This window comes from Amphiura filiformis, chromosome 13, assembly GCF_039555335.1.
Source record: "Amphiura filiformis chromosome 13, Afil_fr2py, whole genome shotgun sequence".
Taxonomy (NCBI): Eukaryota; Metazoa; Echinodermata; class Ophiuroidea; order Amphilepidida; family Amphiuridae; genus Amphiura; species Amphiura filiformis.
This window is the reverse complement of record NC_092640.1, coordinates 59,217,896-59,289,984: the sequence shown is the minus strand read 5'-3', so window position 1 is coordinate 59,289,984 and position 72,089 is coordinate 59,217,896. Positions and strand designations below refer to the sequence as shown.

The 72,089-nt window shown below is 36.9% G+C and overlaps 3 protein-coding genes and 1 non-coding gene across 5 annotated transcripts in view; 2 read left to right on the top strand and 2 right to left on the bottom strand.

The window, feature by feature from the left end:
- Window positions 1-6,932, bottom strand: part of LOC140168590 (BTB/POZ domain-containing protein 17-like) — a 9,803-nt gene extending 2,871 nt beyond the window's left edge. Inside the window, exon 1 of one of the 2 annotated variants that reach the window (XM_072191991.1) lies at window positions 6,811-6,932. The gene's annotated coding sequence lies outside the window, so the exon portion shown is untranslated. Of the gene's footprint in view, window positions 1-6,805 lie in introns of both variants that reach the window. The other variant, XM_072191989.1, reaches the window with a different exon arrangement.
- Window positions 6,933-22,689: 15,757 nt separating this feature from the next.
- Window positions 22,690-31,222, top strand: LOC140167345 (uncharacterized). The gene is made up of 9 exons (XM_072190662.1): window positions 22,690-22,766; window positions 22,953-23,153; window positions 23,823-23,895; window positions 24,852-24,904; window positions 25,712-25,840; window positions 27,493-27,692; window positions 28,541-28,618; window positions 29,354-29,567; window positions 30,833-31,222. Exons 2-9 carry the CDS (start codon window positions 22,979-22,981, stop codon window positions 30,880-30,882), a joined length of 972 nt encoding a protein of 323 aa, XP_072046763.1. The 5' UTR covers window positions 22,690-22,766; window positions 22,953-22,978; the 3' UTR covers window positions 30,883-31,222.
- Window positions 29,176-29,248, bottom strand: Trnaa-ugc (transfer RNA alanine (anticodon UGC)). The gene has a single exon. It is a non-coding gene; the product is annotated as a tRNA-Ala (tRNA).
- Window positions 31,223-37,727: 6,505 nt separating the features above from the next.
- LOC140168589 (gamma-aminobutyric acid type B receptor subunit 2-like) lies at window positions 37,728-66,421 on the top strand. The gene is made up of 17 exons (XM_072191988.1): window positions 37,728-38,370; window positions 40,303-40,440; window positions 41,489-41,659; window positions 41,950-42,051; window positions 42,581-42,646; window positions 43,560-43,757; window positions 45,332-45,595; window positions 45,805-45,865; window positions 47,144-47,184; window positions 54,474-54,510; window positions 54,768-54,924; window positions 55,448-55,583; window positions 55,702-55,809; window positions 57,216-57,338; window positions 57,701-57,850; window positions 63,893-64,081; window positions 65,058-66,421. The coding sequence occupies exons 1-17, from the start codon at window positions 37,843-37,845 to the stop codon at window positions 65,238-65,240; spliced, it is 2,652 nt and encodes an 883-aa protein (XP_072048089.1). The 5' UTR covers window positions 37,728-37,842; the 3' UTR covers window positions 65,241-66,421.
- Window positions 66,422-72,089: the final 5,668 nt, after the last annotated feature.

Below are 72,089 nucleotides of genomic sequence, written 5' to 3'. Positions count from 1 at the left end.
ATCTTATCAAACGCTGTTTAAATCAATCAATAATACTACTGCTGAAGAGGATAATAAGCTTCTACCTATTTCTATAGAATAGTTCTTGTCTTTGTTTGCTTTGGCTAAATCCTGTTCAAGTGGTAGATAACAAAGCATTGTATTTTGTCTAGGTATGTATAATCAACAATGAACAATGAGAGGATATTTCTGAACCTCGTTGACTTGGGGATGATTTGAAATGACCGCCAATTATGACTGTTGGATATTTATTACCAGAAATGTAGAAAAAGAGACACATGTAGAACCGATACAAAATACAATTTTGTCGAAGGAACAGAGTTCAACAAATCATAACCCCGCTTTTGGATATCGTTTGAAGTCAAATGATATACCATTTTAAAGCTTATGGTATATATTTTCTAAACACGAAATAAAACAAAATTGACCGGGGTCGACTTTACGGCTGATTCGCCGCATCCAGTCACAAATTATAAAATTTTGATATTTTTCACATTTTTGATATATATATATAACAGTCCTCAAAGTAAATTTTATAAATCTAATGATATATTCTTAAAGTGTATGTAGCTGGGATGAAAAGCCGATGATCAATTGAAAATTTTGACCTTTCATATTGAAGATATGGATTTTTTCTTCAATACGAAAGGTCAAAATTTTCAATTGATCGTCGGCTTTTCATCCCACCTACATACACTTTAAGTATAAATCATCAGATTTATAAAGTTTACTACGAGTACTGTTAAATATCAAAAATACAATTTTTAATCATTTGCCATAAAATGTGTATTACATTGCAATTTCAAAAAATCAAAATTATTTGATATCAGAAGGACATTCTTCAGTATTCAGAATGCAATTCGATATGTCTGATGTGCTCTAATGTCCCACAATAAATACTGTCCAAATGTTCATACCCCACCCTTTAAAGAAACCTCAATCTTTGGTATTCATCATTTTCAAAAACAAAACAGGTGTTTCAATCGTGAATGAATAAAAAGTTTAACCAATTTCTCACAACATACTTGTTTAGCTGTGGTGGCCTGCGGCCGACATCCATCGACCTTCGACCATCGACCTTACTGGGAAGTTGGAAGGTGTTTAAATCTTTTCTTTTTTTAATGATAAATGGCTAAATTGGGCAGGATATTTACTGCAGTGAGAAAAGACCATGTGCAAAGTCACATTTTAATAATGCAGCATTTGCCCGATTTCCTTCGCAGTCAAGCAATATGTACCAGTGAAAAATTGCTCGTCATGGGAGTTGTGCCTAATGTGATTCAAAAATTGAAAACAAAATTTCAGGTGTGGAGAAGTGAAAACCCAGCCGAGAGCACCTTGTCGACGTGCCACGTCTGTTCATCAGGAGATTTTTTTTTATTGCAAGCAACATTCAGGGGTTTATATAGTTAGCTGAATATCAGTGTTGCAGTTGAATCCTCACCATCCGATTCCGGGTTCCTGACAATTCTGATGTCCGAGTCTGGTCCTCAACGTCCAAGTCCGAGTCTTTATGTGTCAAATTCAGGCCCCAGGGTTTTCACCAATACAAGGGGCCTATATCAACCTATAGTTATCCAGAATTTCAGTTCTATTACTTTCTTGTAAATACCTAATTTGCTAGTCCTACCTAGTGATGTTTAGTTAGCATACCTTGGAATCACGAGTATTATCACAGTACATATTACTAGGCTTGTGCTTTGAAGAGGCAAATGATGCAATATGAGTCTATGTCACCATCAAACTTCAGGTGACAAGGAATGGCCCCACTTTTGTCAGTCAGTCTGGGAAATGCACCCACACTCTAAAGCAATCTACTCAATTTTAAATAGAAACTTGACCCAAATTTGACAAGAACACTATATTCAGATGGGAATAACAAAAGAGGATTTCTTTTTGGGAATAAGCAAACCTAAAAGAGGGGCTTGGTTTGTTTTGGGGGGCAGCCAACAACAAATAGGGGAGATCTACGCGCAATAAGATTTTTTTGCCCAAACTAATATATGCCTCTAAAAGTCCGCTAATATGCCTCCAAAAAGTCTGCTGCAGCTGCAGCAATTCACCATATTAGTTTAAACTTTTGGAGGCATATTAGTTTGGACATTTGGAGGCATATATCCCGGGCATATATCAGATAAGATGAGATGAGATGAGATAAGCATCACACTTAGGAGTGTAAACATTGAAGATATCAGTTGTAGTAACTACAAATTTCGAACGTTTGAGGACTTGTTCTCAAGTTGTAGCAGGTGCCATAGGGTGTCTTCAATGTTAATTGTTTTTAGTGACGAACGAACCGATCCAGATTGGTAGATCTGGATCGGCCTGATATTGGCCAGATCGGATGTGGATCGGGATCGGTAAAAATCCACTCAATTCCCGATCCTGTGAACCGATCCAACATTGTTATATTCCGACCTGAACGATGTTAAAAACGATGAAATTAATAAATACTGAAGTACATGATGTGTTCCCACAATAGTTACAAAGTTCAAGAAACGATAAACCTTACGACCCGTTATATCACATAATTAACCCTATAATGGGGTTGGTACAATTTGTGACCCTACTTCTCATACCCGACTTTTCATACCCCACTTGACCCAACTTTTTATTGTTATGATAAATCATTTTAGATATTTCAATGAATAATAAATAAAGTGTAAATGAAGTCTACCAAATTGAAAAGGCTAAATCAGTGTAATTGGTGAAAAGTATGATTTAGAAATTATTATTTATAAACATCGCCCTTCCTCGTGCGCAGCCATAATCTCCAAACCAGTCGTTCATAAGTTACCTTTTCATGAGGAAGTATAAATCTGTCTGCCACATTCAGATCTATGCATGGTGACATTAAGTCACATTATAAACGTCAATATTGTCATTGCATGTTATTCAGCCCTTTCACTGCTACCAACATTTGAGATTAATTGAGTATTGACTTCAATGTACCGCTCAGTTGATCCAAGCAAGTTCAATCAAGTTAGCATATCAAGGCATAGTTATTGACCTTGTTCTCCTGATCCTGGTATTAAATTGGTCAATGCATTTTGATATAAGCAAACACTTATTGATTGGCTTGAGCAAACTTTATAACCACAGGTTTAGGGAGTGTTCAGAACATTGGGGGGGGGGGCTGAGCACTTGGAAATTGGAGTCAAAAAGTTTTGACCCCCTCTCTTCCTTCCTTCCATGCGTGCTTACCTCAACAGTTTGAGTATCAACGCACAGGCTTTACGACGTGCACAGTTTTCCAGAGAACCTGAAAATTTTTTGATTCCCCATATTTGGACATATACAAAACCTTTTTGATCAACCCTTTCCAAGAATTTAAAAAACAACTTATGATTTGTGCAGGAACGACATGAATGCCATTTTACATTATAACAAGTATACACTAAGTTTTAATGGTTATACATTTTTTTAATTTATAGGCCTTTAGGCCTATTCCTACACTAAAACATGCAAGTTTTATAGGGTGACTTGTATGAAGTTTAATTTCATTGTATGCATTCTAATTTGTTCATGTTTCATTCTTAGAACCAATAATTAAATAAAAGTAACACAAGAAAGGGAAATTGAGAGAAACATCTGGGCACATACTCAAGATTTTTAGTCTAAAGACTTGTTTATCAGGGGCGTAGTTTTTCTTGGTCAGTGGAAAAATATAAATTTCGGGGGAAAGACGAAAAAATGTCGGTTGCATCATTTTGACCCGGTATTATCAGTGGAATATATACTCTTTTCTTATAGAGACTGGATAAATGTAAAGTCTTCGAGCTTCCAAAAAGACTTTATAGGCCTATTGGAAAATGTGCGTGAGTAGCGCGCAAAAATGTTGTATGTTCTTGTTCTTTTGGTATTTGCTTGTTAAAACTTTTTGATCCCCGCCCCCTATCAGGAGCAAAAACTTTTTTGACTCCCCTTTTTGAAGACATAAAACTTTTTGACTCCCCTTTTTAGAGACTAAAACTTTTTTGACCCCTCCATTTTGCCCCCCCCCCCAAAGTATTTCTGAACAATCCCTTAGTCCAGGCGATTAGAATTGCACAGGGCTCAAAACTCATCAATACTAATCACAATTTTGTATCTAAATATGGCTGAACGAGGCTTTGAAATTTGAGATGAGAAAATGCTTGAAAATGCTGTTCTTTATCAATAATATTAAGGAAATGTGTATGGTATTTGCTTAATATTTGATTACCAACGGAATAAACTGTGAATATCTAACAAAACTTTAAAAATTAGTCGGGTCAGGTGGGGTATGAAAAGTGGGGTATGAAAAGTAGGGTCATAAATTGTACCAACCCCCTATAATCCGGGCCTATAATGCCTCGTATATGACTGTATTACTTCCGCATTTTACGCTGCTGCGCTGTGAGCTTGCTGTTATCGTAAACATGCCACGAGTTCATGGTACACGGGTTAACGAACTTTGAGAAGCAAGCTAGAATTTACCAGATTAGCGCCGCGTCGCTAGCTTAGAATTGTGTGCTACACATGCTGTGTGCATAGCTTTTAAATTGGTATGGTACCGAGGGTACACATGTTTGTTTACAACTGCGCATGCCTGCATAAATGAGTTATTTCGTGGGCTTCAAGTAATTCTTTCAAGGTATAAATACTAAATATGTACTGTACTACTGAGAGCTACTGAGCATACATGGAAGTTTTAAATGTGTCACAGTCGTCATTCATTCTGAGTCGGAAAATAGCCCTAACGTGGATCGGATCTGGATCTGGATCTGGGTGGATCGGTTCATCACTAATTGTTTTCACTATAAATGTAGCAAAATATTAATATTGACAATAATTAACAACCTGTTTGACCTCTCCATACATTGCTCACCTGTGTTTTCATATTGTGGTGAAAAGTGATTACAAATGTGTAATTTGCAATCATTTTTTGAAGCAACAATAAAGTGTGTACCGGTATTTGATTTGAATGTAGATCGGAGCTGAGCCGGGCGTTTCAATTATTGGAACTGGGAAGACATGCCATTGCAAACTTAAAGCCACATTATTACATTTGCTGAGGAGGATGCCCTCACTGATTTTTTAAAATTAATTTTTTACACGATTATATTGTACTTTATTAAACCAATATACATTTGCATTTGTACCCAGTGTTCGATTTACCACCTGCATACCTGCACCAGTGCATGTAACATTCCCTCTGTGCATGCAGCTTTTCACTACCTGCCTGCACGCGTGCATGTACGATTTTAGCGCTAGCGATATGACAAGGCAATATACAAAAGTAAACAAGCAGTCAGTCCGATTTGGAAAAACCCAATCTATTTTTAGCGCAATATCCTGACTTCATTAGGCCGTGTAAAATTAATATTTTGGTTCTCGCCCCTCCCTCCTCAATTTCTGGGATTTGTCAGATTTTTTTTTTTTTTTTAGATTTTTCAATTTTTGTAGACTTTGGAATGATTTATGAAATCTTCATACATATAAATAAGTTTATTAGAGAACAAGCATCACTTCCAAGTCTTTTTTTGTGGTACTCTAGGGGTTAATCCCTCAGAATCTCACATTTGAAAAAAAAAAAAAAAAAAAAAGGGCCTCATCGTTCCTCGAGCACTGTTGGAGAAGACCGAAAACTACTGACAATGCTAATTTTACATTGAAAAAAAAAAAAAAGAAGAAAAAAACACCTCCCTCCCTCATCAATTCATGAAAATCCTCTGGACGAGAACCAAAACATTAATTTTATACGGCCTTAGAAGGGCTGGCGCAAATCGCGCAATTGACAATTCCCGATACCCCTATCACGTGAGAACTGTCACTTTTTTCATTGACTTCCCTAGTCTCCTACACAGCCAGTTTGCGTCGGTCTGATACTTGTCGATCCTAACGAACATTCGAGATAGCCACATACAGTCTGGTCCGAGACTATGACTTCCCTCAGAGGGGCTAGCGTAATGGGACGTCATCCACCAATTCCCGATACCCTCGCACATGTAGAAGCTGTCATTTTCATTTCATTGAAAAAAAAGAACCGCAATTTAAACAGTGGGAAATATTGGTTTACATACGGAAAATAATCATAATAATGTCCAGCAAAAAAGGAAATAGCTCAAAAAACACTTGCATCATTCTGGAAATCGTGCACCTCGTCGGCGACTAGTTCTAGAACAGATGAAGCCACAGCATCCAGTGTTTTGGCTAAGAAATCGGCGAGTCGGAGTGATCGGCATAAAAATGACAATGACAGTGGAGCCGGGAATATTATTACAAGCTTAACTGACAATGATCGTGATTCAATGTGATTTTATGTTTGCTTTAATTTTGGTGCATGCACACTTTTTGCTGTGCATGTAGAAATTTTGGGCTACATGCACCAGTGCAGGTAGGAAAAAATTTGTAAATCGGACACTGTTTGTACCCTGCAAAAATCAAGACTCTAGGTGAATAAAACGATGGAACCGGAATTATTAGTCAAACGCATACACGATGTTCATAACACACAGTACGTGACGCTGGCGTGCATGGGACGGTGATCTACACAACAAAGGGTCGTACCATAACACGACCGAAGGAGTGGTACGTATTGGCGACATATGCGTTGGTAGTAAATTCCAATTTTCTTTGCTTTGCTGTAGTTGTTCAGCTCAAAAATAAAAGGGGATATCTGACAGTAAAACCTAACATTTTATGGCAAAGAAATGGTAATCTATTTTGTATGAAAATGTTATATTAAATTAGCTTTAAACATTAACCAAATTGCACTGTTTGATTCCTAAAACCTGAGTATTTGGTACCATGAATGATTAAGTACTTGACAAATCGTACTTACCGTACCTTGTGTTGGAATCCTTATTGTTGAAATTTTCATACATTTATAATTAATTATGTTAAAATTAAATAACTCAAGAGCCCGGTTCAAGAGAAGCCACCGTCACACCGTTTTGTTTGGATACGATTGCGCAATCATGGCGCGGTTTGTTGGTATGGAGAGACTGTCACCCGGCCACTGCTCACGGTACGGGCGCACACTACCAAAACTTTGTAAGGTTTAAAATAATTTGCCAATTTGTACTGGCGGAGGATCTTAAGGGATCTGGAATGCGCGTTTTGAGCGTTTCGACAGTATTTTTGTGGGACATGAGAGCATATCAGACATATCGAATTGCATTCTGAATACGAAGAATAATTTTCATTTTTTGAAATTCACGATATAGGCATATTAAAAGGGCATTTCGTGATCCACAGCCTCATCCCCCCACTTTTCTCAAAAAAAGTTGAGATTTTTATATCACTGGAAACCTCTGGCTACATAATGTTTATGTACAAAATATTTCTTGCAGATTAATTCGTTTAGCAAAGATATCGTGAAATTTGAATTTCGTTCTGGTGCACCAGAACGAAATTACAACGTATTGTCTATGGAGCAGTGTAATACACATAATCATGCATAACTCGCAAACGCAATATCGGAATCAACTGAAATTTTGGGAATATGCTTTATTCGTGGATACGTACTGAAAAATGTCATAAAAAGAGGATGCTAGGATCACGAAATACTCCTTTAAATACAAATTTTATGACAAATTATTAACATTTGATGTTTTTCACATTTTTGATGAATAACAGTCCACGAAGTACATCTTATAAATCTAATGATATATTCATTAAGTGTATGTAGCTGGGAGGAAAAGCCGACGATCAATTGAAAATTTTGACCTTTCATATTGAAGATATGGATTTTTTCCCAAAAATACCTAATTTTTGTGTGTGTGTTTTTGGGGAAAAATCCATATCTTCATTACGAAAGGTCAACATTTTCAACTGATCGTCGGCTTTTCATCCCACCTATATACAGATTTATAAAGTTCACTTCGAGTACTGTTAAATATCAAAAATATCAATTTTTAATCATTTGCAATAAAATGTGTATTACATTGCGAATTTCAAAAAATCAAAATTATTTGATATCAGAAGGACATTCTTCGTATTTCTGAATCTGAAGTCGCTGCTGGCAAAAATATCTCGAGGATACATCACACCAACTTGCGCAGCGGTTGGATGGCAGAGCAATTATAGTTTTGGTTTGAGGTGTTCAACTAAGTTGGCTTTGAAAGTATTCAGGTCAGGGCTCTTAGCAACAGATGGAGGAAGCTGGTTCCAACTAACGATGGTTGATGGGAAGAATGACTTCTAGTAGATGGTGGTCTTGTTGTGTCCCCTTGAAGACCGTGTGGTGTGGTGTATGTAGTCGTCTAATTTGATGTCAATGAGCCCATTATCCATTTTGTAAAGAGTTGTCAATTTCTTGGCTTGCCGTCTTGACTGGAGAGTGTCCCAATCAAGCTACCGGAGTAAGTTGGTAACAATTCCTTTCTCGCGGGTGTACACTTTCTTGCAGAATCTTGCTGCTTGACGTTGTATTCTCTCAAGAGCGTAGATGTTTTTTCTGCAAGTAGGGGTCCCCACGCAGCTGTTCCGTATTCCAGGATAGGCCGAACCAGGGCTGTATAGGCAGTAACCTTAACCTTTTCAGGACAGCTCCACAGGTTTCTCCTAACAACTCCAAGGATCTGATTGGCTTTCTTTGCAAAATGCTGAGTTTGTATATCCCAACTAATATAAGTGTGTTTGACAGATGAATACCCAAGTATGGATGAGAAGAAACTGTTGAAAGCTCTTCACCACAGAAGGTGTGAACATGCGGTGTCTGAGGGCTGGAACCGATGGTCATGGTGAAACATTTAGATGGATTAAAGTTCATCAACCATGTGTTTTGCCATTCTTCCAGAGCATCCAAGTCTTTCTGTAAAATTGAGGTGTCGGTCTGGTTTGTGATTGGTGTATAGATGAGACAGTCGTCTGCGAATAATCTTGCTTTTGAAATGAATTTGTTCGGTAAATCATTTATGTAGAGTAAAAAGAGCAGGGAACCAATGACTGTGCCCTGGGGGACACCTGACGCCACACAAGCTGAAGCTGATGTTGTCCCATTAACCAACACTTTCTGAGTTCTGTCTGAGAGAAAATTCTTAATCCAAGTTGAGATGGAGCCGGTGATTCCATAATAATTTAATTTGGCGATTAAACGACGGTGAGGCACTTTGTCGAATGCCTTTGTGAAATCTAGTATGGCGGCATCAACCTTCTGCTTACCATCAAGTTCCTTTGCAATGTCATGGATGGTTAATATCAATTGAGACTCAGTAGACCTCTTAGCACGAAATCCATGCTGGTAATCGGTCAGGATTTGATGGAGTTCAAGATGTTTCATCACATGGCTGTGAATATATAGAATGCAATTCGATATGTCTGATGTGCAATAAATACTGTCCAAACGCTCATACCCCATCCCTTAAGTTTAGAAAATAAACTAAAAATCGCTCTGGACTTTTCGTACTGATCCTATAATAGATGATCACCAGATCACCAATGTTCTGAACTCCTTATCATATTATAGAGTGTGATAGATTGGGTTGACATGTCACGTCATTACCAGGCAATTTGTATTATGTATAGTCTGTATTACAGACTGGTGAACTGCTAACATTTGTAGGAGTACATGTATAGCATGCACAGCGTGTAAGAAATTGCCATGATAGTAACCCGGGGATAGTAAGGTAAATCCATTAGTTGTTCAAGAGCTTTCAAGAGCCACGCATGGCGATTTTGTTCAAGATAGGTCGAGCGACTCAGGCTAAACACACCACCTGTACGATAAAAAGATTGACTCATTGTTACGATCTGGCGGATCTGCGCATGCTCATTACCATCTTAAACGTAACCAACTTAAGGGATCAAAAATGAGCGTTTATTGCGTTTCGACAGTATTTTTTGTGCGACATGAGAGCACCTCAGACCTATCGAATTGCATTCTGAATACGAAGCATGTCTTTCTGATATCAAATAATTTTCATTTTTGAAAATCACAATTTAATACAAATTTTATGACAAATTATAAAAATTTGATATTTTTCACATTTTTGATATATAACAGTCCTCAAAGTGAATTATATAAATCTAATGATATATTCTTAAAGTGTATGTAGCAGGGAGGAAAAGCCGACGGTCAATTGAAAATTTTGACCTTTCATATTGAAGATATGGATTTTTTTCCCAAAAAGACCTAATTTTTTTGGTGTTTTGGAAAAAAAAATCCATATCTTCAATACGAAAGGTCAAAATTTTCAATTGATCGTCGGCTTTTCATCCCACCTACATACACTTTAAGTATAAATCATCAGATTTATAAAGTTCACTTCAAGTACTGTTAAATATCAAAAATATCAATTTTTAATGATTTGCCATAAAATGTGTATTAAATTGCGAATTTCAAAAAATCAAAATTATTTGATATCAGAATGACATTCTTCGTATTCAGAATGCAATTCGACATGTCTGATGTGCTCTAATGTCCCAAAATAAATACCGTCCAAACGTTCATACCCCAGCCCTTAAGAAAATTGGATTTTTTTTTGGTCAATTTTTGTTTTCTGGAAGTTCAAAGCGCAGATACGAGCTTACCATATTTTTTCAACACATATATTCAACTGCAAGTCAAGCAATAAGTTTTACACAGACCAAAAATAACGTGATAATAATTCAAGGATTTGAGATATGATCAATGCAAAAGAATACTAGTATACACCACCAGACCACCACATGTTGCCAATTTTATGGAGCTAGGAATAAAATCAATTCATCTCAAATGCAACTACGTGAACTATATAAACGACATCTCATCTTTTAAGATGGCACATTTAACAGCTGCCGTTTGAATATTTAGTTTCCTGTAATCATAATTATATTGCTAGTACTAACTTTACATATTTCACACCGAATGATTGAATAATCATGTCAATGAATGAATAGCTTGTGGCTACCATGCAATATTAAGATATTCCATTTGCAATTCACACACCGCTATGGAAGACTTGAGCTCAAATAAGATACCTGATTGGGCGATTCTATTGAAGTCTACACCACCTATGTGAAAGATTTTAAGTTCTTGTCTGGGGTGTGTGTGGATTTCAAATGGTATAGCAATTCCGTTTGGCCGACACATTGTACAAAAGCACAGATAAATACCAGGTAATAAAAATCAATGACTAAAAAAATCACTGTCTAACTTATGTGACAAAATACGAAATATCTTTACCAACATGTTTTGACCAGGTTTCATGATCCAGTACTTATTTGACCGAAAATGACTTATGATGATCTAAAAATATACCAGTAAAATTGTGCCTTTCAATGCTTTTCATTTTGACCAAGTTTTATGAAAATCCAAGAATTTTTAGCCGTTTGTTGCCATCAGGCGATCACTGATGACCATGAAATAACAATGTAATTCATTTTGATTTCAACTCTTTTCATTTTGACAAAATTTCATGAAACATAGTGCAGTTATATCCACGGCAAATTCACCGTGACCTTTCCAGCCATAAACCCGCTTAGTGAAGATTAAACCGAGATATGCAGTACTAAACCATTATAGTAATCATTTGTCCAATGCAAATTTATAACCACGTGATAATATTAATCCAATGAGCGATCGAATTGTCCGTTACGGTCGACTAATTCAATCGATAATGACGCTATTGACATGTACGGGCGGAGCTCCACTGACCGAGTTTTGGGGTATTTTTCAGTGGTTTGCTGTTATTTACTCATCAAGTCGGTCCCCCGACTATGCTAATGATTTAAAGATTGCCATGGAGAGAATAAACCATACTTGATTGACAGAAAGTACTTAATTTGTACCTATTACGGTTTCGTGACACCCCTCTTCCAAATGCGACCAATCCAGGGCGGCCCGGTGAAGCAAAATGTGCATTGGAATAACACGGGAATTTGAATATGACGGTAGGATTTCTTTCTCATACAAATGTATGGTCCCCCGTTATTAAAGCTTGTACCGGGTTGAAATTTAGATATTTTGAAAAGTAATTGAAACATAGAGTAAGTACTAAAATCATAGCTTTTATACTTTTTGATATATGACGCTAACTAGTTCATCTCCTATATCTACACCACAGCGCTACCAGTAGGGGTTAATTGCCTATTATGAGTGCCCCTGTGTTCATGGTGTTGTGTGCATACATGTAGGCAACAATAACTGCATGTTGAATGGTTGTGCTTTCTTCGCATTCATGTGTAAACCTACGCGAAGTGCTACATACTCTACGTTTCGGGGCAATTCGTGCGCTTGGGCGGCAGTATCAGACAATAGCTTAATGTCATCTGCGATGATAAGTTATTCAAAGGACGTCGACTTTTCCTAGTATTGTGAAGCGTAGTAATATCTCATCCCTACCATCTCTTACAGATAGAATGATGGTGAACAGATATGGTGCCAGAGCATCGCCTTGTAGCACACATTTCATATTCATATGCGTCACCATCTGGGTTACTACTTTAGCCTCTGTACCCTGGTAGGTATCCTCAAGAAAAAATAATTTAACAATAGCAACTAAGGACTTAAAAATAATCATAGATTAGCATTAAATGTAAAATATTATTGCGAGATTCTCATTGGGGCAGCAAATTAAGTACACATAATAATTTGTCTATAAAGAAATGATCCAGAGTTTCTTTTTGTTAGAGAACCATAGCGAACGCATACCAACTCCTAATTGGCTTCTTAAACATAATAGACCAATTCAAAAGCTTATGCTGTTTTACTGTTAGCAGTTTCAGTAAAACTTCTACAACTTTATTTGTTTATTATTCTAAGTTAGAAGGGATTTCATTATACTTCTTCCTATTACAACTGCGTAAATTGTATTTTTCTTGAAGAAGAGCCATTGCGAACGCATCCCAACGCAATAATAGTCTTCTTAAGGCCACCTTAGTCTCAAAGCGTGTGAGAAATTGAAAACCTAATGCGGAATGCGGTTTTTTTTCTTCTTCTTTTTTTTCCTTCTTCTTATTTTTTATGTGTCAGTACATGCTTTGGGACAAGCATTTTGTGCAGAATGTATCAAATGTATGTTGCAAATGTTGGAATAATAGACAAATAAAGTCACTGCTACAAAATAATTCTTCTCTGTTTTAAAAACTTCAGAACTGAACGCGCGCGGCAGCTTTGACACTCGGGATTTAATTAAGATGGCATATTAGACGTATTCAAAAGCTTATGTTATTTTTACTGTTAACATTTTCAGCCAATCTTCTAATTTTAATAACTTTGATATTAAGGGATTTCAAAAGTAACGCAGCTGTTATAAATACGCCTATAGCTTCAGAACTAATAATAGTTTTCACAATATTTCAGCATAGAAAGAAGGATGATTTATTTACGCGCATTTTGATACCCCATTTGTCAAATGTCGTTCAAAATTAACAACACAGTAGTGCTTTTAAAGTAAAATACCCGAATTTAAGTTGCTTTTAAAGTTAGTTTATAGCGATCAATGGTTATTACACAAGCATTATGGCACGCAAAGCCTTCCATTATCTTCGCGCTGACTTCAAATCAATACAAATAGCTGCAACCTTTAAATTCGGGTATTTTTCGTTCAAAACAATGCTGTGTTGTTAATATTGAACAAAATTGGACAAATATGTTATCAAAATGCGCGTAAATAAATCATCCTTCCTATTATGTTGAAATACTGTGAAAGCAATTATTATTAGTGCTAAAGCTATAGGCGTATTTATAACAGCTGTGTTACTTTTTGTGCAGACTTTATTTTTTTGTGTGAACACTGCGTACATTGAACATCAAAAAACATCAGTGAAACGGAAGGAAGACCTAAACATTATCATTTAGATTGCACTTATACAACGGTCATGAACTCAGTGATCTTTACTGTTAATGTCTCTTACGAATCAAAAGCTTATGCTATTTTTACTGTAATAGTTTCAGCCAATCTTCTACTTTTAATAACTTGTTTACTATAAAGGAGCGGGATTTCATATAGTATTTCGTATGAACACTGCATACATTGAACTTAGCTTCAAAAACATCAGTGAAACGGAAGCTTTTAAGCCCTTAAAAGGGCTCTGGGATGAGCGTTTGGACAGTATTTTTTTCTGAATACGAAGAATGTCCCTCTGATATCAAATAATTTTGATTTTTTGAAATTCTCGATATGATACACATTTAATGGCAAATGATTAAAAATTGATATTTTTCATAAACAACGGTCCTCGAAGTAAACTTGATAAATATAATGATATGTACTTAAAGTGTATGTGGCTGGGAGGAAAAGCCGACGATAAATTGAAAATTTTGACCTTTCGTATTGAAGATATGGATTTTTTGGAAAAATGTATCTTTTCATCCCAGCTACATACACTTTTTAAGTAGGCCTACATATTATTCGATTTATAAAGTGTAATTCGAGGACTATTAAATATTAAAAATTTTAAAAATATCAAATTTGTCATAATCGCAAATTTTCAAAAATCAAAATTATTTGATATCAGAAGGACATTCCTCGTATTCAGAATGCAATTCGATAATTATGTCTGATGTGCTCTCATGTCCCCAAAAAATACTGTCCAAACGCTTATACCAGAGCCCTTAAATGAAATACTAAATTATCATTTAGATTGCACTTATAATTATAACAATCATGAACCCAGTGATTTTTACTGTTAATGTCTTTTACAATACTTAAAAAAGGTTATTGTAAAGGCAAGAAAACAAATCATTCAAAACGAGACATACGGCCAATTACTAGAAAAGATTACAATAAAATATGAGAAAAGTGCTGCACACCAGGTAGAGATAAATATTGTCAGAATTTGTTGTGCTTGCCATCATCATTATTAAGTTACCTGGCTTACGGAAACGTCATTAGTCAATACTCATATATAACATCGTCGTAGTATAGTGACGTTGTGGTTCCGAATCGAGTGATATCATTGTAAAAGAAAGTGTGAAATAAGGCTCCGCGAAGTGACTGTGCTGGTGATCTACCAATGAATATTAAAGTTCTTAGAATTAACGTTACATTAGACCGATTCAATATAAAACATCAGCACCCAACAGTTCAAGATCATCAGTAACTGTAAAGCGGATTTAGCGGTACCGGCGGGGAGAAGAGGCTAATTTCATTGAAATGACATTTTAACTTTGTTCTTATACAGCCAAGTGTATAAAATGTCTTCAACAACCGAAACTTACCGTAACTGCTACAAAGTTTTAAACCTTACTGATCCTGACCAAGCTATCAAACGGATTTATCCCGACACCGACAAGCTTATTATTACAGTTATAATTCCAACTCTTTCCATTATCGGTATTTTAGCAAATCTCGCATTTCTAATCATGCTCATACGTCTCCCGAAAATGCGTACTGTTCTTTCAGTGTACCTCGCAAATCTCGCTTTATGTGATATGAACTTTCTCGTATTCTCTAACTTTTGGTACGCGTTACTTCTAACAAAGACTGATGTAGCTTCGGCTTGGCCCGCAAGTTCAGGCTTCAGTTGCGCCGTTTTGACACTCACGAGTCACACGTGGTACTACGCATCCGTTGGATTTACGACACTGATTTCATTGGAGCGATATTCTGCGATTTGTAACCCAATTCGTCACTTAGGTTTTCAAGGAGGGAAACGCAATGCTAAACTCTTGGCATCCGTGTGGATTTCAGCTTTCTTGATAACTCTTACTACCGTTCCTCGATACTCATCGCACCACGTCAATTGCATTGTATGGCCAAACACTGCCGACTTCGAACAACGCCCAACACGGTTTGATATTTGCGCTACCACGAATATGTTTTTCAAAACATACGAAAGTTTGTTGCTCATCATAGTGTTCATAACTTCAGGATTTTGCAACAGTGTGCTCTACTTTCAAATAGTGAAAGCAGTCCGCAGTCGAAAAGTTGTAAGCAACGATCGACACCAATTTCAGAGTAACCGTATTCGCGACCAAGTCACCCGCACTCTCATCCTCAATGGTATAGTGTTCTTCATCTGCCAAGTTCCGTACCGACTCGACAATCTTGATGATGTTTTCGACAATCTGGATGTTAACTTCGATCTTCTATACAAATACCAAGAGTATACAGTAACTACCATCGGTCATGCATTTTTTTCTCAATTCGATAATCAACCCATTTATTTATGTGTTTACCTGCCGACATTATCGGCGAAGCATGATTGAAGCATTTCAGCCAATTATATGCCGACGAAGACGAGAGCAAGATGTGGTTGAAAGATCCCGCTTATCTACTTCTTGTGGAACACACATGACCTCAGCTCTTTAAAACCAGCATTAGAACCCTCGTGTCTTCTTGTCTACTAAGTTGGTAATATTATGTGATCTATCCCCACGAAATGAGCGTAAAGTCACAAGTTGGGAGTTTCGAGACGTTCCAACTGTTGAGTTGATATTCTTTGTTTGAAGACACCTGTATTGGCAGTGATATGTCCTTTGTGAATGGGGACAGAATATAATACAGAAGTACAGCATATCCCATTCACAAGGGACACACCACTGACTATTAATACAGGTGTCTTCAAACAAAGAACATCAACTCAACAATGTTAAAGGTCTCGAAACCACCAATTTGCAATGTTACGTGGGAACAGGTCACATAATTATGTTAAAATATAATTATGAAGATAGTTTAAAATTATTAAGATAGTTATGATATTGTAAAGAAGAACTATGAACAAGCGAAGAGATCATTTTAGAGGACAATAACAACAAAATACAAATCTGATCTTGTATATTTTGACCTTTCGTATTGAAGATATACATACTTACAATGTTTAGGTCTTTTGGGGGAAAATTGTATATAATACGAAAGGTCAAAATGTTCAAATGATGGACGGCTTTTCATCCCAGCTATAATACACAAGTACATATTATAAGATTTATAAATTTTACTTCGAGGACAGTTAAATGTCAAAAATATCAATTTGTTATAATTTGAAAAAAAAATGTGTACTATATCGCGACGCGAATTTCAAAAAATTCAAAATTATTTGATATCTGAAGGACAGTCCTCGTATTCAGAATGTAATTTGATGTGTCTGATGTGCTCTCATGTCACACAAAAAATACTGTGCAAACGTTGCTATCCGACTCCTTAAATCCAGAAACTAAACATTTGATGATTTCTATACTTTCAGAAAATTGTGGGTCCTCAAGCAAATGACATACACTGTGTATTATAATTTTCACATAACAACCACACTCGTTTTAAATGATTTGTTTTCTTGCCTTTAAGATAACCACTTTGAGCATTGTAAGCATTTACAGTAAAGATCACTGGGTTCATGATTGTTATAAAATACAATCATGGGATCCAAAAACATTATGTAAACGATATTTCCCTGGTTTACAATCACATTTTCAAACAGGACTACATTTGTCTTGGAGAATTCCCAGATATCATTGGAAAACCCCAGGGAATGCCCAAGTACTGTATATGACATAATGTGATGTAAATGTAATGACAAGTATCTAACATTAAAACATGATATGGATATGATAATGTCAATTGCTAGAGATGGAAGTTTCCAGTTTAGTATCTACTACAAAACTGGAATACAGTAATAACTCGAAACCGTTCTCGGTAGTTTTTTTAATTGTAAAATACAGTTATAAATGATTTCAATGTACGGCATATAAATCTAGGCATTTGAAGTAGTAAAAATGCTATAATTATTCATCTGCTGAGCGAATAAAAATTGTGAATTACGCCAAAGTGCGCATTTTCCAATAAAGGGATTTATATTGGTCTTCTTTGACACACTGAGCTCTGGTTTATACAGTTCTATCAAGTGGAACAGAATAGATCAGTAGTGTTCCTGAAGGAAAGTAACGTGATTGTGTGTGTCATTGTCGAAGGGTATAAATGTTTTGCTAGTTGTCTTCAAGTCTACAGTGGACTTTCAGTCGGACATTAAATAAGTAAATTAGAACTGGGTATAACTTCAAAGACTCACCTGCAGGGTCAGATTTACCATTGGGCCAGATGGGCCCAGATTTTGGGTATCTTCCTTTTGAGCCCCAAAACATCATGCTTTAAAAATGGAAAATTTGCGCGCACTGGTCAATACACCTTCATTTTGACCTAAAATTGTGTCAAATTTGATTTTTTTTCGCGCGCTTCTCGCACAAATAACCTAGCTGAATCTTTGATCATCTCTCTCTTTAAATTGGAATGCTCCCGTCGACACCGTTGATATATACCCAAACTAAAACTTGCGGCCACTTAAGTGCACATGCGTTCCTCACGGTCCCTTCTCGTAACGTCAGCAAAAGAAACCTGACACCATGGATTAGTAATAAGATAAAACGTTTACATAAGAGAAAACAAAGAGCATATAACTCTTATCGTAAGTCACCTAACGAGGAAAGTCTGAGCCGTTTCCAAGAGGTGCGCAAAACCACTCAAAAAGAGAGTAGACATTCCTACAGAAAATATGTTAGTTCTATCTGTACGGAGTCCAGTAAAAAATTCTGGTCTCACATCAAATGCCTGAAAAACGATTCAACTGGAATCCCCACGCTGAAAAGTAAAGGCAAGCTTGAGTCTGATAACATCACCAAAGCAAACATTCTGGAGGAAACAGACAACCACCCATATCTTGGCGTCAACATATCTAACAATCTTTCATGGTCAAAACACATAAGCAACATAACATCATCTGCTAACAGATCCCTAGGCTTCATTAGGCGAAATTTACATTCCTGCCCCAAACCACTCAAACAAACTGCGTACATGTCACTCGTTAGACCAATACTTGAGTATTCTAACGCAGTGTGGGACCCACAAATACCTATGACAGGAAAACGAGCATCATAAACCTCATCAAAAGACTTGGGTTGGGACACCCTTCAAAACAGGCGCCATGCAAACAGACTGACAATACTTCAGAAAGCCAGAGAGGGCCTCCTGGCTCTGCCGGTGGATCACTTGCTCAGACCAAACCCACGACATCCAGCAGCCTATCAAATCATAACCAGCACCAAAGATTGCCACAAGTATTGCCAAAAACAGTCAAAGACTGGAACAATTTGCCGTATTCTATTACGCAGATAAACAGAGCCAACAAGTTTCAAGGAAGCCGTGCTTCAGCACCTTCGCCAAGACTAACTTTTTCACTCCGTACGTATGCGCACACTACCCTATACGCCTGGCTCCAGCATTGGGAGTGGTGTATAGTATACCTACAGATACAAGATACGGTGAGTTGAGGGTCTTCAAATTTTGACCTGGTCCAGGATCCCCAGAAAGGTAAATCCGGTCCTGCTTACCTGGAACTTTCAAGAGTGAAACGGATCAAGAACAAGACTTGATGATAATTATGAGAAACATTATTGTCATAACCTGTTGTAACCCAATCATAACTTGAATTGTTATTTGGTATAATTACGGAATACCCCCCCCCCCGCTGTCCCTAAAACAGAGAACCATAAGGACATGATGCCAAAATATGACCTGATTTCAAAATATTATTAATTCTTGAGCATGGCGTTTCTCGTTTTATTTGTTTGTTTAGTTTTTACTTTTAACATTTCTTCGTGAAATGCGGTGACTGCCCTGGCCTTGCTGGCATTCTTGTCATCCCCTCCACGATTCGTTTGCTAGTTATTGTTTTTGTTTGTTTTGTTAAATTTAGTTATATACTTGTGAGATTTGTTGTGAATTATGGAAAATAAAAGGTGTCTTATTGTAATTAACGGAATCAACTGACAGCGCGGAGGGCATTATTATTCCAAGCGATTCTATCTTCAAAAGCATTGTCCAATCTTACGGTTGTTAAAAATAAATCCAGTCAGCTACCTGCACAACGGATTCTTTTGTTCTGCAAGGCTCACTCAGTCATTTAATGAGGCAATACAAACGATCGAAATTGGTGTTGAAATGAGCAAAATTTTGAGTTACACCTTTTCAGTGTAAAATTTTTTTCTCAGCCAAATGAAAAGCAATAATTTTCATTTTTCAGTAATGGCTGGAAAAACTATAATGCTTGATACTGATTTTTTTTAAATCCTGGTGTTAAACTTAGGCCTGAAATTCAGTCATTTAGTGTAAGATATTCGATTTTTATAGGCTTCAGCTCGGCCTGCGAGCTTTTTCTTGGATCAACCTTTTAGCTTTTCAAAGTAATATAGTTCGCTAATGAAGGATTTTCCCCAACTTTCTAAAGCACATCACCGTGAGCTATATATCATAGTTTTGTCAGAATTTCCGTTTTGATTTCACCATCGGCTGAAACAATTTCTAAATCAACACGTGAAATCTAAAGGCTAGTACTAGCATTGTGGATCGATATCCCTGGGTTTAATAGGAATACCGGCATGGCTATAGTGTTGCCAGAACTTCAATATAGCAAAGAAATTCCCAGACCTATAGCGCTCCTACTGATCATGTTTAACCAGAACACCCAATTGGGGATTTAATCGCTGGTCGGGCAATTGGCTTTCAATGAAAAATTGACCTGGATAACAACAAAGGAAATATCGACCATTTCAGCTGGTTGCTCTCGAGATAAAAGTACTCACCATTGCCTACTTTTACTTAGTTTGACATTTTCGGAGACTGAATGGAAAAAGGGTAAAACAAAACGGAAATTCTGACAAAACTATAACATATAGACCCACACGATGTGCTTTACAGAGGTGGGAAATATCTTTCTTTAGCAAACTATGTTAGTTTGAGACACTAAAACATGAATTCCGTAAAAAGCTCGCAGGCGAATTCAAGGCCTATAAAATCAAAAATATCACACTAAAAGACACAATTTGATGCTTAATTTTAACACCAGGATTTTAAAAAAATGTATATCCAAGCACCAAGTTTTTAACTGACATTACTGAAGAAAAAAAATATTGCTTTATATTTGACCGAGAAAATTAATTTCATAGCAAAAAGGTGTATCTCTGAATTGTGCTGATTTTTACATGTATCGATCGACTTTTAGCGCGACTAAGCATTTCTAAAGAATTGGTTGTCCAGGCGGCAGACTGAATCGCTGTTTTTGAATTATAAAACTGTTGTGACGATAATTCATTCGATAAGTGAATATTGATCATAGTGCAGTAAGCCATGATAACCATTCGTCAAATGAACGTTTTTATATCCGTGCATCAATTGCACTAACTGAAGCGATGTTTTGTTTGTGCTTTGATAAAGACTTTGTTTAGATTTAGATTGGTCCACATGATGGCGATTATATTGTCATCATGTCTTGCACGTGAATCATATTCAATTATACTTATTATGATGCGATGTAACTCTGGTAAGACTTATTATTAACACACATCTTGTATTTTGATCAGTTTGTCTGATGATGTAAATTCATAATAAATTCTTAAACTTAATTTCTGTTTCATCTGGTTAATTTCGTGATAGTCATTCCCGTTCCCGTCCATTCCCTCATCCCTTGGGACTCCCAATCCGGTACCTCGCTCTGCTTTCCCCAATTTAGCTACATAACAGAACAGTGTGTTAATTGTGTATCTTTGTGTAACAATATTGTGAGTTACTGACCGTTACGGTACACGACATGTGGTTGTGATTTCTATTAAAGCGACCGTTCTCGGGTTATGAATAAAATGAATAGGCGAGTTATTGTTTACCATGGGCAAGTGACTTATTTATATCACAGGTTTACTAACACTTATTCTGGTTTAAATATATAAGAAAATAATTATAACAAGTATACTTTACAAGTGACTAACTTTGGAATTTAGAGTGCTCAAACCCATTACAGGTTATAAGAAAATAATTAAATATCCAAAGCTAACGCTAAATACATACCAGAATGGGGGTGTGCGTGTAGCAGGGGCGTAGCAAGAGCATCAGATTCCCTTTTAACCAGGGCGGGATTTACCGTATGGGGGCCCTGGGCCAGGCCCCAATTTGGCGGCCCCGAACTCACGTGCCGAGGAAGGCATGTGCACTCAAGTCAGTGGCCAAGTTTTGGTTTACGTATAATATAGAGGGGGACTAACATATTTACTAGGACATTTGCGCGCAAAGCACGCGGAAAAAATTCAATTTCAGACTATTTTAGCCCCAGATCAACATGAATTTTGCCATCTGAATGCGCGCGAAGCGCGGACATTTTACAATTTTGGCCAAAAAACATGCTGATATTGGGGTTAAAAGAAAGACGCATACGGCAATTTTAGGGCCCCAAATGGCCCTGGACCTGGGCCCATCTGGCCCAATGGTAAATCCGACCGTGCTCTCCATTATCAGCCCTTATTTAATTTTCGCTTTTGTGCTCGGGGACCCGGAACTCCCGGGCCCATGGACTTCGTCCCCCCCCCCCCCCCCCGCTTACTACGCCCCTGGCGTGTAGAGGTAGGGTCATGTGTGTGGTGTGATAAGAAAGATACGTATTTAGAGCTTCCAGAAAAAACGTTTTTATTCATGTCGTCAGCTCATACATGGCTCATGATCATATTGAAGGTATTTCACTGTCCAGTTTTGCGATCAGAGTGACGCCTCTCTAATTTAGTGCATGCTCTCAGAACAAACTTTCTGGTAGCTATTGGTAGTTCAATTATCAATTAAACTGAACCTTTGAAAAGAAATTTAGTGAACCTCAATATATGACCTTCGTTTAGCGCACCAATGAACATGTAATACAGTTACGGTGTGGAAGTTGAAGGTGTATTTACGCGACGCAGACGGGCACTAAATTGGTAATGTGTAAATCCATACTACCCTGTGAAAGATGTTAGACATATCTTCCACATGGGGAGTATGAATTTCAAATGGAAGAGAACAAATTAGGCAGTTCTATTTGAATTCCATTCACCCTCTGAGAAAGATTCAATCGAAATCTTCACCAGGTAGATGGTGAGTTTCAAATAGAGTTGGTTAAGGTGCTAATTCCTTTTGCAATCTATACTCCTCCTGCAAAGGATATTTCCAAAATCTTCCACAAGGAGCATGTGGACTTAGTTTAAATGGTTTAGCCCATTATGGACCTTAGTTCACATTACTACTTAATTTCTGGATTTCGTTTTAAATGTATTTTTTCAGATAATAATCCGACGTGAATATTACAAATGATGGCATACAACAGTGGTCAACACAGCATAGTACTTGTTTGTGCTGTAGTTATTTCCTTAGTTGCAGCAGTAATTGCGCTAATATTGTCAGCAGTTGCTGTAAGTCAGTCTGGGACCTCCAATATCAGCATTTTGACGCCGTATTCCGGACAGTCTTCTAGGACTGGGACAGGTATATTTATACTACATGTATAGTAGCGGGTTAGAATTTTACTGCTGCAGGTATATAAATTTAGTACGTACATTGGCTGAACTTGATACAATAGGCATTCTTTACGGGAGAAAATAGAGGTGTCTATTCTTTCTTTAGTCACCGACGGCCACTTTTATTATGATTCCACTATCTAAAGACTGCACAAAGAGTAACGCAGCTGTTATAAATACGCATATAAGCGTCAGAACTATGTTCACAATATTTCAACATAGAAAGAAGGATGATTTATTTACGCGCATTTTGATACCCCATTTGTCCAATTGCGTTCAATATTAACAACACAGCAATGTTTTTAAAGAGAAATACCCGAAATTAAAAGTCGCAGCTATTTGTATTGATCTGAAGTCAACGCGAAGATAATGGAGGGTTTTACATGCCATAATGCTTGCGTAATAACCATTGATCGCTATAAACTGCAACTTTTAAATTCGGGCATTTTTCTAGTACAGTGTTGTTAATATTGATCAACATTTGACAAATGGGGTATCAAAATGCGCGTAAATACATCATCCTTCATTCTATGCAGAAATATTGTGGAAACAATTATTAGTTATTTATAACAGCTGCGTTACTTTACTTTACAATATAATAGCTATAATCTTTAAACAAAGCTTTCAATGCTTTTAGGCAATGATGGTAATGATGAAGACAAAATATGGCAGTTGGCTTTACATGAGAGAGGTTTCCGTCTTGGATATATGTGAGTAAAATTCTTATTCAAGGTAGTGAGAAAAATTAATGGATTAATTTTATTTGTGTGTATTTATAATTTTTAATGTCCTTATTAGCATGTAGAGGTATACAAAGTGACGCTTTTGTAACACATATACTATTCCAAAAGAATATCTATATCTTCAGACGGGATCGAGTGTCTGCTCTCAATCGGGTAAACAATATGAAAAGATTCTATATACAGAACCTCCCCATGTTTTTATTTTTGCCAAATATAGTATTTATACATGTGTACCACCGCCCTTTAAAAGCCGTGAAACATCGGCAATCTCTCCAATCGTGAAACTTTGGCAATTTCTAAAAATAGTAAAATTCGCAATATGTGAAAGGCATGTAACTTCGGCAATCTGTCGCAGAATCGGGAAACAACGCACAACACCAAAATATCCCACTGAAACACGCGTAAAGCTTCTTTGTTTTGCGCAACTTTGGGGCAATATGCCTCATACATGTGGGTACCCCTACCTAGAGTACTTCTGTAGAGTCGAATAGTCCAATGTAAAAATTATGCCTTTTTTCGCAGCTTCAAAAAAGTCAGGTGCCCTATGAAATGCACGCAACTTCGAAAATCTGTAAACAGTGTGCAACCTCGATCTATGACTCTTATTTCCATGAAAGGGCTGCCTTCTAGAATACGACTTTCATTTCAACAGTATTGGCGAAGGTTTTTAAAAGCTTGCCACTACTAACTTGAAGTAGACATGATATGACTGACCATGCAGCATTACAAAAGTTTATTAGAACATACCAAGGAATCTGATGGTTAGAACATACAAGAGGTAAAGGCATCATTTTTACACTGGCATCATTATTTTTACATTTATTAGAACTACAAATTATTATTTAAACCGTTGAAATTAATTGCTGCTAAATTTAACTTGTAAAAACATTATTGACGATGAGTTACACTTTTTACCTTGGCAGAGATGACGCTACTGGTGAGCTTAGGGGATTCAACGCTGATATGGCAAATGCTGGTAAGTAATCCTTAGTTATCACTCCCCTGTTGAAGATTTTGGAAAGTTCTTCGGCAAGAGGAGTATTAATTTCAAATAGAATCAGCATATTAGCCAACTCTTTTTTGAAACTCAACCTCCCTCTGTGGAAGATACAGTTTGAAATCTTTCACAGAGTCTATGAAATTCAAGTGGAGCTGTCTGTGTTCATTGTTGATACATCCAAGTGAAATCATTTTGGTAACGGATCAGCTGAACGATTTTGCAATTTTGCTCATTTTGGAAATTGTGACCACTGATTACTAGACACTAAGACAGCAAACGAGCACCGATACATCAAAACCGAAGTTACACAAAAAATATATTGTCAAGTTCAGAGTTAAATTCAGGCCGGACAGGATATATTTAATAGCAGCCTCCCGGAGCAGCCGGTCCTGCGTACTAGTTGCTTTTTGGCTGAATTGTACACACTGTTTGTGGTGTGAGTGCCAGTTCCCTGATTGTTCTCTTGAAAGAAATTCCCTTGGGGAATGGCAAGGCCTAACTGCTTATTGCATCGATTACCCATACGAGATCTCGAGGAGCTGATCCCGGCTGTGATGGCTTATTGTTTGTATAGGGTGTGCGCTTTTTAGTTGAAAGTCTCTGAATGTTTCTGAAAGGTGCTGTGTCTTAGACCACAGTGGTTAGTGAATTCCTGTAAAGTGTGCTGAGGCTTGTGGTTTAATGCCTGTGGGTAGCACATAATAAATCACTGCCCTGGGGTGTGTATGGGGTGTGTATGCATCCATTCAATAACGATGTAATTGGTTTTTTTTTATATTTTAGTATGCCAAATTGCCAACAAGAATTGCCAAATAGTCTACGACTCATCGCAGAGATGTTGGGACGCCGTGTCGGGTACCAGAGCCCAGGGAGGGAAGGGCTTATTAAGTGGATACTATGATGGATGTGTAGGTAAGTCATCCACCCCAAGTAAAAACACAATATATGCGAACAAATAATAAAGCCGATACTGCCTTCTGACTTGAGAGGTATTCTGAATCAACTTTCTCCCGAAGTAAAATGCAGGAAAAGGTATTAAAGATGTCTGTATTTTTCCCCACCATACTGCAGTTACTGTCCGTTTTCCTATATACAATACACAGTGCTCTCACCATTGACGCGTGACCTCTACAAATAGTGTATGTTAGAAGTATAGGCCATTGCCTAGTTAACGTATTAAAGTATTCTCTGAAATTCTAGAAAATATAGTTTTGTAACATGTCCTAAATTTGTAGCTAATTTAGGTGTTTGGAAATATTCGCACTTTGGTGTTTTAGGAAGGATATGTAAACGACAAATAACACCAAAAATATGAAGAAATTATTTCTAAACCGAATTAAAGTTTTAACTTCAACACTACACTATTTTTCGCTCACCTGGAACGTTTTCACTAGTTCGACTAGCGTCTTCAGCAGATGGTGATGCTGTGTTGATATCTTGTCTACAATCGGGATATCTCTCACTGATGACGTCATATGATTGACAGAATGACGTCATAGGATGTTACGATGTAGCGCCGCCCCCTGGGCATCAGCAAGTTATCCCAAATATTTCTAAACCGTGTTAAGTCTACAACCATTATGTTTCTCATTTTCAAGAATGCTGGTTAACAATATGCACACTATTGTCTCATTTCGTAAACAAAGGCCCACAGAGTATTGTTACTTTTCGTTTGCTTTATAATCGGTTACCCAACTGAAACTATAATACAAGCTCATTGCAATACCGCACAGGTAAAACAGAAACATGTGTAGTGTGGATTGACCCAGAGAAGATCTGATTTAACATATTTGAGCTGTTTTCAATGAGTGTTATCTTGGTTTAATAGCTTTTAATGGGGTTTAAGTCCTGCAAATGTCGTGGTGAATTCTACTGTAGACATGGCTGCAATATGCCACGTGTAAAGTTTTATCTAAGAGCACAATACGATAGTAAAACCGCCACGTTCGAATCCGCAACTCTCCGACTATTAGTCAGAGCCCGTATTGCTATGCCCCTTGTCCCCTAAAATGCAGTATAGTCAAGTAATAACACTGCAAACACTGTATTTTTACTTTTATTGATCTCAAGGAAAAACATCTGTCAATAATGTAAATCCACAATACAGATAATACGTATTTACTTAAGAGGGCAGAAGATCAGGGACGTCCCAAAAGGAGATAGATACTACCTCACCATTAAAAAAATGGCAAAACTTTCTTCACTTTAGAGATGACTTTATGGCAGTTGGTACCTACCTACTAATATAAAATATCTCAAATACCCCATTTCAAATCCTAAACCCTTTCAAATTGGTATGTGTGTAAAGTTCAATGAAAACCTTTCGTTAAAATTACTCCAGCGGTTTGGAAATTACAAACATTGTATCCAAATATGGATGCTAACCGCCACAGGGAATGAGAATACCGCATATACCATCTAAAGGAAGCTGATCTTAGGCCTGAAATTGGACTCGGATAGCGTGCGATGTCAGATGTCAAAATCACCATATTGATGGTGTAAAGTAGGGGATGAAGATGTCAGTCCGGTCACACACCTTTACCAAATTTATTTGATTCTCTTAGGTTGGGTGCATTCTTACGATAGACCACGCACATTCCGATTCAGCGATCCCTACACAGACAGCCTTCCAGCAGCAGCACTGATTACATTACAGGGAAATCCAGGAAACTTTACATGGCAAGATTTGGCAGGGTCCAAAATCGGTTTCATTGATGGATTTGTCAATGATGAGCATTGTCTAGCCAGGTCTAACGTTGTCACGGTAAGAATGTAATACATTCCTAGCCTTTTTCTATATGAGTTACCCAGTGTGGCAGACTTACAGGATAAAGGATATGAATTTTTGTTTTTATTATCCTGTGTGTGATAGACGATAGGCAGGTCCAATATTTTATTGTAGTGGATACCGGCGCATTTGCTATCCTATCCTTTATTCACATTCTTAGTCAGTTAAATGTTATTTTAACAACTAAACCCTGTTTTATTTAGCAAAAATTAAGTTTTAGTTGCGAGTACTGTACTGCGATCTCTTTCGCGTATTGTTATAGAACGCGCTACATACCCGCACTTCGACAACCGTCTTCTGCGACCACGCGGTTGCTGCCGTCTGCCGTGTGATAGACAATATGCAGAAACCAATTAAAGCTAAGTCACAGCCACTGACTGATGTTTGAGAGGTAAGCGTAAAGTCGCACTTACCAACTTGCGCCTTTACGCTCATTTCGTGGTGGCAGGTCATGCGCACAAGCTTGTACCTGAAGGCGATGCTTTCCCAGCCATATGTGATTAGACATTAGCGTTATGGATTTATGGATCTGTTTGCACATAATAGGAAGCGTTGTGTACGAGCATCCTCAGCTTCCACACACGTGATAAGAAATAAATGATAATATGGTGGTACGTGTCAATTAAACCAGGGACCCGTACTCACAAGTCAATATTGTTGTGTTTGGAGTAGTGAGGGCTGTTTCGATATTAAACTAGTGCCTCTGATATTTAGCCTTTTTATCTAGCAAGTGACGTTCAATGGAGCGTTCTTAAAATACTCCAATTTATACATTGGATTCAATTCATGCAATGTACGTTTCTTCATTTTCATTAATTTTGCAGGGAAACAAACTGTCCTCCGGCCAAATCGTCCATTATCTCACTCGCCCTGCAGCTCAACAAGGTCTGAGAAACAACGAGGTAAAAATGCACGTCATTGATAATAATATAATAATAATGTCACCATTATGATTCCTTATTATACAATATATTCAGCAATATTTCAGTTTCTTATAGGATAGTAAAAAGCATTTACAAAGCTGGATTTGCAGAAAATCCCATTGAAATTGAACAACTATTTCCAAAAATATGACCAACTAAAGAGTTCCCAAAACAGCAGGAAACAAAAGGAAATATATTGCCTTTGCTTGGCTATATCTCAAAATCAAACATAAAATGTGGTCAAGTGCTTGATGATACTCCCCAAGGCTATGGAGATATAACAATGGATGACATGATAAAATGATGGCATAGAGATTCACTGAAGCGTGCAAATTGGGATTCCTCGCAGTGAGCCATACGAGGTGACTAGAATAACAATTGTGAGGTGCTATGGTGCTGCCATGAAGAAGATGAGATAAATCGTTGCGGTTTTTTTTGGTGTACAGTTTGGTTTTTATCGGTCTCATCGCAACTATTGCCATAAATAAAGATAACATGCACAAGCAGATAAACCAGAGAAAAACTTAGGACATACCTGCCTGTGCTGGGCCTTGAACCCCAGACCTCTCGCTTGCAGGGCGAGCGCTTTAACCACTGAGCTACACAGACTGTCCCTGAACAGGACTCAAGTCTGGTACTTTATAGATATGAGCAGTCAGGGTAAACAGTACAAACAATTAAAAACTTTTTCTTACTGATAAATCTATCATGCAGGTTGATGCTATATTTGACGCCAAATTAGTTTATTTAAATCAAAATCCGGATTTCCAAATAGTGTCAGATGATATTTTGACATGCGTGAAAGCCGGATTCTCTGTGATGACCCGTAAAGATAGCAGACTGATTGACTGGTGGAACCCTGCATTTGCTACCCTTACCGCGACTTCACAATGGAAATATATTTGCAATGATTTGGATGACGAACATGGTAATATATTGAATTATCTTGTTTGTGTAAATAGACTGTTGCATTTTGTCAAAGTAATTTTGAAAATGATGGTATCTACTATATTATACACTCAGAACGTTAGTCACTCGCTGGCTATTGTTATACAAGGCTCACTCAATCATTAATTAGGCTCTGGAACAGATCGAATTAGGTGTTGAAATGAACAAAATTGTGAGCTACACCTTTACGCTTTAAAAGTAATTTTCTCGGCCAAATGAAAAGCAATAATTTTCATTTTTTCAGTAAAGATCAGAAGAAAACACAATGCTTGATACTATATATTTTTGTTTTAAATTTAGGCGTTAAATGTTGTCTTCTAGTGTACGATTTTCGATTTGACAGGCGTGAATTTTGCCCTTGAGCCTTTGTGGGAATCAAACTTTTAGCATTTCAAAGTAATATAGTTCGCTAGTGAAATATATTTCCCAACTTTCTGCAGCACATCATTCGGGACTATATATCACAGTTTGTCACAATTTTCATTTTGATTGCACCATTTTTCACTTAAATAAAATACTGAGTGGGAGTCGGAAGTGAAAAACGATGAAATCAAAACGGAAACTATAATATATAGACCGTACGATGTGCCTTATAGAGTTAGGAAAAAAATCTATCTTTGGCGAACTATATTAACTTGAAACGCTAAAAAGTTGATTAAAAGCACTCTGGTTTTATTTGACATTACTGAAAAAATTACAATTGTTGTTTTTTATTTGACCGACAAAATTTCAAAGAAAAAAGGTGTATCTCAGAACATGTATCGATCGACTAGACAGTTTAGACAGTTTTTTTTATTAAGATCTCTTTCGACCCCAGCAGGGTATATGATATATTATTGAACAATATACAAATAACAATTAAATAGACAGCTTTTGCATGTAAGAAGTCTTAAAGCACGACTAAGCATAACAATAGAGGGTGGTCAGTAGCGGTCGGGGTGTATATGAATGTATGAAGAGGTTCACCCAAAAACAGTACAAAGGATAGTAGAGGTGGGGGTGGGGGTGTTTTTGTAGGGGTTGGGCGTGTGGATATATATGGATGTGGGTATATGTGTGTAGTGTTTCTATGGGGTGGGTTGAGAGTGTTTTTGGGTGCTCTTATACCAATACTTTTGATAGTCGTGTGTAAAGTTAATTTACACGGGAATGATTATAATGTAGTCGAGTATAAGAAACAAATGGAAGTTTAAAATCTATTGTTTATAACATTCCTCGTTTTGTTTTGTTTACGTTGTTTAACAGGTCACGTCTCCAGAGGACCTGGTCCCTCAGTTTGCGTTGGAATTGATTAGTTCAGACAAATTACACAAGCACTAAGCATGAGGACAATAACAACAATTACAGAACTTTGAAACTATAGATTAATATTAACTATGAAATAATATTCCGAGATTTTCAGTGGAACGTATTCAAGTTTGCACACATTTTTAGTGTTCAAGAATATATCTTCTGAGTTAGTACATTAAAAGCGCGGTTGCCTAATAGTTATGACGATCGACTCATGACCGCGAGGTTGTGGGTTCGAACCCCGTTCGGTGATACACTTTTTCCACTTGTCCACTTCACCCAGTTGTATTAACATGGGAAGCTGTTATGGAGTAGGCATACCGGCATCGTTATTGTTGGCTGCCAAATGATGTGATAGTGGCAGCTATAATATACGCCGCAGAAGTGACATCATAATCGGATTAACTACCATATCAATAGATGAATACAATTTTTGAATATACCGCGCTGCACTGCAGCAGGTTGCACTCATCACCTGTCATCAATCATATAATAGATTGAATACAATACCGCTCCTTTCAAAGAGACTAATCTTACAGGTGCAAGTGATTAGCATTTCTTTGACATCATGGTTCAATGCATCGGTACCGCATGAACGTTGTAGTGCGGGGCGATATAGCCAAAATTGTATTCATCTATTGCTATGGTAGTTAATCCGATTAACTACGTCACTTCTACGGCGTATACAGACAGCAAAAGAATTGTACCAGTTAAGGGCTCGGATAGCGATGTGTTTTTGAAATTTAACAGTTCGCGAAGAAAATTGTATAAATCTAATGATATGTACTTAAATTGTATGGAGCTGGGATGAAAAGCCGTCCATCATATGACAATTTTGATCTTTCGTATTAAAGAAAATTGTATAAATCTAATGATATGTAATTAAATTGTATGGAGCTGGGATGAAAAGCCGTCCATCATATGACAATTTTGACCTTTCGTATTAAAGAAAATTGTATAAATCTAATGATATGTAATTAAATTGTATGGAGCTGGGATGAAAAGCCGTCCACCATATGACAATTTTGACCTTTCGTATTGAAGATATAATTTGTCCCCCCAAACACCACAAAATTTAGGGGATACAAATGTATATCTTCAATATGAAAGGTCAAAATGTTCAATTGATCGTCAGATTTTCATCCCAGCTACTAGATTTATCAAGTTTACTTCGAGGATTGTAAATATCAAAATTTAAAAATATCAAATTTGAATAATTTGACATAAAATTTATATTATATCGCCAATTAAAAAAAAAAATCCAAATTATTTATCACCTTCTTTATAAAAATCCAATAGGTCTGTTACAGAAAGATTTTTTTTTTCTCTTTGCTGTCTTTATAATAGTCTTCAACATTAAGTTCTTCCTATTCTGGCTTTGTACTTTGCTTGAAAAACGAAAACACCCGTGAAACGAAGTACTGTTAAGCATTTAGATTGCACTTCAGAATATAATTATAGCTTATGTTATTTTTACAGTTTCAGCTACACTTCTACAACCTTTTATTACTTGTTAATTATTAAGTATAAGGAATTTTATTTGATAGATAGTTCATTTTATTCTCGTTTTGTACTTTGCCTGAGAAAAAGAAAATATCCGTGAAACGAAAGTACTGTGAAGCATTTAGATTACACTTCAAAATCAAAGGAAAGTGGCTGTGGCATGGCATATAACATCTTACTGTTATCATGATGACTGTATGATGTTTCTTACAAAGCGCAAAGTGCTTATCGTAAAGGCAGGAAAACAAATAATTCAAACCGCGACACTTTCTTTAGAGCCAATTGCTACAAAAGATTACACTAAAACCTGAGAAAGGTGCTGCACACCGAGTTAAGATCAACACTGCCTCGTTTCAAGTTATGAGCTTAGGAAGATTTTGGTTTTTGGTCACGTGGTTTCCTATTATCCTACCTTAACTCTTGACTGACGTTACTACTGGCACCTTTGTCTGCACCCTTTGTTAGAAACTTACAAGTTGTAGAAATCAGTTTCGGTTTTCATTTCAATTTGTTACATAATCGGGCGACCGCAGAATCTCTTGGTTTGAAGTCACCTGATCAAAGTATACAAAAGAAGCTTTAAATTTCGCAGGCGTGTCCGAGGAGGATGTTTCCCCTTAGAATGAAGGCCCAATTAAAGCCATTTGGTGGACATTTTTAACACTATTATTGTGTCAAATTTAGGTTAAATATTATGTTTTGGAAATGTGTGAAAATAAAGGCCCCTATTGAAGCCATTCGTAGACCATTATTTACTATTTATATACTGGAAAAGACTTTTCTCTTCTCTTTTTCTCCTTTTATACCTTTCTCTTCTCTCATCTCCCCCTTTTTGTTGTTGTTGGTGGTGGTGGGGGGGGTGCTGTCCCACCTAGTGTACGCCCATGGGGGAGAGGGGAGAGGAGAAGGAGGCACTGGGGAGAGGAGGAGAGTGGAAGAGGAGTTAATGTAGGTGAGGGTACAATATGCCTGGACAATACTTCAGACCTGTCTCGTCATTCTACGTATTTGAGTTACCCCCAAATTATACTGTAATGGACTCATACAGGTGTAAGAAAAGACTGTCTTTTCTTGATATGTTAAATCTTATGGACTCGTATGAGCCAATAAATATCACCAAATAGCTGATTTGTTCACATTTCCAGATGTTAGCCCTTGTCTGGAACTGACGGTGAGTTATCTTGAACCCGATTTTTTCAGGCACGACGTTTCGGTGACTGCGGTTGTCAGTGTTTGTTGTACTCTCTGTGTTGAAATACATGCATATGATCCAAATTATGCCACTGGTAGTTATGATCGTGTTCGCACACCAGGGCATAATAATGTTTATGTAGCTACCATTGGTTCATATGATGAGTACAACATACCTGTGCAATGCGGCAGGACCGGCTTGTCTCCCTGTGCGGCTGAAGTACCACCAATTTTTATTATGATTGATAGACACATGCAGGTGTATGGAAAATTTGTCTATATATCAAACCTCAATTCACATGGACTCGTATGAGCTAATTTACATTTTCCACTATTTGATATGCAGTGTGGCCGAGGTGTCCACCAAAATTGGCCTCAAACCATACATGCACGTCTCTTATGAGGCTAAATACAGGTGCTTGCCCATAATGTTTGTTCTCTCAAAACAACGCAGAGTGCGTATTGAACACCCTAGTAAGCACGCCGTGGTTTACTTGACTTTGTTGCTCTTGATGCAATCTGGAGATTGCGAATTAAACCCTGGACCCCTAGCGGACCAATCCAGTGGTTCCAGATTTCCCTGTAACATTTGCAAAGATCCGTGCACATGCAATTAGCGTGCCGTGCATTGTGATGAATGTGACGGGTGGTATCATGCAAGCTGCATGAACATGAATTCCCTCATCTATCAAGGCCTAGGAGGGTCCAACATATCATGGATATGTTGTAATTGTGGGGTTCCAAACATCAGCACCTCCATGTTTTCTCAATGGTCCTTGGACCTTTCCAAATTATGCTAGTCTTGAAACATTGAGTAGCGATGAGAGTCCCCTAAGTCCACCTATGGCTTCCTCGTCGCCAAGAAAGTCTCCCAAGCCAACCATGAATGTAAACAAAACTGACAAAAAGGAAAACAATGTCAAACATACTAGACCGTTGAAGGTCATGGTAATCAACTTTGGCAGTTTAAAGAACAAAGTTGCTGATTTAGCCGTTGGTATCGACACACACAAACCCGATATTATCATCGGTACAGAAACCTGGATTAATCCATCAATAAGGAATGAAGAGCTAGACACCATCGTAAAAACAGAGAGTCTATTAAGGCCAAGAAAACTGGTAGTGATCAGGATTGGGCGAATTTCAGTAACTTGAGGAAAGAGACTCATAAATTCACCAGATTTTCCTACAGAAAATACATCAGGGAATTCTGCCTAGAGAGTAAGAAGCAATTCTGGTCCTTAAAAAAAAATAAATAAAAAAGGACTCTTCGGGCATCACAACTGTTAAATCAGCTGGAGTGTTGGTATCCGAAAATATTCTCAAGGCTGAGATCCTAAACGACCAGTTTTTATCAGTATTCATACAGGAGAACTTGTCATACATACACCAGGGATTAAGAAGTTACTTAAGGGGTTAAAGCCAAACAAAGCCGCTGGGGTTGATGAAATATCCCCCCGTATTCTGAAGGAGGCTTCTCATAAACTGGCACCTGTACTTACAAAAATCTTTCAGGCTTCTTTGAATACTGGCTTTTTGCCAGAAGATTGGCACAAAGCCAACATATCTCCATTATTACAAAAAAGGTGACCGAACACGTGCTGAAAACTACAGACCGGTCTCCTTAACATGTGTGTGCTGCAAGCTTTTAGAACATGTCTTATATTCAGAAATCATGAAATATCTAGACTCAAACAACATACTCACTCAATACCAACATGGGTTTAGACGGGGTCACTCGTGTGAGTCTCAGCTCATTCAGATCATGCATGACCTTTTTACATCATTTGACAAACGCCTTCAATCTGATCTTTTAGTCCTTGACTTCTCGAAGGCGTTTGACACCGTCCCTCACATAGACTCATGCCTAAACTTCAACATTATGGTATTACCGGATCAGTGTACAAGTGGATTTCCGCTTTTTGTCACAACGTGTTGTAGTAGCGGGCAAGCACTCCCAGTGGACGAAAGTCCAGTCTGGGGTACCCCAGGGTACAGTGCTCGGCCCGCTGCTATTTTTAGTCTATATAAATGACCTGCCGGAGAACATTACGTCCTCCGTCAAGTTATTTGCAGACGATTGTGTGTTATATAGAAACATAAAAATGCAAATGATGCTAAATCAGTTCAGGATGATCTTGACAGGTTATCTGAATGAGAAAGCAAGTGGCTCATGAATTTTAATGCCCAGAAATGCTTTCTCCGTAGAATTACTGGCTCTAGGTCACCAATCATGACAAAATATAGTTTGGGCAATTCGATTCTTGAAGAAACAACTTCTCACTCATATCTTGGAGTGGAAATATCTCAAGACCTCAAATGGGACACACACAGATCAAAAATTACTGCCTCTGCAAACAAAACACTTGGTTTCATAAAGAGAACCCTGAGTTCTTGTAATAAGGAAACTAAAGCAACTGCACACACTGCTCTTGTCAGACCAACTGTGGAATATTGCGCTAGTGTGTGGGACCCTTTTACAAATGAACACATACATGAGATTGGTAAAATCCAGAAAAGAGCGGCCCGCATGGTTTGCAATGATTACCAGCAAACCACTAGTGTATCTGGTCTGATAAGATATCTTGACAGGGACATGTTAAGAGCAAGGAGAAAGATCGCTAGGGTCAACGTACTACATAAAGCCATAGGGGGTCACCTGACCCTACCAGTGTCGGACTACCTGCGCCCGGCCAGCCGCTACACAAGACGCTCTACTAGTACCAACACTTTCATACCGTACCACGCAAGAACCAACTGTTTCAAGAGCTCATTTGTGCCTCGCACCGTCGTTGATTGGAATTCACTTCCACCTGATCTCCACTCAATTGAAGGAACTAATCAATTCAAATCAAGCACTTTAGAATTATTCAAGAACCAAGACACAATAAATAATATCAGAGAATAAATAGCAGCACAGCATTGCGCACTCACACCCTCTCTTCGTGTGATTCCTTGTGGAATGTTGGAGAGTATCCAGAAAGAAGAAGAAGGGTAGAGGTAGTCTAAGTGAGAGGTATGGGTTGTGCTTTTCGGGGAAAGAAACTAATTCATAGTGAAATCATCTCCATCATAATCGCCTCTGTCTCAAACAAACAAACAAACAAACAAACAAACAAACAAACATGTTTATGACGCCTATACATGCAGCACCCATGCACCAGTCACGTCACCGTGCACACGTGATTGATATCCGATCCATATATGTGACCTGTCACGGCGAATGAGCCGTAAATTCCTCCCTGGTCAAAATTGTTTTATTTCGTATTTTAGAAAATATACATCATAAGCTTTAAAATGGTATATTATTTGACTTCAAACGATATCCAGTAGCGGGGTTATGGTTTGTTGAACTTTGCTCCTTCAACAAAATGGTAGCTTTTTTTCGCTCAGTGTGTCTCTTTTTCCACATTGCTGGCAATAAATATCAAACAGTCGTGATTGGCGGTCATATCAAGTCAACGAGGTTCAAGAAAGTTCTCTCATTGTTAATTGTTGGTTATACATACCTATACAAAATACAATGCCTGGTAACCCACCACTTGAACAGGATTTAGCCAAAGCAAACAAAGACCAGAGCTATTAAAAATTCTATTGCCATCTAAGGTAGAAGCTTATTATCCTTTTCAATAATAGGATTATGGGGTTGTGACTATCAAAATGAGACAGATGTCGCGCCAGCTTAAGTTACCAATGCATACGACCTTCGTACACATTTTACACTGTAACTCAAAATACAATTAAGGGAATTTACGGCTCATTCGAGCTGTACGGTCACATATGGGGGTTGAGAACCAGAAAGCCTTAACTCACAATGACATGCTCTCACAAAATGAACATAAAGTAGACAAAATAACTTTCTGAGGTATTCCCAATTTGAAATTTATTCTCTTTAAAATCATACCAAATATGTTAAGATGGCTCCATGCTTTGGTCTTCAAAAATCAATATGTCCTCCAGAATTTCTTTTCTTTTCTATTGTATCTATTTAGTATCAAACAAAAATATTAACACGTACATCAGAATAACATTTCCCGGATTTGGAACCTATTATCCTTTCAGGTTCACGTCGGCATAGCCTTTGTCATGTTTGTAGTCAAAACCCTTTGACCTCTGGCATTTTAAGCATGAGTAGTCACTTAGTAGTCAGCTTACGGTGATTCTTAAGTAAAATGACAGTCGTGTTAAAAACGTACAACTTTACATGTAGACACCAATTTAAATATTCCGCTGGAATCTTCCATGTTTGACACAGCTTATCTGGTTAAATCATGGCATGGATAACGTGGAGTGGATTACGTACAATAATATGGTTAGCTGTATCCATAAGAACCTATGCCATTTCAACACAAAGTGTTTCAGTAGCGACCACGGATAATGTCATTTCGTCAACACAAAGTTTTACAGAAGCGACCGCGGAGCATTTGACAACATTCACTACATCATTTAGTGACACCACGAGTGGTGACTTTCTGGTATCTCGAGAACCACTGACCACCCCGTCAGGGTTTAAAGATACCACTGGAGTTAGCAAGGATACATACACTACAGCATCTAGTGACACCACGAGTAGTGACTTTCTGATATCACAGGAACCACATACCACCTCGTCAGGGTACAACGACAGTAATAGAGGTGGCAAGATTCCTCTTTACCTTGGTGGACTCTTCAGCTTAAGTGACCCCCTATGGGATGCTAGTGGTGTACTTCCTGCAGTGAAAATGGGATTAGAGCATATCAATAATAGAACAGATATCCTAGCAGAATATGAACTGAAAATGGTGTGGAATAATACACAGGTAATGTTCTGTTAATTACCCTTTTTAATGTGACCCAAATGAAAGTATATTATGCATGATTGATGTTATAAATTACGGAAATCGAATTGTTGGTATCATAGCAGCATTTATATCATGGCATAAGTAATAACATTTTGTTTGTTTATACATAAAATCCGTTAAATCATTTGTTTAAAGCCATAATAATAATGTGATCTGCTCCACAGAGGAGCCCTCAATTTTTCCTTGTATTTCTACTTTTTGTATGATTGTAATGCCCAATGGTGTACTAAAATCACACGTGAAAGACTAAAGGTTCGTTCATACTACCACCGCATTTGCGATGCGTTGCTTTGCGATGCGGTGCGTTGTCGCACCGCATCTACTGCATTGCGATATCGCAATAAAGTTAAATACATTTTAACCTGGAAATGCGACGAGTTGCGTTGAGTTGCGGCAAAAGTAATCGATATATCGGCATCGCAAAGCAACGCATCGCAAATGCGGTGGTAGTATGAACGAACCTTAAGCCTGAAGTGCTTTAATTATAGTAACATTTTAGTTTTTATATTAAATCTGGATATCTCCGGTTTTATTACGAGTTCACGGATCGAATGATGGCTAACACGGCTCGTGCATATGAGTGCGTATAAACAGTGTGCATATCGCTATTCGTCTTACGTCTGATTTAAACGTCCCAGCTGTGTGAAGCTCCGCTCAATAATACATGTAATACGATCGGCGAACTAATACAGGCATTGTAGGCGCTGGTGTGGCTCGAAATTAAACATGTTAAAGGGGGATAATGTGATCAGCGAAAACTAACATGTAAATAGGAATCGTTTCTTTATGCATATCACATATTACTGTTTTTTAAAAGCGCTTTATTAAGTTATTTTATTATTAGTAATAATATTATTTATCAAAATATTATTATTGCTTTTATTGCAGCACACTTAAAGTAATTTTCTCCAGACTGTCAACTAATTAAAAATGTAAATTATGCTGTACAGTAGTGTGCAAATATCTCAGACAACAAATAAAATATGCTTTGGTATCGCTTTCAAGTGGTATTGACCTTGCAATAAATCAAGCAAGTTCTGCATACTGGAACAATATACACAAGTTTACTTTACAAGTGACTATCTTTGGAATTATAGAGTGCTCAAACCCATTACAGGTGAGCTAACAATATATGACAATAGGAAAAGGTAATATTATCTGTTCGTATACTCGCCATGCTTGTCCAAGTGTATTCACCTGAAAAAATGGCTGCATGCGTGCGATATCATTGAACCTTATATAAATCTCGCAAAATTGGAAATCGTGAAAATTTAAAATCGCTGAAACATGCGAGTTGGTTAAGGGGGTACTACACCCCTGTCCAATTTTGTGCATATTTTTGCATTTTTCTCAAAAATTATAGCGCATTGGTGACGAGTAAGATATGTATATTATAGGGGCAAGGACTACAACTACTGCACTGAAAATTCAGCAACTCAAGACAAGTAGTTATTGATTTATTGATCAAATATTGGTTTTCCCTCATTTTTTACTGTAACTCCACAACTGTCGTCTGTGCCGAAATAAAATTTCCAGTGCAGTAGTTTTAGTCCTTGTATACTGCACCAATACGCTATGATTTTTGAGAAAAATGCAAAAATAGGCACAAAATTGGACAGGGGTGTAGTACCCCCTTAAAGCCATAATGTATGATTTGCTTCACAGCGATGCCCTCAAATTTGATCAGTGAAAACAATAGGAATCTATTCTTTATGCAAATCACACATTGTTGCTTTAAATATGAAAGAAACTAATGCATATATTTCACCCAATCATAGTTTCACTCAGTGGTGGAACAAAATAAGAAATATGGCGGAACGGTAATAAACCTATAGCATTCTTTAGTAACACAAAACATTTATATATATTTTATTCTCATTTATGTTAAAGTGTTACTCCAACATTGGCAACCGTATGTTTATCGACCAAGTATTTAAAAAACCTACAAAGGTAGTACAAATAGGACCTGCATGTTCGACTTCTGCTGAAGTCATTGCCGGGAGTGCACAATTCTGGAATCTGATAACGGTAAGATCAAAGTTTGATATTAATTAATAATATCTACGTGGTAGGGATGTGTCTTGAGTCTAGCTCAATTTGCAAGTCGCTACATTAATTGGTGACGCGAGTTCGCGCCACGGTGCATTCGCTGATTGTTCTCATTGGATGATGAGCTAAACTTGAAATTCAAATGGAATAGAAACTAGAGTTACTTTTGTCTAAACTACCCATACTTTAATAACTCGGGGAGATGATCCGGGCTGCGACAGTTATTTCAGATATAGGCTTACTAGGGTTCTACGCCTATTTAGAGTTGCGTCTGTGAATTGTTAATAAGGTTTATACCTGCTGTGCATAGCGCACTATATATCACTGTGCTTTATTTATTTATTTATTTATTTATTTATTTAATTATTTATTTAATTATTTATTTATTTATTTATTTATTTATTTATTTATTTATTTATTTCTTTCTTTATTTATTTATTTATTTATTTATTTTTGAAGAGAGAGTCCCAAGTGGTCTTTTGTACTGCCTGTGTTATAGCTTTTGGCGATGAATAGTGAGATGAGTAAAATAAAAATAAATAAATGTAGATATTTATATAGCGCTTTATGCCGTAAACAGCCTCAAAGCGCTTTACGTTTATTCCGCCGTCATTAGAATATGTCGGAACCACGTTTGCAGCCTACAAGTGGCGCAGGGTCCATCAGTACAACGACTGTGACTACCCCTAACAGCTTCCCATTGCACCTGGGTGGGGTGAGGCAAGCGAGACAAAGCGCCTTGCCCAAGGGCGCAACACGGTGGTGGGACGGGGAATCGAACCCACGCACGTCGAGCAAGCTCTCAGATTATGAGTCCAAGGCCGTAGCCACTGAGCCACCGTGCCCTCGGTAATCGTCTTCTTACGGCCGTTCGATTGCAGGGATTACGAAACGAACGCAAAAAATATCAAAACTAGAAGTGACACTCAAATTAGCATGTGACCTTTTGTTATTAAAATGACCCATTTCGATCACTTAAATACCCGATTTTAACACATATAGACCTATGATATTCCATCCACTCTAGATGTCTTATTCTGCCGAAGCACCAAAACTCTCCGATAAGAACAGCTATCCATATTTTTATCGGACTTGTAGCATTGGTACATCATCCAACCCAGCTATCATTGGCTTAATGCGGCAATTTGGGTGGACGAGGCTAGCAACACTAGTGCATGGTGATGTAACATTTGCTCTGGTAGGTTTGCACTTTTCTTTAAAAAAATGTAATTGTCATCTCATATGAAAATTATGATCTTTGTTACAACAAAATTGAATTGACGATCTTGATGGAGAAAGCATCTACACATTTAACCTATAGTACATTAACCGTTTATTAAACATATACTCAACATGCTCAATCGATTATGATAATTGTCGGGGGTTAAATGTTATAGTTTGCTTTAAATACCAAAAATTATCTAACAAATATTGTTTCGAACCAAAATGTTTTACTCTTATTTTGTGATTATATATTTCACATTGTAGGCTGTTGAAGAATTAATATCCAGGGTTATAGACTCAAACTTTACAATTGTAACATCTGAGACTGTAGCTTCAAATCCTGAAATACAAGTGGCAAATATCAAGGTAAGATAGCAATAATAATTAAAATCTGGTCAACCTGAAAAGTCACGTTTTTGTTTTGGAATCACCGACGTTGCGACCAAAAACGGTCTTCAGCTGGGTGGACGCCAGTTCTACGACCCGTTATGTCTTTAGTGGGTCAGTGCCTGCTCTGATCGAAAACTGTAAAATAAAAGAATGGAATATTTTTGACCAAATTTATGTTCCACCAGAATTGTCTGGTTGATTAAAACAACAAATTTTATAAGCTCCTGTGATACGAACGGGGTCACCAGTGAAATTGGTTTTTAAAATAGAAACCAGATGTTCATAAATTTCATTTTCATTCGTTTCTTTGGGCCGTAGCCTCATCAACCTTCTTCATAACTTATTAGCCATCTAGACGTATTAAATTAATAGTTTATATATTATGTGGTATCAAAAAAACTACCTAAACTTCATAACTACAGAGGGCGCTATCACTCTACATGTTATAAACTTAGCTTACAGGTTATCCCATATTATACTTTTCTGCACAAAATTGCTCTTACAGAAAAAAGATGGCAAGATCATTTATGTGTACATGTACGTCGACGTGGCTAGAAAGATATTTTGTGAGGTAGGTGTTGACTCTTAAAGTTTACTGTGTGTGTCATCATATTGCAGTACAAAATGGTCTTTTTCGAGGAGTTTGGACACTTTTAGTAGTAATATAGAATGGTAAGGTGGTATACGTGGTATAGTGGCGAACATGGCTGGGCGAAAGAACCCCAGAAGAAGTCCATTTTAGATGAAATTGAGTTATTGGTAGTTTCAAAGCTACTCGTGTATTGGGAATTTATTGGGCAAAATATTGGACATGTTTGGGTTGCTGGATTTTATAGACCTTTTTCCCTCTTTCCCATCATGCACTATTCCAGGGGGGTATGACGTAGTCCATCAACCTCATAAATCTGGTGCACCCGATGGTCTTGGCAATTATTTTGTCTTAATATGGGCATACTGATTCCATATAAATGGATTTTTGTAAAGACCATCGATGTTACTAATTATGTAATGAATAAATACACGAGTGATGCAGTTATAGAGCGATGTAGAACATCTGTGCAAGAGATGATGTTGTTTACGGTTTTTTTCATCTCTGAAAAAAAATGAAACGGACGCCGACAAAAAAAATCACTGCGTGTTCAATAACAGGTAACTTTTTTTCCTGACGACCCCATGTCAATAACGCATAGAAATGATGTTTTTGCCCCGGAAAGGTACGAGTCATTGGCGCCATTATATGCGATTCCCTTTGCCGATGACGGCACCAGAATGTAATGAACAGAACTCTGTACACCACCGAGGAGATGATGCGTTTTGCGACACCCGACAGGCGGAAGTACCCCCTGGAATAGTGCATGATGGGAAAGAGGGAAAAGGTCTATATGCTATGGCACGGGCGGGCGACCAGCCGCTCCGTGTGCCATTGTTTTTATTTTTCGTTCACATAGTGTACCATTTATGTTATCGTTTGAATAAAATAACAGGCGTACAGACAGGAAATTTGTACCCCGGAGTACGTATGGATAGTGCCTGGCTGGTACAGTCAACAATGGTGGATAGACGAAAATGATCAAATCAATTGCACCGTGAACGAAATGAATGAAGCTGTGTCGTCTACAACAATCCTAACAACGGAACAACTGAATATTGGTACTAAAGACAGAGCTACAATTTCAGGATTTGTAAGTTGATTCTGCAATTACGGCCAATATGAATAGCAAGGAAGCCCGGGAATGAAGCATTTCTATTATGATGTTGTATTCCTGGGTTGTATTCGTCTTCGCCTTCATTTTGTTAGATATTATCATTATGCTTCGGAATCAGGGGTGAGGGCTAGCAAGGGACCCTTCCCCACCCAATAATTTGGGTGCGGGGCCCGTATGCCATTCAGCCCTCTAATAATTCTAGGTGAAGTAAACATTTGTGATCAAATACCAGTAAAATTGCCATTTTCGACCTCTTTTTGGCCAAATTTGTGCCCGGGTGGGGAATCGGGAAAGTGAACCAGAACAGGTCATCAATATATTTCTAGGAACTTGGCGTAAACGTCTGGATGGGAGAATTACTTGAAATTTTCCTCGATAATGTTTACTTATTTTACAATAAGTATACAAAATAATAGAGTTCTACATCGTCGGGTGTATTACATACTGACGGATGTCAAACCCAGGGTGTATTACATACTAACGGATGTTGATCGCAAACTTATCAAAAAATGGGCATCGGGAAAACATTGAGTAGGTAAAATGTATTGGGCATAGATTATAAACTTGCCATTAATGTTCAGCAGTTCATGTGTCTATTAAAAGTAGACCCTTGAAAGATATTTTCAAAACGTTAAAATGTAGTAAAATCGTACATCTCATAATGTAGTAGATTGCCAAACTTATTAAACTCAAAATCAGTCACTTTGGATTTTACCGCAACGTGCAGATCCGTCACTATGTAATGCACCCGACGACATAATTGATAGACGGGTAGCAAGAACAAACAAAGGCACAATTCGTCCAACGTCTCTGTTTATAATGCTTAAGTTTGGATAGTCACACTTAATAATGTTTTTGCCGCAACTTAAGTTTAGTGGTGCGATATATTCAAGGATGGCTTTTCTATCTAATATTCTAAATCCATCCCAAAAAGAAGGTATCCAGTTTAATTGTGGTCCATAAGTCAAAGAAGGGGTGTCAAATCATAACCTACCAAACGTATTTTATAGATGAATTAATTCCGCACAATTTGATACCTCATTTGTCTAAATCGATGCAGAATTTATGACAAAAATGACCTTTTGAATGAATCACCTCAATTTTAGTAAATATTCATTGTTTCACTGAGAGCATGCGCCGCAGATGTCTGACAGTCATTGATGCAGCAGGAGGACATACCAGATATTGACTGTGAAGAGTGAAGAGTAAAACATTGAAGAAGGAGTAAAAGAGTATCTGTATTCAATAAAACACAAACAGTCTTAGTCTGTATCTGTTATGGTGGAACTTTATGAAGAATCTTGAGAAGCAGGAAAACCACATCAGTAGAAATTACTGCAACTTTAAAATCCTGGGTAGGTGCATTCAAAAGGTCATTGTGTCATCAATTCTGCATCGATTTGGACAAATGAAGTATCAAACTGTACGGAATAAATGTATCTGTAACACTTTTGGTAGGTCTTGATTTAAGACCCTATCTTTGACCTATGCACCAAAATCAAACTGGTACTTTCTTTTTGGGATGGGTTTATTATTTTGTCCATTTCTAGACTCCCAAAGAATTGGAATCTAAACTACGGGATCGATTGAAAAGACCACTGAATGAGAACTACACGTGGAATGATTACGCCCCATACGGATATGATGCAACGTGGGCCACTGGCTTAATGTTGAACAAAAGTGCCCAAGAACTCGTAGGGAAAGTGTTTGCCGATGGTAAAAAACGCAGATTGGAAGATTTCAGCTATGAAGATAGTGAAATGCTTGAAATATTCATTGATATTTTGAATCAAACTGACTTTGAGGGAATGTCGGTAAGATATATTTTGGAACATTTGTTAGAAGCAAAAGCAAGCAAGCATGCAAGCAAGCAAGCATGCAAGCAAGTAAACAAGCAAGCAAGCAAACAAACAAACAAACAAACAAACAAACAAAGTATTGTCCCTTTATTGCGCATCTTCTCCAGTCAAACACTCATAGTATCCCTCTTTTTTTTCTAATTCATTCATGTGTCTCTTTTCAGGGCCGTATTACTTTCAGAGATGGCGATAGATTGGCAGATACTTCAATCGGCCAAATTCAAGGTAACCATTATGAATATATAAATATTGCTTTCCCAGCAAACACAAAACGTTTTCGACATCATTCGCAAAAGGTTATAAAAGGTTGTCAGAAAACGTTTAAATGTCGGGTTATATAAAGGGTATATTGAGAGTATAAAACGTTTTCACAACCTTAAAAAAACATTTTATGATAATCTACTGTTAAGCAAACAAAAATGTTTTACAGAAAACGTTTAAATGTCGGGTTATTTAAAGGGTATAAAAACGTTTTAATAACATTCCAAAAACATTCTTGAAAACTTGATACAAAACATTCTAAACAGAATGTTATTTTGGGGTTGAAAAATATTTTGCGAAAAATGTTTGCTCAAAATATTTTCAATAACGTTTTAAAAACGTTTTCATGACCTTTATATAACCCGACATTTAAACGTTATTAAAAGGTTTTGAAAAAACCATTTTAAGAACATTTCTGTGTTTGCTGGGTTCAAATATTTTAACATAATGTTATTAAAGTATTGACACAATATTTGGCAAAATGTTTGCAAAAATAGTTTACAATAACATTTTTTGAAAACATTTAAAAATATTGTTGTAGTGTGTTTTCATACAAAACGTTTTAAAACGTTATCATGACCTTTATATAACCCGTCATTTTAATGTTATTAAAACGTTTTTACCTAAACCAAAAGCCAAAATATAACTTGTTTAAAACGTTTTTAAAACGTTTTTGTGTTTGCTGGGTTACTACATTGCTGTTAAATGAAGTACGGTAGATCATTGGCGACAAACACAAGCATTGTTTAATCGCCTGAGCTCTACATTCATGACACGTTTAGGATAATGACTACTTGGTTAAATATACCCTTGGAAGTGATGTCATTTTGTGCTTGATCAGCAAACCAGGCGTTGGTGCAAAATTGTAGCCTCAAACGACGACACCACCACCACCACAACAACCACCACCATCACCACTACTAATACTACTACTACTACTACCACCACCACCACCACCACCACCACCACCACCACCACCACACCACCACCACCACCACCACCACCACCAACAACAACAACAACAACAACAACAACAACAACAGTAGCAACAACAACAACAAAAACAACACCAACAAAAACAACAACACAGAACAGTTCAGTACTGAAACTTTTTCTTTCCTATCATTTTGTATAGGACTATATTATTTTGTATTAACCATTTTTGATGTCTTTTACTTACTGTTCTTTGTAATGATTTTTATGGAAATAACTAACACCATGAATATGAATGAATAATTTCAGAATACAAAAAGATTCCCGTAGCAACGTATTCCATTAATAATATTATGACTCAGAATTGATGTGAAGATCCACTCGCCAGTTATCTGATTACTAGAAATTAAACCAAACACATGGCCAATGGATCTTCCATCTGAGACGGGGAAAGACTCAACAGAAACAAACGGAGAGCAAAATATAACTTCACAAATAAACTTTAATTTCTCATCAACAAAGTGATCACAATAATATAATAGATGAGCGAAAATATTCTTAGTTCATCCTCCGGCTATGGCTGGCTGACAACTGCCCCGAATAATAGGCCGGGGTAATTGAGGAGACGGAGCCGCGGAGCGATATATATTTAAATTAGCTATGGAAAGCAAATAGCGTCATAACACACGCCCTGCCTTTCTTGAATTGGCGCCTGACATTCTAATTTAATAATATAACTTTTAAAAATAGCAATTTGAATTGATTAACATATGATTTAAAAATAATTATATCTTTTTAACATAAACTTTAACATCAGACATAACATTTCATCAAGTAACTGCATGACTAATAATTAACTGCATGCTGCATCTTTTAATCTGAAACATTTAACTCCAAACACGAATGGATGGGGAGAAAATTATTTTTAAAAACAACATCTTTTAAAACTCACTGAAGCTCGTACAGCAGACAAGGAAAAAGGGAAAAGGGGATGACAAACTAACACAATTCTGCAAGACATCGACCAAGACCTTGCACAATCCCCAAACTGGGCATTTACAATGTCAAGTTCCATGTGTTTCAGAAAGTGCGAAGATCTTACTCTACACCTTAAACTACACCTTAAAATTAACCCTAGAGTTCATAATCTTGAATCGCTGAATCCCTGGCCAGTAGATCCACCGCTGTCGACTTGAACCCATTCGCTGCACTGTACTTGACGCTGACTTTGACGTTGAACTTGACACTTGCGTGATGAACTCGACATTTAATTTGTCGGTGTGATTCAGATCATGTTTTCCATAAAATTTTAAACATGACGTAATAAGAATTGCTTTTTGCAATTAGACGATAACTGATGACGGATGTCAATATAAATAACAGACGAATTAATTTCTTCATATAATTGCAGTTTTCAATGCACCAACATTGTGAAATAAGACGCAGTTCCTCCCGTAGACACAGTACTTGACGAACACGACGAAACAATTTCACACGACGAAATAAACATTCAGCGCTGAAGACCAATACCTTGATAATATTTTATTCAGAATATAACGGGCTTACATGAAAATCGTATGCAAAGTTGTGCACCATACTCCGCACGAATTGATGTCATGTATCAGGTCACAGTTAATAACCCGTATAATATTATTTTCTGAATCAAATCTTATTCTGGAATCACAAATATTGTACTGACGAAAATTCACAATCATTTCAGAATCACACATTTTGCATACCAACTGGAACAAAATTCTTCTGTGTCAAGTTCAAATCCAAATGCACCTATTGTTCAGATGATTGACCACGAAAATGACCGAAGAACTCCATACTCCATTCAGCACGACTCGAATTCTCTGAAATATAAACTCAAGCAAAATACACAGTATAAGTATAACACATACATACTATCTAATTTAGCATATTTCTTAATTCCATAATCATAAGAATACCGTATACCATATACAATATAACATGATTTATACAGTATAACATCATAACATAACACACGCTGCCTTTCTGAAATTCTTCACAAATTTTGAAAAATTAACACAGCCAAAATTCTATAAACACGCAATTTTCAATTCAAAAATTCATAATTGAAATTACAATCTGCTTTATTCTTCACATAATTTGAGAAATGAATACATCCAAATTTCCATAAACACAGTTTTCAAAAATTCATAAATTACAATCTGCTCTATGCACAACATTAGTATTACAAAATTCAATTGCAACACATTCATCTGCTTTTGCCAGATATCTTCACAGGATTACTTTTCAAAAATTCCAAAGCAGCTGGGTTTAAATTATCAGCAGGCTCCCAAGTATTTCTGGAACTTGGGAAATCACGCCACTTGATAAGATACTGAAGCTTGTTGTCCCTGTACCTACCACGTAAAATCTTCTCTACTTCATACTCACTACTTGTGGTAATAGGAGTCAAAGGTAGACCCGGTATAAAAGATGTGCGCTTATCCAATTCTTGGGATGCCATAAGTGGGGCAAACGAGTCATCTGGACAATCAGCATCTACAACATCTTCTAGAGGATCCCTTTGCACAAAATCTTTGGGCATGACATGATTTTCTGGTCTGGCATATCGATCATAGGCAAACTTCATTCGATTAACATGCACTGGGGCTGACATCAACTTATTGTTTGTCAGATTTCGAACACGGAAATTCACGGGCCCCGTTTGCTCTACGAGTAAGTATGGTCCTGACCAAAATTTCATGAGCTTCTTGGACAAGCCTGGTTGAGTGGCTGGAATATATAACCAAATTGTATCACCCACCTGAAACTGTACATCACTTGCATGTTCATCATAACGGTCTTTCATGCTAGCTTGATTAAGTTCAAGATGTTGCTTAGATATTGCACGGAACACTTCTAATTGAGATACCAAAAGATGGATATGTTCTCTCACTGTCTTCTCTGGGTATTCACTCTTAGCCATCAATGTCACATCCAGGGGTAGTCTTGCTTCCCTGCCATATAATAAAAAGAAAGGGCTAAATCCTACAGAATTGTCTGCTGGTGTAGACCTATATGCAAATTGAATGGCTGGAATATACTCATCCCAGTTTGTCTGATACTCATTAGCATAGTGTGACAAGGTATCTAAGATAACAGAGTTAAAACGTTCCTGAATAGCATTACACTGTGGATGATAACTACTTGTATTCAACTTTGATGTACGCATAATTCTACACACTTCAAGCACCAGTTTACTGAGGAAATTTGTACCTCGATCACTAAGCAAATATTGCGGACAACCATGTTGACATATAGTATGATCAAAGAATGCTCTAGCTACAGTGGCTGCATCAATAGTCTTAATTGGAACTAAGATAGGCCATCTGGTACAGTGATCTGTAAAACACAATACATACCGATTACCATTGGTTGTAATAGGTAGAGGACCCAAGATATCCACACTTACACGTTCAAATGCACTGGGGACCTTCATGGTCATCATGGAGCTCTAACTTTGTGTCTATGTGTTTTCTCTGAGCACAAGATATACACGATCTTACCCAATTGTCAACATCTCTATACATACGTTTCCAGAAATATCTTTGGCGGATTTTGTGATATGTTCTCTGAAAACCAAAATGAGCTGCTAAAACATTATCATGACAGTTGTTAAGTATGATATCAATCATGGTTACAGGTACATAAAATTGCACAGTATTTCTTTCTGGCATGTGACGTTTGGCGGGTGTGTGCCATATATGATACAAAATACCTTCATGGACATAGTATTGATCTGACTGCAATAAAATATCACGTGCTTGTCTTTGATTATCAGGCAATATGTCTTCATCCAAAAATCTTATCATGGGACCAGCAAAAGGGTCAGCTAATTGAGCATCCTTGAAATGATCCACATTAACATCAGTTGGTAAAGAAGGAACTTTTTGAATATCTACATACTTTTGGTCTCCATCCAGTCGTCTATTCCTCTGAAATCTCAGATTTCGAACAGTATTCACTTCTGGATCTGGCTTTGTCTCTGACGTAGGAGAGTCATTGATGACGTCATCAGTCATTGTCTCCAAGCCACATTCTGTCCAGTTTGAATCTGTTGCTGAGGAAGTAGGGGAGTCAACATGATATGAGTTACATGAATTACAAGATTCTGACACTTGAGTTGGTATTCTACTTAGTGCATCTGCATTACCATTCTTACATCCTCTTTATGGACTACTTCATAAGTATATGATTGTAACTTCAGTACCCATCTTGCGAGGCGACCTGTTGTACGCTTTTGACCAAACAACCATTTCAATGCACAGTGATCAGTCTGAATTATGAACTTTACAGTATGTTGAAGGTATGGGGAATATTTCTTAAACCCTTCAACCACAGCCAAAGCTTCAAGTTCAGTAGTTGTATACGTCTTTTCGGAATCATGCAAAGCTCTACCTCCATAACAAATTACCTTCTCTTCACCATCTTGTACCTGTGCTAAAATGAAACCAAGACCTTTTATACTGGCGTCAGTTTGCAACATAAATTGAGTACCATCAAAACGAGGGTAGGCAAGAATTGGAGGTTCTACTAGCTTTTGTTTCAGGATTTCAAACGCTTCTGCACACTCTTTTGACCAAATAAATTGAACATCTTTACGAGTGAGATATGTTAAAGGTGCGGCTATTTTACTGTAATCTCTAATGTACTTCCTATAATAGCCTACAAAACCTAGAAATGATCTTACTTCCGATACCTTCGTTGGAACTGGATACTCTTGGACTACTTTGGTTTTCTCTGGATCAGTAGCTATCCCATCTTTACTTACAATGTGTCCTAAATAACGTACCTGTTCTTGAGCAAAAGTACACTTTTTAGGCTTGAGCTTCAAATTGGCTTCTCTCAACCTCTGAAATACTTGTCTCAAATGATCTACATGTTCATTAAAAGAATTGGAAAACACTATTACATCATCAAGATATATTAATACAAATTTCCAATTTAAACCTCTGAACACTTCTTGCATAACTCTTTGAAACGTGGCTGGAGAATTTGTACACCCCATTGGCATTACATTAAACTCATACAAACCATCTTGTGTAATGAAAGCACTCTTTTGTTTTGAGCTTTCTTCAAGTCCAATTTGGTAATAACCTGACGCTAAATCTAGTGTGGAAAAATAATTTGGTGTTCCTGCGCCTAAGCTATCTAACGCATCATCTATGTGAGGTAGAGGAAAATTATTCTTTCCACAATTTGGTTACATAATCTCATATCACAACAGAATCTTAGTGTACCATCAGGTTTAGGAATCATTACAACAGGAAAACTCCAACTACTGGTGGATTCTCTGATTAAACCATCTTCTAACATCTGATTGACTTGCTTACGTATTTCAGTTTGCACATGAGGAGGTTGTCTATAAGGACGACATTTGATTGGCGGATGATTACCAGTTCTTATGACATGCTCAATTTTCGTATATCTTCCTCTAGGACTATCTTTGGTTTGAAAAACGTCTACATACTCAGCTATAAGATCAGATAACAAATCAGAATCGGTATCAGTTAAATGAGAATCATTGAAATTGACCTGAGAAAGAACTTCACGTACCTTAGGATCTGGCGAATTCTGTGCCTTTACATGGACTGATGCTACAGGTACTTCATCTACTACAGAGTCATCTATATCGGTAAAATGAATGATTTCACTGTTATTTACAAGTGTAAATGTACCAAGTTTTGTTCTAGGATACAACACAATTGGTTCATTGCTAGTGTTTAACACAAGTAATTGAGTACTACAACTAGATTTGTTAGCAATAGGTTGAACACTTGATACTGTATTGGCAATCAATACTCCTAAAGCAGTGACTCTCCGTCCTCCCTGACATAATCCTATTGTGCCTTTTGGAAGATTATTCGATAACCTCGCACGCACCACTGATTGTGAATGAGGCGGAATTTCTTGCCTTTCAATTACACGCAAATTACTTTTCTTAAACAATCGCAATTTCTGTGTGTTAAAATCTAATCTGGCCTTATGCTGTTTTAGGAATCTTTTTCCCAACATGATTTCCTGACTAAGATTTCGAGCAATATACATTGGCACGAGAAATTTTGAACCTTCAATAAACAACGGAACAACAACAAAACCACTGATTTGCAACACAGATTTGTTTGCGGTACGGGCTTTGTTAATCGCGGTCTTGACACTGCAATTTGGTGTGACAATTCCAAAGAATGCCAGTACTCATAATCGATTAGATTCATTGTACAACCAGTGTCAATTAAACAGTCAATGTTTTGGCTACCAATAGTGACAGAAATATAAACTTCTTCATCAAAATCTGTTTCAACGTTATCACTATCGCATTCAGACGCGGCAAAATTTGAATCAAATTTTCCATTGCGCGGAACTTGGGCTGAATTACACGGAGAATTACTGCTCTTTTGACGTGTTTGGTCAGTCACACTGTTTACATTACAACTATTTGAAACAAATTTCTGTACAGTTTGTGCATGTTTTACCTGTTCATCAGTTGGATAACAACAGTTACTACGACCCCGATTATACACATCTTCCTTTTCAGGACACTGTCTGTAGCTATGACCTAGTGTATTACATCTGTAACATTTCATATTACGGTCATTAACCTCTCTACACGTATACGGACTCTGATCAATACAGCTATTACTGTTTACAGGTGCATGACATCGATCATTTACATTTTGTTCAATAGATTCAATGTACCTCTCATTGGACAATATCCTTTCATTGACCTCGCCAAAACAATTGTGTGTACGTCCTACGTTTTCGTGTACTACTCTCACTATTTCACTAGTACTTGTATCCACTAATTTCACTATTTCATTACTGAGACGGAGTAGATCATTATATTCTGTACTATGGATTACCTTCTCTGGCTGCTCTGAGTCGGCAATTGGTATGCCTCGGTGCATGCCTAGGGCAACTTGTATGCCTATAGGAGCCATAATCACATTTACTTTTCGCCATTAATATACATTATGTATCAATACAAGAATATCACGCTGCAATATTATTCACAAAATGGCCGAAAACAGAAAACACGCAACAAAATTCTTCGCGCCATAAAACAACTTTGGCGGGAAATCACTAGAAGCGTATTTCACTTAATCTATCAAAAATATCACATAATATATATACAATGAATCAATCCAAAATTGCTAGAAATAATAATACCAAATTAACTTACCTGGGGGTTGGTTTTTCCCACCAGGGGCAGCTGACAGCCAGTCACAGCTTGCTTGGTACCGGAAAAGATTGGATTCTGCACCATTTATTATGACTCAGAATTGATGTGAAGATCCACTCGCCAGTTATCTGATTACTAGAAATTAAACCAAACACATGGCCAATGGATCTTCCATCTGAGACGGGGAAAGACTCAACAGAAACAAACGGAGAGCAAAATATAACTTCACAAATAAACTTTAATTTCTCATCAACAAAGTGATCACAATAATATAATAGATGAGCGAAAATATTCTTAGTTCATCCTCCGGCTATGGCTGGCTGACAACTGCCCCGAATAATAGGCCGGGGTAATTGAGGAGACGGAGCCGCGGAGCGATATATATTTAAATTAGCTATGGAAAGCAAATAGCGTCATAACAATAATGACAGTCTGGTGTGGGAAAATAATATCACATGGAAAGGTATAGTTGATTTTGTTTGTTTGTTTCTTTGTTTGATTGATTGTTTGTTTGTTTGTTTGTTTTAAAATTCTTGCAAATTACATTGTGCAAATAACAAGCTACGTTTTTTCTAAGAGGCTACAATTTATACTATTCTATTTGATGTATAGGCCTATACAATTATTCACCCAAGTTTCTGTGCGAAGTGTTTTGAGTTCAATATCGACTTGTTCTTGCTAAGTCCGTTTTTCTACTTTGAACTATGTATTTAATATTAGGTGGGTATATACCCTTAGACCATACAGCAATTGTGAGTTTAGAGGAATATCACGGAGTCAGTTATGCATCATATGTAGTTATGTGCCTATTTGCTGCGATAGGTATACTAATGGCAGGGACCTTCTTGGCATTTAACATCAGATATAGAGAAGAAAGGTATGATACATTTGAAAAGAACCGGGATTATTAGTAGATAATAAGGTGTAAACGTTTTAATACTCGATGCAATATACAAAGATGAGTTTAAATATGAAGAGTTCTGTTGCAAAAACCCTTACATCTACTTGCCAAATTTAGAGAACACATCAACAAATCATCAAAAAAATCACTGATATAAGCGGGTTTTCAACAAAAGCAGTTTTGGGCGGGATGCTCATCCTACCCAAGCATCCCGCCAAAAACTGCTTCTGTTGCAAGCCCCCATATATTATTAGAGATTTGTTGATTCAAAATTTGGCAAAAAAGGGGTTTTGTAACAAAGCTCTTCATATAGGTATCATGGTTTCATTTAAAAAACGACGTTTTGGACTATTGCCGAGGTTTTTTTTGCTACTTTGTATATAACTGTCTGACTATGAGTTAACCTAGTTTAAATAAAAAATAAAAATATATATCACAAAATTTGTTGACTCCTGTTACACACATGACTTGTATTATTAAATAAAATTTTGCTCTACAGACTTGTGAAACGTTCCAGTCCCAATATAAATAACATTATCATCATCGGAAGTATTTTGATTTACACAACTGTTCCTATCGGTGGACTCGATCATCAGACAGATGTCTCAACAGACACTCTTCAAGCAGCTTGTCAGGTTTGTTTGTTTGAATTAATCGTTTCGCTAAGATAGAATCATTTAATTTAAATGATTTTTTAATAAAATTCCACAATATAGTTCTTTATAATGATGAACAAATCTTTATTTCTTTTAGTTACGTGTATGGTTTCTTTCCACTGGATTTGTACTAGCTTTTGGTTCCATGTTCAGCAAAACGTGGAGGGTGTATCGAGTGGCTGCATTGAAAACACCCGTAAGGAGGGTAAGTTTGTAAACTTTATAAATGATTTAATAATCCGCTCGAAATGCAGCAAACTGCTAGGTAGCTGTTTCAATTTGGGTATATCCACGTTTAAAAGGTGCTTAAATCTTCAATGGAGTCTTTATACTAGTCTGACTTACGAATATCTCACACCAATGTTATAAATGGGAACTATGAGCGTTTCATAGGGTGTACGGTGGCCGAGCGGAACGGCTCCGACTTATAATAGGAAGGTTGTGGGTTCGAGCCGCTTCGACCCCATCGTGTTTTGCCCTTGAGTAAGGTGTATAAATGGGTACCGGCAGTCTTTTAAGAAAAATGCTAGGACGGTAAAAATGCTAGGACGGTAGCAGACTCGCTGTGGAGGAGGTGTGGCGATCACGGCGGAGTCTTGCATAATCGCTAACGAAAGAGAGATGGGCACTCCGTCCTGTATAAAAATACAGGTTCGACTCCTTTACCCGATTAAGGATGTTGTTGCGAGTCGTTAATGACTCAAGGGCAAAACACCCTTTTCCCAAATTCAATTCAGAATGCACAACAAACACACTATTTGATTAAGTTAATAATATCTGAATCTTAAATCAAAAGTAAAGTATGATTTAACAATAATTTTGGTGAGTGAACATAAATATATATAATCAGTCAGAATCAATCAAAAACACTGTTTAGTAATGTAACTTAACCAGCAGTTTTTTTGTTGTCGTTGATTACGAAGTTCTGGTGTATATCCTGATTCACTTCTTTAGCGGAGATCCACTGGAGATCACTGTTTAGCGGTGTCCACTGAAGACTTTCATTTGCATATAAAATCCTCGCACAAATGGCGATCTCCAATTTCCACCTTTCACACAATTTTTAATGGAAAACAGGTCTGCCTTTGCATACAGTCCCCCTGTTTCCATTTACATTGGCAGATGTGTTGTTTCATAAACTAGTATTGACTAGCCCACAACAACACTGCAATAATATCTCTTCAAAAACCATGTCAGGTTTCTTATTATACTCAAACACCAAAACGTCCCATTATATTAATAGCCCATTACTTAATTCACATCTTCACAACATCTGGAAATTCCCAAGATTATAAAATTATTAGATTATTAAATTAAAAGATTCCCAATTATAAACATTAAACTTTAACATTACAACACTTCCTGGAGGAATTTCCAAAATGATGTCATAATTTTACATTGTAAGAAATTCCCAATTCATAAATAGTCCTGACTTTGGTTACTGTGATTACATGACAAAGAGGAGATATTGTATTGCTGATTATTTATACGTCATTGTTTAAATGGCTGTCTTACATATTGTTTATTGTCTATACATTTTTCCGTGAACGTATGATCTTTTACACTCTATATCAGATTAACGACTTTAAACACGATCTTTTTTAATCTCAGGTAATTACGGATAGGTATCTGTTCATCATGATATTCGTATTCCTGTGTATTGATGTATTTTTCTTGACTTTGTGGCAAGCCATAGAACCGATGCACTTAGAAACAAAGGAATTCGATATTGAGGTAAATTCAGTACATCCCCTCCTCCTCCTCCTCCTCCTCTACCTCCTCCTCCTCCTCTACCTCCTCCTCCTCTACCTCCTCCTCCTCCTCCTCCTCCCTACCTCCTCCTCCTCCTCCTCCTCCTCCTCCTCCTCTACCTCCTCCTCCTCCTCCTCCTCCTCCTCCTCCTCCTCCTCCTCCTCCTCATCATCATTCTTCTTATCATCATCATCATCATCATCTTCATCGTCATCATCATCAACACTTGAACAACATCAAAATCACCATAAACACATATAATGGCTATTATCGTCTTTGTCATTGTGCTATATATTATCCATAAGGATATTTTGTAATCCACTTTTTACATTTTTTATCCATAGGAAGCCGAGTTAACCAATCAACGTGTTGTCACCATCCATTACATTCAGCAATGCACGTCGGATAATGTTATCTTTTGGTTGTTACCTCTTTACGCGTACAAGGGTATACTCCTTATATTTGGTACGTTCCTCGTTTGGGAGACGAGAAAGGTAGCTATAATTATTAAATGTACCTGTTCGTATTAAAATGATAATATTTTGACAAAACCGAAGTCGTCATAGACGATTAAAAATTGTATTTTTATTCGCTATACTTTGACGTAGGTGTGTATTTTACACCAGGCAGTATACACCAGGCACAAAAAGAAACTCGTCAGTTATAGTCATCCTTGCTGTTCAACAACCTGATAATTGTGGATTATTCTGAAATATACATGTTGTTAATTGGACTTTGCTTTCTCATTTCACACCCTGTTCGTATAATTCGAGCAAGAATTGACCAAGATATGTGCCTCCAAACCCTCAAACCCCAAAATCAAAAGTTGCAATTTTAACGATCCAATTGTGCCTGTTACATTGCGTGATTTATTGATTGGCCCGTGGTGCTTGTATGCAATACAACGATGCGTTCCCATTGAAAATCGTTGAAATCGCAACTTTTGATTTTGGGGTTTGACGGTTTGGAGGCACATATCTTGGTCAATTCTTGTTCGAAATGAACAAGGTGTCAAATTAGAAAACAAAGGCCAATTAATAAAATGTATATTTCAGAATATATCAGGTTGTTGAACAGCAAGAATGACTACAACTGGCGAGTTTCTTTTTGTGCCTGGTGTAGTTGACTTCCGTTTGTTCGCATTGAGGTATAGGAAGACGATTGTTATATGCGGAACAACATAGAGCTTCTAATGACATCAATCACAAAATGTTTTACAGAAAACTTTTAAATGTCGGGTTATATAAATGTTATAAAACATTTTAATAACTTTCAGAAATAATTTTTTTGAAAACTTGCTGCAAAACATTCTACATTATGGAGTTGACAAAATATTTGTAACGGGCACCAGAATGGTTGGTTTTAATAAGGGTAGAGTTTGAAATGTTAGGACTTAAGGTAATATCATTATTTACCATGTTTATTATTTTGTTCATTTTGATTGTGTCATTCTTAATTAATGTAGGTTTTTGGTTTCATATAAAATTATATTTCTATCTGTTGTGTAATTAATCGATCAGGATCATCATCAAGTTAACTTATTTTCCATCATAATCATTATTGTCAAAACTGTTTTTAATAGATCATGGTTTATTTTAATTTGAAAAGGTCATTCACCTCTTTTGATCATGAACACGCTGCATCCTTTGATTCTCAAGTTTATGATTACTTCAAATATTTATGTCTTCATTGTTTATTGTCTTCCATTCATAGAAGTTTTAAGAGCACTTTAGCAATTGATTCCTTTTATATGAGTGTTGTATTGTTATCCCAATAAGTTAAGTGTGGTGGAATTTATTGCCACTTATCCAATTAACTTATCTTTTAGCTTGAGATTGAGTGTAGGTGACCTACTTATGAATATTCATGAGAAAGTTTTATCTCTTTATCAGGTTATGTATTGTTAATATTTGTCATTAAGTAAATGCTTAGTTAGGGTTATTATTTATGCTGTTGCAGAGATGGTACTTTAAGCTGGTTTCCATATGAACTTGTTTCTTAGATCATTTTACTTCACTTCCATCTTAGCCACCAACTGATAAACATCAAATCTTCCATCTTAGCTTCCAACTTGTCAGCATCAATTCAATCGTCATCATATTCATATTTAAATATATTTATAATATTGCATCTATCTTCATTGTTTCTACGAATCATCAGATATTATTATATTAAAGCCGGAGCATAACATTGTATATCTTTCAAGTCTTCCATCCGTGTGTCTATTTATTTTGTGTAACGGGATTCTCCATTTATTATCGCCCGAGTAAGCTCCTGGATCCAAAGTTGAACAAAAAGAAAATTACCCTAAAAATATCTACCGTTACATTGGCGTCTTCAACGTGGGGCTAAAAATTGGCGATAACTTTTCTTCAACAAATTGGATCAGGGCACCCACGACCCTCGAAAGCATCATGATATCTAATATTATCTCGCGGCTTGAAGCCTTGGAAACTGAAGTGAACTATCTTCGTCATCTCCATCACCTTAGACAGCATTCATCTCCATCATATCTTGCTTATCAGATATCAGGACATGTTAAGTGGTTCAATGTTAAGAATGGATATGGCTTCATCACCCGCGATGACACCAAAGAAGATGTATTTGTACATTGGCGTGGTATTACTAAGAACAATCCTGCGAAGATTCAATCAAGTGTAGGCGACGGTGAAGCAGTTGTTTTTGACGTTGTGCTCATTCCTGGAAGAACTCCTGAAGCCATTCACGTCACCGGCCCTGGAGGCATATGTGTTCGTGGCAGTAGCTATGCCATGGACAGACCCTGCTTCATCCATAATGTACAGTATCAACCTGCATGTGTTGCTTCTCATACTCAAACTGATCCAACTGATGAAAGTCATGCAATTGAGCCTGAATGTGAACATACATGTAGTGAATCTGACTTTGAACCTGAGCATGCTGATAATGATAGTGATGATGATATGTTTGAATACAACTCGGATGACTTTCCATGTGACACAAGTGATGTAAGTGAACCCTCTATACCTGATAACTTGCCGCCAGCTGATGATATTGTTCCCTTAGTTGACATTCCTCATGAAGATCCATCACCTGTTCATGATGACTTGCCACCATCTGATGATAGTGCTTCCATACATGAAGTTGATACTATTTCTGAAGAATTACCTGCTGAAGATCCATCATCTGAACCATCTAAATCTGATTCATGTAATGACTCTGAACTGAATGTTGCTAAAATCCACATCAAACAATATTTTCATCATATTTTAAAGTGTCATAATTATACACGTATAAATGTCGAGGACGCCATTTCCTCGCAGCAGAGTTGAAAGTAGCTGTCACCTCTGAGTAACTTCATATTATGTTTGTCAAATAATGTTTCTTAATGTATCATTTATGATCATGATTAAGTTTGTTGTCTTCTTTTGTGTACAACTTAAATTCTTAAATGATTATTTTAGAGGTGTGTATCATGTTTATATAGTTTCATGCAGAGTAAGTTTGAAGACGTGCACTTATTCAAACTTAGTTCCTCTTTCAAATTAAGAGTTGCGGTCCTCTTTGTGATTCTATTATTTTGCTCATAAAAATCTGAGTATGGCAAGGCATTTTATTAATCATGTTATTGGTTTGAGTGTGAAGCCATTGTTTACTCAGTTATTTTATTTCACTGAATGTTTTATGTAGGCCAAAGGAGTTAAGTTGAGCATAATAAGTGCTCATATCCAATTTCTCTTCAAAACAGAGTTTTTGATAGTCTCCTGTTATTTCACATGTTTATTGATTTTCATTATGCAAACTGATGTTTTATTAATTGATTTGAACAGGTTTTCAAACTAAACCTATTGTTATGGTATTTTGTGTTTTGGCATATTTAGATCATTACCAAAATTGATCAAATTTGCATGCAATTGTCAATCCAAAATTATCATCAAATCATCTGAATATTTGTATTTGGCATCAGTTATTTAAACAAAGGTATTTTTCATTTCCATCATGATACCATCTTGAGTAATTTGCCAACCAATTTATCTCATAATTTATTTTTCTTTAAACATGTCATTTATTTTGATATGATCTAAGTTATGAACCTTAACATTGTGTTCTATTATTATGTTCAATAATCATATCATAAAGATTATGATTTGCTAGGATTGTTTTTAGAAGTTTTGTAAGCTTACATTTAAGGACCTATTTGGTTCACTATTTTGTTGGAGTAGTGTAGGTTTTATAAATTTAACCTATATTTTATTAATTATGTTTTTGGCATGAGGATCACGGAAAAAGATGATCTTAATTTGCGCAACATGTCATCACATTTTTCCAAAAAGCTACTCACCAAATGTTTTATTATTTTATGATATCATGTCTCATTCATTATCATGATATTGATTTTATTGATTTGTCATCTACATTAAGGAGTTATTGTAGAAACATCAATCATGTTTTCTATTTTGTTCTTGATTTCAATGTCAGGAATATTAATGATTAGTTAATTATGTATCCTCCATCTTAAGTTCATTAAGTTCATAATTATCTTGTCATCTTATAATTTGCTTGTTTCCATCGTATTCATGCAAAGTTATTCACTTATTTATTTTTGATCTGTGTCATTTTCACATGACTAAATTAAAGGTAGAATCTCAAAAATGTGTTCTACATGTAGGGCTTTATTTTCTTCCAAATTAGTCTTGTTTATCATGCTTAATTTAAAATGAGTCATTGCATTCAAAACATTGTGAAGTTTTATTTCTTCCAAAGTGTTAATTGTTTTATCATGAAAAGTTTCTTTTGATTTGTAAGTCAGATTTGGATGTGGTCATGAAAGTCATAAAAGTTGAAGTGTGATTATTGATTCTTTTGTATTGTTTCGTGTTACAGTAAAGAGTACCTTTTGGATTTCACACCAAATTAACAGGTCATAATGCATTTTAGATTGAAAAGAGATAGTTACATCATGCATCACTTAAGTATGTACATGTATGTATTTTGATCATTATGTTTTTGTTGAAATTTGCATTATTCAAATTATCATTTTCCAAATTTCATGTAAAATGCCGAGACGTCATTTTCTCTGCAGCAGGGGTGAATGTAACGGGCACCAGAATGGTTGGTTTTAATAAGGGTAGAGTTTGAAATGTTAGGACTTAAGGTAATATCATTATTTACCATGTTTATTATTTTGTTCATTTTGATTGTGTCATTCTTAATTAATGTAGGTTTTTGGTTTCATATAAAATTATATTTCTATCTGTTGTGTAATTAATCGATCAGGATCATCATCAAGTTAACTTATTTTCCATCATAATCATTATTGTCAAAACTGTTTTTTAATAGATCATGGTTTATTTTTAATTTGAAAAGGTCATTCACCTCTTTTGATCATGAACACGCTGCATCCTTTGATTCTCAAGTTTATGATTACTTCAAATATTTATGTCTTCATTGTTTATTGTCTTCCATTCATAGAAGTTTTAAGAGCACTTTAGCAATTGATTCCTTTTATATGAGTGTTGTATTGTTATCCCAATAAGTTAAGTGTGGTGGAATTTATTGCCACTTATCCAATTAACTTATCTTTTAGCTTGAGATTGAGTGTAGGTGACCTACTTATGAATATTCATGAGAAAGTTTTATCTCTTTATCAGGTTATGTATTGTTAATATTTGTCATTAAGTAAATGCTTAGTTAGGGTTATTATTTATGCTGTTGCAGAGATGGTACTTTAAGCTGGTTTCCATATGAACTTGTTTCTTAGATCATTTTACTTCACTTCCATCTTAGCCACCAACTGATAAACATCAAATCTTCCATCTTAGCTTCCAACTTGTCAGCATCAATTCAATCGTCATCATATTCATATTTAAATATATTTATAATATTGCATCTATCTTCATTGTTTCTACGAATCATCAGATATTATTATATTAAAGCCGGAGCATAACATTGTATATCTTTCAAGTCTTCCATCCGTGTGTCTATTTATTTTGTGTAACGGGATTCTCCATTTATTATCGCCCGAGTAAGCTCCTGGATCCAAAGTTGAACAAAAAGAAAATTACCCTAAAAATATCTACCGTTACATATTGTTACCAAAAATATGTACAATAACATTTTGACAACATTTTCAAAATGTTGTAGGGTTTTTAAAAATATTTTTATGACCTGTATATAAACCCGACATTCAAATATTATTAAAACGTTTTTACCAAATTCAAAATGCCTTTATAACATGTTTATAACGTCTTAAAAACATTTGTGCGTTTGCTGGGTTGTGATGTTTAAGCCAAAAGGGAGTAATTGCGGAATAGAGCATGTCCTCATTATGATTTGGGTTCGAGCTATATGCGGTGTTAGTAGTTCTGTCTAAATACTAAAAACACAAAATCTGATATAAAACATGTAATGTGTTTTACTTTGCGATCAAACTGATTCAAAAACACCTGCAGTTCACCAAAGTGCAGTCTGTAATATTTAGTATTATCATACTACATTTATACTTGTCTATAATATTCCATTCCATTAATTAACTACATTTTTCTCTCATGTTAAAGGTCGCAATTCCTGTCCTCAACGACAGTAAACTGGTCGGTATCTGTGTGTACAATACTGTCGTGCTTTGCATTGTGGGAGTTTTCGGTAGTTTTCTGATATCTGATAGTGCGTCAGGGCTCTTCAATTTTACTTCGTGTATAATCATCTTCTGTGCAACATTTACTCTGTTGGTTCTATTTATTCCAAAGGTACATTGAGAGTGAAATAAACAGTCCAGTCCGACTGCCTGGTAAAACTTTCATGTTGGATGCGCCGGCAACATCTACGTTTGTAACTGTATTTGAGCATATATATGTATTTTCGTCTCCGTTTGAGCCTAACCCTAAATTGATCGTGGCAACTCAATATTATTTTACTGATCGGGTGATTTATTTTTACTTTTGTGCACAATTGAGTTGTATCTTAATTCATTAGAAACATTTCTAACTAATTTACATTTTTTTAATCATGCACATTATTTCAAGTTGCTTAAATTGGTTTTGAAATTATCTCTAAGCATATTTTCATAAATAATTGATAACAGTTTTGCTTCCTGAAAGCTCAAATTTATTAAATAAAGAATTAATAAAAAAATATTTTAATCAGAGCAATGCATTGTGCGACACATAATCATACAATGTTGTTTGTTCTGGAAATGATGTCGCTTTCTCAGGCAGAAAAACTGGACTGGTAAAAAAGGACGAGTTTTATGTACATGTAGACAGACGTTTTTCAGACAAAACGCTGCATGATTCTGCTTTTCGTCTTAAAGCCATATTATAACATTTTCTGAGCAGGACGCCCTCAATATTTTTCAAAATTCTGTTTTTGTACACGATTATATTGTACTTCATTAAACCAACATACCCGGCAAAAATCAAGACCCTAGGTGCTGTAGTTTTGTCAAAATCTGAGATTTTGAATAAAACGCAGGAATTTACGCTAGTTTCGAATGAACTTAGGTTTCATCAAATACACTATAATGCTTGTAGACGAGGTTTACGGTATTGTGTTCCAAAACTCAACAAAAATCATTCTTCACAACATGAGGTCTATTTTGTAATTATCAGTTTGGTTTATGGTTATGATATAAGTCATTTGAGATGAAAAAATTGTACCCCTAGTACAATCACAAAATCAGGATACGAGTAAATGAAATCATTTTGATTTTATTTCTGTTTGTAGGTAAGGTTACTTCTTCAACATCCAGACGGATTACCAAGCACATCCAATATGGCGACAGGAATTACAAGCACGGGAAATGTGGAGGATTCTCCAGCAGCTGCGGAGAACAACAATGGACACGGGAAGAATTCCCCTGCAGATGTGAATGGAAAAGATGTTGTTGATAATGATACGAAAGTATGAAAATTGAACGAAAATGAACTTTGTCTAATTATGACATAACACTTAAGTATGGTATAAACAGGTTTAATCCTTATTTTAGAGATCGTACAAGTAGAGCATTGTGTTTTAAATAACTACTTACGTGTCCATCCTCTCAACTATGGCGTTCCTCAGGGATCAGTCACGGATATTCTGAAACGTTTTTAAACATTAAAATGTCGGATATTCTCAAACGTTTTTAAATCTTATGACCACGACACCAGTTGTACGTTAGTTTTGATCTAAAAGTACCAGGTGACTTTCAGGCACCCAGCTTTATCTAACAAATTGCATTTGATGAAGTCAACTGCTGGATGTTGAAAACAAATTGAAGCTGAATGATGCGAAAACGGAGTTTTCATCATCTCTTCGGCAAGACAAATGTAAAATCCAAAAATGGATTAATGCTTTATATACTAACATATACTTTCCATCTACGCAATATTTTCTGCATCCGAAGTTTTATTGACCAGGAGTCCAGGACATGTCATTTGTGATATTTATTTTTCGTTCCTAGGTCCCAAATTTTGGAATACTCTCCCCATTTTTATTGGCAATGCTCGGTGTCAGTCTTTCAAGATAATGTTGAAAACGTATTTGTTTCTAAAGGAGTAGTATTTTCTTTTTTACTTATTGAAGTGTGCTCTGTGTTTTTTATTGTAATATTTCGCTAATAATGCTGTATGTTATCTATTTTGTAATGTATGTTTTTAATATTGCTTTGGTCATTGTTGAAAAGGCGCCAAATAAATTGCATTTGATAATAATAATATTAACAAGATGTAAACCACATTATAAAAATTATCGTAGGTAACATTTGAGACTTTGGAGTAATAGTATGTATAGTATGCAGAACAACTCCAGGTGGCAAACGAAAAGCACTAGCTATTTATTAAGAAGACCAACAAAATAAAGGAAGAGGACTACATGTGCGCCTAAAACGGTTAGTCCTGGTCCGAAACTGAGATAAATTACTACGACCATGACACTCCTTCTTGATAGGAGGGATAAGAGAACTTGTGCGATTGGTTTTGGTAAGCCCTTCGGCGGACCTAAGACAGTATTCCTCCCTCATATCAGAGAGTGTGTCAAACTTGCAAACTTGAAGCATCACTATACGATAAATACTGCTGACTCAGGATTGCTCTGCAGGTATATTTTTGTTTAGCTAAAATACCAGAATGCCACACCACATCAGCATACTCAAGAATTGGCCTGACATATCCACTATACATGACACCAAGCTCTTGGGTGGAAAACCCAAAGAGTTTTAGGGTTCGTAGCATAAAACAACGGAATTTCTTCTTTTTTTTTAAACAAAGTGTCCATCTGGACATTCCATTTAAGATTGTTCTGTAACCATAAACTCAGTACGTTGGCTTCAGTGACATAGGATAGTGGTTCAGTCCCAATGCCACACCACATCAGCATACTCAAGAATTGGCCTGACATATCCACTATACATGACACCAAGCTCTTGGGTGGAAAACTCAAAGCGTTTTAGGGTTCGCAGCATAAACAACGAGATTTTTTTTTTTAAACAAAGTGTCCATCTGGACATTCCATTTAAGATTGTTCTGTAACCATAAACTCAGTGCATTGGCTTCAGTGACGTAGGATAGTGGTTCAGTCCCAATGCCACACCACATCAGCATACTCAAGACTTGGCCTGACGTATCCACTATACATGACACCAAGCTCTTGGGTGGAAAACTCAAAGCGTTTTAGGGTTCGTAGCATAAACAACGAGAATTTCGGGTTTTTTTAAAACAAAGTGTCCATCTGGACATTCCATTTAAGATTGTTCTGTAACCATAAACTCAGTACGTTGGCTTCAGTGACGTAGGATAGTGGTTCAGTCCCAATTAAGAAGTCGTGGTGATGGCAATGGATTAGAAAAAGCAATCTGCACTTGCTCGGATTCAGTTTGAGTTGGCTGTCCTGAAGTGAACTAGCAAGATTCTCAGCAAATGTCAAGTCATCAACATTATTTCCAACACCGACTACCAGCGTTTTAGCTTTATTTATAAGAATTTGAAACCCAATGAATTGGGCCAAATGTTACACTTGTTAACTGGGTTTGGTTACGTCCCGGGGCTTAAGTTCACAAATAAAGTGTAAAAATATTGAAAATGTGTTGCATTGTTGTCTCCCTGATATTTTGTGAGTTATAACAAAGATATCTTTGAATTATTTTTCCAAAATACACATATCTTCTTGAAAGTGATAGACACAAAGCAGTATTTTTATCTTCCGTCTTATTCATGTGGTGTGATCCCCAAACTAATTGTACAACACTGATAGACTTTTCATGCCGATGCCGTACACCTGTGTGGAAACGAATAGAAAACATAGCAAAAACAAGGTTTGAAATCTCATTGTTAAAAAGCTGCCAAGCGTAAAATTTCTCATTTACCATTGTTTACATAGCAAGGAACAACTTTAATAAGTTGTGGCTTGGTGCAGAGAACGTATCTTACACCTCCCATGATGCGTTTCTTCCATTTCAATTTTCTGTACTGATTTGCTATGTTGTGCCACATTCGCTGTCGTAGTGCACGTTAGTAACCATTGGTTACTGCTCCAAGCCTGGTCTCATACACCTGTTCCGAATTTTGATATGCCATAGGCTTTTTTGTTGTGATCATTTCGATCAGTGGTTCGTAACAAAGAAAGCGTGATCCAGTTGAACTGGCAACGGTCATATTCTAACGTGCACTACGACAGCGAATAGTGACGAAATATACCTTTGTGAACGGAGCACATCTTGACTAGCGATCCATGTTCAGCTAGTGTATTCTCAATAATGAAAACAAAGGTAAGCTGTACAGCAAAGTAATGGGAGCGTCATTTGTTGAAATGAGGGGATGTATTATGTTGCAAAGGATTCTGGAAATGGTAAGATAATTTCTCTTGGTTTTGAGTTGAAAAATAGGGCCAATACCAAGATTTATTATTGATTCTTGATAAACATGGGGAATAATATCCTTATTTACTTTTGAATAGTTATACAGGATTTTAGTGTGTTTTTGTGAAAGCGATCGAAGCAGGTTTCTAAACTACCCTGTCAAATTTAATTTTTCTTTAAAATTCGACCACCGGTTGGGTGTAAATCTTACATGATATTCCACTTATATGAAACCAAATCTAATCGTTGAATCGAGTAACGGTTATTTTTATATAGGCGCTTGCCATTCAAAATAAAAACCACCTTTACAATAGGAAATGGCCCTAGCAACCGGCAGATTGTCTACCTGGCAGCCACGTCACGTTGTTACTATCGATCAGCAACTCTATTCAATTTATTTAAATGATGCGCTTCAAGTAAGGTAAGCGGTAAATAACTGTACATCGACGGTTAAAGTTGTGCCATTCGCTGTCGTAGTGCACGTTAGTAACCATTGGTTACTGCTCCAAGCCTGGTCTCATACACCTGTTCCGAATTTTGATATGCCATAGGCTTTTTTGTTGTGATCATTTCGATCAGTGGTTCGTAACAAAGAAAGCGTGATCCAGTTGACCTGGCAACGGTCATATTCTAACGTGCACTACGACAGCGAATAGTGACGAAATATACCTTTGTGAACGGAGCACATCTTGACTAGCGATCCATGTTCAGCTAGTGTATTCTCAATAATGAAAACAAAGGTAAGCTGTACAGCAAAGTAATGGGAGCGTCATTTGTTGAAATGAGGGGATGTATTATGTTGCAAAGGATTCTGGAAATGGTAAGATAATTTCTCTTGGTTTTGAGTTGAAAAATAGGGCCAATACCAAGATTTATTATTGATTCTTGATAAACATGGGGAATAATATCCTTATTTACTTTTGAATAGTTATACAGGATTTTAGTGTGTTTTTGTGAAAGCGATCGAAGCAGGTTTCTAAACTACCCTGTCAAATTTAATTTTTCTTTAAAATTCGACCACCGGTTGGGTGTAAATCTTACATGATATTCCACTTATATGAAACCAAATCTAATCGTTGAATCGAGTAACGGTTATTTTTATATAGGCGCTTGCCATTCAAAATAAAAACCACCTTTACAATAGGAAATGACCCTAGCAACCGGCAGATTGTCTACCTGGCAGCCACGTCACGTTGTTACTATCGATCAGCAACTCTATTCAATTTATTTAAATGATGCGCTTCATAAATAAGCGGTAAATAACTGTACATCGACGGTTAAAGTGTGCCTTTTTGTGCTTGTGGCTACTCAGTCACACCCCGTGGGTTGTATAAGAACAAAAGGCACCCTTCGCTCAAGTGGGCGCTTTGACATTTCTTTGTTTTGACCACATTTTGACAGTAGCCTGCCTGGTAAAGCGTTCATAAGCTGCCAGGTCAGTTACCGATTTAATGGCGGAACCCTTTTGTCTTGAACAAAAGGTACCTCTTGATGAATAGTTTGTCGGCAAATCAAATCGGCACAAAGGAACAGTTTGATGTGTCTGATGTGCTCTCATGTCCCGTAAAAAAATACTGTGCAAACGTTGCTATCCGATCCCATAAGTATGGTAATTCGCGATTAAACATTGAAAAATGTAATTTTGTGTGGCTATGAACATTTGAAAATGTAACATACGCTAAATATTTGTCGTTTTTTATATTTATATTTCTTTTATAATGAGAAACACGGATGAATAATGATAAATAAGGAAATTTCTCTGGAAGCGCACTCCAACAAAATATGGAATAATATTATAATGAGAAGCACGGATTAAAATTGTCTTTGCACCATTTTCTTATGTTAATGAAGGATATTTCTCCAGAAGCCCCTTCAACAAAATAAAGTAGAAACTAGATATATTGCATCCCTGTAAGGCTGCGAAGTCCAGCCGTGACCTTGAAGTGACATCTGATGACCTTGAAAAGATTTGAAACACAATTGCATTTTCGTGAAAGATGTAGGCATTAAGTTTAATAACAATATAGCTAATAAAATAACTTGACCTTTGTTGGCCTCTGATGACCTTGAAATGACCTCCATTTTGTTTTAAATCATATCAATATTATATATTCTAATTAAAGTTTATTTGGACGAATTTTGGAATTTTACCCTTTTGACCTTTGGTTGACCTTTGGTGACCTTGAAATGACCTCCATCAAATTTTGAATCATATCGTGATCACAAATACCAATTTTCATTCGAATTGGACAAATTATACGCCAATATACGTATTTTTAGAACCGATCGTATGGGGACCATAAATTGTGCAAACGAGACTAATTTATCGAGACAATTTGCAAAGATAATCAATCGTCTGCAAAAAAAGATGGCGGAGGCGGCGGCGGAGGTCGAAGCGTGTGATCGCTTTCCTGAAGTAAATGGCCAAGAACTAAACGATATAATCCAACAGAAAGATAGCAAAAATACTCAGAGAAGCACTGCTGGTCAAGTGAACATTTTCAGGGATTATTTGCAGGCTAGAAACCTCGACACGAATTTCGAGCAGTGGAGCAAGCAACAGTTGGCAGATACATTGATAAAGTTTTACATCGAAGTTCGGCGAGCAGATGGAAAGGAATACAAAACCGGGAGCTCAAAATGAAAGGAATAGCAGTTAATATTATATCGGAACCAGTTTTCGCTCAAGCAAACCTCTCATTTGCGGCTACTCAAGCAAAGTTGAAGAGGGAAGGTCTAGGAGACACGACACACTACGTACCGATCGATGCAGATGACATGACAAAACTTTATGAATCTGAATCAGGAGTTTTTGACGTAGACACGCCGGAAGGGTTGCAAAATAAAGTATGGTTTGAGTTGATGTTTTTCATCTGTCGCCGAGGACGCGAGAACCTGAGAAAGCTGTAAAAAGACCACTTTGCCATCGCTTCGGATGCCAACGGCAGGCGTTACGTCTATCAGTGCAAGGATGAGATGACTAAAAAGATACGCGGTGACAGCATGAAGAGTCGCGTTGATGGTGGAAGAATGTATGAAACAAAAACAGAACGTTGTCCGGTGGCATCGTTTGAAAAGTACCTATCTAAGCTCCATCCAGACAACAACACATTATTCCAGGCACCGATCCGGTCTAGGTCAGAAAGTAGCGGAAAGCCATGGTATAGAAATGCACCAGTAGGTGAGAAAACTCTAGGCAATTTCATGTCTAAGATTTCATTAGCTGCAGGTCTTTCGAGGCGTTACACAAATCATAGCTTAAGAGCGACTTGCATCACTAGGCTTGATGAATGTGGGTTCGCAGCAAGGGACATCTGCAACGTGTCGGGACACACAAACGAAGCCAGCATCAGGACTTATATTGGTCGACCGAATGATGCAAAAAAGCAGAAAATATCAGATGCATTGTATTGTTTGCTTGGTGAGAATGAATTAGTGCCGGCAACATGCTCTCGGGCACCTCCATCGCCGTCTCCACCTCCACATTCAAAAACTGGGCATGAGCCTGATGAAGCAACAGAGTTATTACTTACAAACTCGCAGATGCAAAGTTTGATGGACGATTGCGGCGTAGATCTTCCTGCCGGTGTCATGCCTGCAGTAGTAGAACAAGCACCGCTGGCGCTACCGCAACCGCAACAACAAATAAGTACAACTACCAGAAGTAGTAATAGTACTATGCTGTCAAGCAGACAAGACAATAGGAACATAAGTATGAACTTCCACAACTGCAGCGTCACGATTAATTACAATTGACTAAATTAAAAACTTTTACGAGTTTCGCATTGGAGTTTTGCATTGGACTTTTGCATTGAACTTTTTTGGAGTTTCTACGACTACGTGTTGGAATTGGATTTAACATTGAACATTTACGATTGGAGTTTACTGTTACATGTTGGAGTTGGACTTTACCGTTAGTGTTG

What these genes read in the sequence shown, in the direction of transcription:
- LOC140168589 (XM_072191988.1), top strand. Translation starts at nt 37,843, where the DNA reads ATGGCATGGATAACGTGGAGTGGATTACGTACAATAATATGGTTAGCT. An exon ending in AAATAATATCACATGGAAAG is followed by an intron (nt 54,511 to 54,767) that starts GTATAGTTGATT and finishes ATTTAATATTAG; the next exon opens with GTGGGTATATACCCTTAGAC. An exon ending in ATCAGATATAGAGAAGAAAG is followed by an intron (nt 54,925 to 55,447) that starts GTATGATACATT and finishes TTTGCTCTACAG; the next exon opens with ACTTGTGAAACGTTCCAGTC.
- LOC140167345 (XM_072190662.1), top strand. Translation starts at nt 22,979, where the DNA reads ATGATGGCATACAACAGTGGTCAACACAGCATAGTACTTGTTTGTGCT. An exon ending in CGCTGATATGGCAAATGCTG is followed by an intron (nt 24,905 to 25,711) that starts GTAAGTAATCCT and finishes TTTATATTTTAG; the next exon opens with TATGCCAAATTGCCAACAAG. An exon ending in AAGGTCTGAGAAACAACGAG is followed by an intron (nt 28,619 to 29,353) that starts GTAAAAATGCAC and finishes TCTATCATGCAG; the next exon opens with GTTGATGCTATATTTGACGC.